At 42.5% G+C, this 72,089-nt stretch overlaps 2 protein-coding genes across 2 annotated transcripts; both read right to left on the bottom strand.

The window, feature by feature from the left end:
- Window positions 1-23,398: 23,398 nt before the first annotated feature.
- Window positions 23,399-56,070, bottom strand: LOC139470430 (mitogen-activated protein kinase kinase kinase zak-1-like). Its single transcript, XM_071252839.1, has 21 exons — window positions 56,014-56,070; window positions 54,050-54,229; window positions 52,651-52,738; window positions 51,410-51,508; window positions 48,915-48,980; window positions 47,122-47,150; window positions 44,585-44,668; window positions 42,874-42,927; window positions 41,785-41,871; window positions 40,805-40,934; window positions 40,313-40,364; window positions 37,697-37,832; window positions 35,233-35,277; window positions 34,726-34,756; window positions 33,299-33,435; window positions 32,015-32,077; window positions 31,735-31,830; window positions 30,459-30,590; window positions 28,921-28,995; window positions 26,672-26,915; window positions 23,399-24,999 (listed from the first exon to the last, which is right to left on the bottom strand). Exons 2-21 carry the CDS (start codon window positions 54,197-54,199, stop codon window positions 23,399-23,401), a joined length of 3,399 nt encoding a protein of 1,132 aa, XP_071108940.1. The 5' UTR covers window positions 54,200-54,229; window positions 56,014-56,070.
- Window positions 56,071-63,065: 6,995 nt separating this feature from the next.
- LOC139470429 (uncharacterized) lies at window positions 63,066-68,219 on the bottom strand. The gene is made up of 4 exons (XM_071252838.1): window positions 68,168-68,219; window positions 66,611-66,758; window positions 64,754-64,995; window positions 63,066-63,277 (listed from the first exon to the last, which is right to left on the bottom strand). The coding sequence occupies exons 1-4, from the start codon at window positions 68,217-68,219 to the stop codon at window positions 63,066-63,068; spliced, it is 654 nt and encodes a 217-aa protein (XP_071108939.1).
- Window positions 68,220-72,089: the final 3,870 nt, after the last annotated feature.

Below are 72,089 nucleotides of genomic sequence, written 5' to 3'. Positions count from 1 at the left end.
GGCCAGGCTCATTGATTTGGATCTTACCCCGATTCATTCGTCACTAATCGCCCCTGCAAGAAGACTCGTTCCCATATCGATGAATGTGTGTGTGCGTGCGTGTGTTTCTGCATGTGTTTGTGTGTGTGTCTGTGTGTCTGTCTGTCTGTCTGTGTGTGTGTGTGCGTGTGTTTCTGCATGTGTTTGTGTGTCTGTGGGTATGTCTGTGTGTGTGTTTGTGTGTGTTTGCGTGCGTTTCTGCATGTGTTTGTGTGTTGTCTGTGCGTTTGTGTCTGTGTTTGTGTGTTGTCTGTGCGTTTGTGTCTGTGCTTGTGTGTGTGTGTGTGTTTCTGCATGTTTGTGTGTGTGTGTGTTTCTGAATGTTTTTTCTGTTGTCTGTGCGTTTGTGTGTGTGCTTGTGTGTGTCTGTGTGTGTGTTTCTGCATGTGCTTGTGTGTGTCTGTGTGTTTCTGCATGTGTTTGTGTGTTGTATGTGCGTTTGTGTGTGTGTGTGTCTGCTTGTGTGTGTCTGTTTGTGCATGTGTGTGTGTGTTGTCTGTGCGTGTGTGTTTCTACATGTGTTTGTATGTGCGTCTGTGTATTTGTGTCTGTTTGTGTGTGTCTGTTTTTGTTTGCCTGTGTCTGGGTCTTGTTAGTCCTATAATTAATTTATATTTCCGGAATGCATTGTTGAGTTAACGGAGATAATAAATTATCCTAAGACAAAATCGTTATATGATTTTCTGATTTTATAATAGTTCAATATTCAAGAGAGTCTTCATGATAAATACCTGTATGTTTCTGCGCAGTAGAATAATGAATAAAAAGGTGATGATGTGATTATTAAACTTATTTTAGGAGACAGGAATATTCCAATCATAACCCAAAAACTATTGTGAACTGCGAGGCCCATTAAAGGAGGCAAAAGGTCGTCAGAGCAAATTTCATTTTAGTCGTTAAAACGACACTTTCTTTAATTTGTCTTTATGATTCACATCAGTCTCAGTATTCATGATTGTGTTTCTTGCGTAGGGCAAATGCTGCAGGTTCGCAACAAGGCATGCGCACTAACGGTGACGTCTTGACCTGGTCAGAAGTCGGACAACACACCGCGGAGCTGGACAAGTGCTTTGTCTCTGAAAAGAAATAATTTTGATGGGAGGTGAGGTGAGGTGAAATGGGGTTTAACGTCGCATCCAAGAGTATTTCACTTATATAGCGACGTGCATGCACGTGTAAGTGTGTGTGTGTGGCTGCTTGTTCTAGTCCGGACTGATGCCGATTTATAGTGCTAGCACACTGAGATACCATGCCGCAGTTTAACATGAATACCCCACTCCGAGCCGACCAGTCCTTGTTTTAGCCCCTTAATGCCGAGCGCATTTTTTATGAGCATATAAAACACCATATATACGGGTACGTGAAAATATAGTTCGTTATATCGACGGCTCGTTATAAACGTGTTCGTTCTAAACGTAGTTTACACGTAAATTGAAAAGGAGCCCCAGTGAGATGAGGGTTTCAGAACCTGTGGAAAATCTAGACTTGCTTCATTTAGGACTATAGCATTACTGTAAGGGCTGGGCGAAAGGGAAAATGTTATTGCCGAAACTGTCAGACAGACACGCTGGTGGAGTATATATCGGAGCCTACTACAGCTGTTCATTTCATCTACAGTTCGACACTACACTCAATTAATCCCATCCCTCACTTGATAAAGGACAGGTTATTTTTATAAATATATTTGAAATAAAGCCGAATAAGTTAAAATATCCTGCTCGGGAGTAGCTTAGTACTAACTATGGGGCAGCACTCTTTAACTGAAACAACAATTATTGAGAAGCTTCGCTACCCCTTCTCCTGAGTAGCCTCTCGTGATTTTAAGTTATTTTAGTATAAAAAACATTAAACCATTGATTATGCCGAACACGTGGCTTATTAATAACAACAAACAGATTTATTGACACTTATAGGAGTTCTTAGCCAAGGATGAACTCACTTTTTTTCCTTTGAGAAAATAGATTTATGAAAAAATCTATTGAGTCAATTAATTATCAGATGTGTTTCGGGCAGGTACCATTACCGAAGGTAAAAAGTGTTTTATTGACAATGTGCATCTGAGGGGGTAAATGAGATTCAAAGCCAAAGCCACCTGCATCCGCAATCTGGCTTCCAAATACTGAAATATAAAGGAACAAAGAAATAGTTTTAAAAAGTGATATGCCTTAAAACTCAATGAGCACCCACCTAACCAATCACGGACCTGCTTTTATCACAGTGGAAAGCAAGCGGCCTTGAGAATCACGGCGGTGAACGTACCGCACTCGTCTAAAAACATGTAATAAAGCTGCATGTCATTCTAATACAGGAGACTGAACTCGACGAAAACACAGGGCCACGTGAAACAATCACGAAAGAGCTAACGAGACTAACTTAGATAGCATGCAGAAAAGGGATAGTCCTTAGGAACTTTAATCCCCACAGTCCACCGACGGAGCATTATGTTTAAAACCCGTCATAAATCAAAAACAAACTCCAGTTTGGATGGTGCATTAGATCTCCTTAAGCCAAGAGATGCAATAACGCACAACAATATTAAGGCATGTACCCGACTAACACACACCAATAGTAAGGCATGTACCCGACTAACACACACCAATACTAAGACATGTACCCGACTTACACACATCAATACTAAGACATGTACCCGACTAACACACATCAATACTAAGACATGTACCCGACTAACACACATCAATACTAAGACGTGTACCCGACTAACACACACCAATACTAAGACATGTACCCGACTAACACACATCAATACTAAGACATGTACCCGACTAACACACATCAATACTAAGACATGCATCCCGACTAACACACATCAATACTAAGACATGTACCCGACTAACACACACCAATACTAAGACATGTGCCCGACTAACACACATCAATACTAAGACATGTGCCCGACTAACACACATCAATATTAAGACATGTACCCGACTAACACACACCAATACTAAGACATGTACCCGACTAACACACATCAATACTAAGACATGTACCCGACTAACACACACCAATACTAAGACATGTACCCGACTTACACACATCAATACTAAGACATGTACCCGACTAACACACATCAATACTAAGACATGTACCCGACTAACACACATCAATACTAAGACGTGTACCCGACTAACACACACCAATACTAAGACATGTACCCGACTAACACACATCAATACTAAGACATGTACCCGACTAACACACATCAATACTAAGACATGTATCCCGACTAACACACATCAATACTAAGACATGTACCCGACTAACACACACCAATACTAAGACATGTGCCCGACTAACACACATCAATACTAAGACATGTGCCCGACTAACACACATCAATATTAAGACATGTACCCGACTAACACACACCAATACTAAGACATGTACCCGACTAACACACATCAATACTAAGACATGTACCCGACTAACACACACCAATACTAAGACATGTACCCGACTAACACACATCAATACTAAGACATGTGCCCGACTAACACACATCAATACTAAGACATGTACCCGACTAACACACACCAATACTAAGACATGTACCCGACTTACACACATCAATACTAAGACATGTACCCGACTAACACACATCAATACTAAGACATGTATCCCGACTAACACACATCAATACTAAGACATGTACCCGACTAACACACACCAATACTAAGACATGTACCCGACTAACACACCAATACTAAGACATGTATCCCGACTAACACACACGAATCCCAAAGAGGGGCAGATTATTCAGAACTGCTGAGGCAGAAGACGACCTCTTATACACTTAAACTAACAACATTTCCATTTAGTTCAACCTGAATTGTTGATAGGCATTCTTGGAAGTTGACGGATGACAAAGTAGAACAAGTTTATGGACAACAACTTCTTTATTACATTGTAATAGCGACGTTTCGGTGTACATCCTTGTACAGTGGTCAACTTTGTTAACTGTTGAACAATGCAGAACATTAAACATTAGGTTTCAGAATGAAATTGATATTATATAGTGCTTGTTCATCTGCTGCAGTGCAGAAAAGTTATTTTTCAGAAATATGTTCCTGAAATGTTAAATGTGAGGAATATTGCTTGTTGGCTATATTATGATGCGTTATATTTGGGCACTGCGTATAATAGATATCTTCAACTCTCTCTTCTACTCCTTGATCTTATCCTACTATATTCCCTAAGGGGTCAACTTATTCCCCCTCTAATCAGTGGTGCATAACTTTGTTTGATAACACTGTAGACGAAAGGAACAGTAGACGAAAGTGCCCCCGTGTGTATAGACTCTCTTTAAACATCCTGTTTCGTTTATGCGCTTTGATTATTAATTAACCTTTTCCCCTCGTCCCTGATACATAAGTCCACGACGTAATCACATCGGAGATCTGACAATGCCTCACGCCGTTTGTCATTTTATACAATCAGCACAACTATTTTTAAGAGACAGACAAAAGCATAGCAGGAAGGCGTCAGAATTCCGCCATTAATATATTGCATCGACTTGTCTTCATAACTTTCCATGTAATTTCGGGAAATATGTGTAAAACGTACGAACGCATCAAAAGTACTTCGTTTGAACCGTCTGTCGACATTATTGTGGCATATGTTTCTGCGGTTGTACACACCGCTACCATACAATAGTCTCTTGCCGGAGTCACAACGCAACCCTCTCCACCTCCGACCTTCATCACTGGGTGCGCATTTACATTTACACGTGCCGTCCGGTCGAAGTGCATCATGGGAGATAGGTGCCATTGCCTTATAAAGAGACCTAAGTCAGTTCTTTTATCAGTTATTATGTTATGATTTATCCAATCAGGTCTCGAGTTCCAAGATCCAGAACGAACATAGGGCGTCTCTCTTAAGGAGCGTTCTGGTCTATCTGCTTTTCATCAGGCCGGTGCTGAGCGAGACAAATATACAAGCCTCCTTCTCATTGGCTGATGTAAACAAATGAAAGTCGCCCGGATGTCGGGCAGAAGATGCATGCGTGATAATGCACTCTAAAAACAGATCGCAAAACGTACATGTATTTTGCTCTAATGCGCGTCGTTGATGTAATAGATTCAGTGATAAGATTTGTTTACACAATCATTATCGTTGGAAATCAAGTTATTTGCACTATCAACAAATTGGAGAAAACACACCGTATGATTTTCGTATCGTGAAATCGGAAAGCTATTCAGTAATGCTTTATGACTAAGTCCTAAATGCCGTGTTGTTTTTAGTCGCTGTTATGACCATGACCTTGGTATGACCCCTACGGAATGAGGAAGTATTTGGCCACCTTATTATTAATTGAAGTAAATTGAAATAGGTCACTAACGTTTATCTGCATCGTAATATACTTGGATGTGGTGATTTGATTTTTACGCCATCCAATGCAATATTTCAATCTGGACAGTGACACACTTGGATGTAGTCATTTGTCGCCACATGAGAATTGTGCGTGTATGAGAGGGGGGTGGGGTCGTGCGTGACAGGTGTGTGCGTGTGTGTGTGTGTGTGTGTGTGTGAGAGAGAGAGAGAGAGAGATAGAGAGAGAGAGAGTGTGTGTGTGTGTGTGCGTGTTTGAGAGGTGAGCTCTGTTGTATGTTTAGTTTTTCTTTAACGTTGCAATATTCCAGCGACATGACGGCGGTCTAAGCATAATCGGGGAGTCTTGGCCAATGATTGATATCATTTGCAAAGATATACGCAATTGGGGTACGATGACGTGCATCAACCAAGCCAGCCAGCCTGACCACCCGATCCCGTTATTCGCCCCATACGACAAGCATGGGTTGCTGAAGAGAAAATCTATGATTGCATGTCATCGCCTTTTCTGAGACTTAAAGAGACGGTCGGGTAGCCTAGTGGTTAAAGCGTTCGCTCGTGACGCCGAAGACCCGGGTTCGATTACCGACATGGGTACAATGTGTGAAGCCCATTTCTGGTGACCTCCGTCGTGATGTTTCTGGAATATTGCTAAAAGCGGCGTAAAACCACACTCACTCCTGAGACTTATCTCTCAGGCTAATACAACAACACCATCGGATACACGCTACCTCCATCGGACGCAGGATGAGGGACTTAGTTTATTTCGTTTCATCGCACAGCGCCGGCGTGGGACGTTGCTCACAGTACCGATCACCAGATTGTCTGTCCCAGGCACAACTATTAACAGGCCACCGTCGCATAGCTGGAATATTGCAGATTGAGGTGTCTACTAAAGACAAATGTATTTCACACCACTATCGGACATACCTTACTCTTGTTTGTATACCACTGTGGCTGATATCAGTGTTGTGATATACACCGTTTGTGTGAGTGAGTGAGTGAGTTGGGATTAACGCCGGTTAGAACAGTATTCCAGGAGCATCACGGTATGCCAGCTTGATGTGGGAGGAAATGCAGGTATCACACGTTTACCACAATCCTGAAACCCACGAGCACGGGTATGGCGCTGACACATCTAGAAACAATCGGGGCGAACCGGGATTCGAATTCACGATCATAGGTATCTGGCGTCCCAAGGGACGTAACTCTGCATAGACTGACTCACCCATATCACAGAAGACGGAAACAAGCAGAACCATAGCTCTCTTTCCTTGTTGAAGGAATCATGCAGGAACGCTCTATCAAGCCATTCTCTGAAATACAAAGAATGTCATATATTTCTTGATTAATTAGAACCGCCTCCGTGGTCTGGTGGTAGAGCGTCCACCCGGAGAGCGGAAGGTCCGGGGTTCGATCCCGGGCCGCGTCACACCAAAAGACGTTAAAAGATGGTACTTGTTGTTACCCTGTCTGGCGCTCGGCATTAAGGGGCTAAAACAAGGACTGGTCGGCTCGGAGTCAGTATACTGTGTCTGAGATGGGTATTCATGTTAAACTGCGGCATGGTATCTCAGTGGGCTAGCACTATAAATTGGTATCAGTCCGGACTAGTTCAAGCAGCCACACACACACGTACATGCACGTCGCTATATAAGTGCAATAATCTTGGATGCGACGTTAAAACCCCATTTCACCTCACCTTTCACCTTGACTAATTAGTTGCTTCATAACACACTATAACCTCATGTCAGCATTTCCCAATAATACTCGTCTCACTAAAAGGTCTCCCGTTACTCTAAAACCACTGAAAACAGAACACTCTCAAATTGTTTCCACCAACGAGACACTTGTACTCGAAATCATTATCTGGACTGACGAGTTGAAAACTTAATACCAAAGAATTCATCCCTTTGCTCTATTTTTTTCAAGCCTTTTCAATTTAAGTAAGAGGTCCTCGTGAGACAAATGAGAAATTCATACAGCAAGACAAACCATTAATTTCCACCATGGCCCATGAAAACCAAAACCGCATATCACAACGTTGGCAAAAAAAACGACAGCACACACAATACGCACATTCGGCTTTGTTGGTTTAAGATGGTGTAATGCTATAGTGTGCAGATATAACGCGCTAAGTAAAGGTTACAAAGAAGTAATTATGTTCCCCAACCCCGAGGGGTTACTTAAAACCGTAAACACAGACTGCGTGACCGTTATCTAGATATGCTTGTAATCGGTCTTCGCTTCCATTGTCAGCCTCCCCGTGACCCTGTCAAAACAGGAAAATGGCCACTCCGAGCGAGAGACAACACTTATTGTCCCGACCTTATCAGATTTGGGCGAGATTTATGTGCTATCGAGCTCAACTATACAATTTCGGTGTCATCTTTGAATGTTCTTGCCAACACGGTCCAAATTGGCCGTCTACAAAGGACCGGGATTACCCAGGTTTAGGCTAATATACTGAACAGATTTAGTTACGCATCATACGTCTGTACGAGAGCTCACGGTTGGGAATCGAAGATGTTAAGGTTATATGTTCATGCTAATGATTAAGCTCATGGCTTCGACTCCTTTATAGTCTTTACACCCAGATAGTGTACATATGATTTGCTTTGGATATGCCTTTGAAAAATCAAGAGACTTAACTAATTATTAGTCATCGACTGATTAGTGGAACTCAAAATAAGGCGTTTTGTATATCAAGACTTTGCTGTTAATATTGGAGAGGGTACGGGTGTCCCAGTTGTCAAAGGCGCCGCGATTCCCTGTGCAGAGTTGCGTCCCTTGGGCACGCCAGAAACCTATGATTGTGGGTTCGAATCCCGGTTCGCCCCGATTATGTTTCTAGGTTTGTCAGCACCATACCCGTGCTCGTGGGTTTCACCGAAGTGGTAAACGTCTGAGACCTGCATCACTTCGGGCTTTCCTAGGCCTCACACATTCAGCAGACACGCTGTGATATAACTGGAATACTGTTAGAAGCGGCGTTAGACCCAACTTACTCACTCACTGTTAAAATGGCGACAAAGTGATGTCAGCATCACGATGAAGGTAAATCTGTGTTAAAGTATTGAAGTTACAACACTTGAGAAAATCGCTTTGTGGCCGTGGACTGTGCACGCGTTGGGTAAGGAGAGTTAGCCTGGTGGGTAAGGTGTTGTTGGCTCTTCAAGACAAAACTCCGGTTTCGATTCCCACATCGAATCAAACTCACTCATTCGATACATCGGGATGAAGGGTTCAGTTTTGTCCGCCATACCTGCTTATTTCTGTGCGCCGCACTCAGCAATATTCCAGCTATATGACGGCGACGAATAATGTTCCAAATAATATTTCAAGATTAACTGTAATTTCCCAAACTGTTTGCCCAAAAGGGCCCAAAATAAAACAAAGCCACTTGTATGACAAATATGGGTTGGCTTGTTTGATTGTCTGGACTAGGCAACCCAGTGATTGATATCATGAGCATCGATCGATGCAATTGAGATGCAGTCAACCGAGTCAGCAAGCCTCACCACCCGATCCCGTTAGTCGCCTCCTATGACAAGCATGGGTTGCTGAAGACAAATTCTCACCCAGATCTTCGCGGATGACTATCATGGGTTTGTTTGTTTGATTGTCTGGACTAGGCAACCCAGTGATTGATATCATGAGCATTGATCTACGCAATTGGGATAGGATGACTTGCATCAACCAAGTCAGTGAGCCTGACCACCCGATACCATCAGTCGCCTTTTACGGCAGGCATGGGTTGCTGAAGTCCTATTCCACCCCCGGTAGACAAAGGGTGAACTACAAGCACGAATTGTGACCCGGATCTTCTTGGGTGTGAAGTGATGGAGAATTGTGATTCTTGAAGCAATAACCGACCAATATTACAAACGTTATCAACACATTACTACAATGGAACAGTCACCGAAACACTGCACACCTAAGGTCCAAAACGTTGTTTAACGTTGAAAAATATATTTCACACTATGACGGCGTGTGAGCTTGGTGTGAGGGGAACGCAGTCTTACCAAATTGATGACTTTTAAAGTCAGTTAACTCTCTTGCCTCCGGAAGATGCACTTCGGGCTTTCCTCCCACATCAAGATGACACGCCGTGAAGTAGCCGGACAACTGTTCAAGGCGGCGCTAAATCCAACTCACTCACTCACTCTGTGGTTGCAGGGAACGCTAGACACAAAAGCAGGGTAACTGAGGCAATCGAAATTTCCTTTTACAATTTGCTCAGTCTCCCTTATTCGTTACAGAAAGGGGGCATGGGTAGCCCAGTCGTCTAAGGTGCCGCGATTCGATGTGCAGAGTTGCGGCCCTTGGGCACGCCAGAAACCTATGATTGTGGGTTCGAATCCCGGTTCGCCCCGATTATGTTTCTAGGTTTGTCAGCACCATACCCGTGCTCGTTGGTTTCACCGAAGTGGTAAACGTCACAGAACTGCATCACTTCGGGCTTTCCTCCCACATTAAGCTGACACTCCGTGATATAACTGGAATATTGTTAAAAGCGGCGTTAAACCAAACTCACTCACTCACTCACGTTACAGAAAACTTCACTGAAAAGGTTCCTAGATTTCTGCAATGATATACACATTATGAAATATTTCTAATCAGAATGAATAGTAATGATTGATTGTACGCTACTTTAGTGCATTTAAGTTCATTCCCCAAGAATCTATACACTATAATACAGGTCTCCGAGTATGAACGACCGGGCTTAAAGCATAAATGTCATCTTTGGGGAAAATTGGATTTCTGAAAAATGATTCAGTGACCGTGGAGACACGGGGGATATCGAGCCCGACTAAGATTGTCCGTGGTGTTTAATGTGGACCACCGTGGCAGCACTTCCGATGAAATATGTCGTAATTATTGGAAGAATTAACATACTGACATTACTTTTATCGAATAATTCCTAGTTTATGTTGTGTAATTACTCAAGTTTACACTCACTCACTCACTCACATGAACTGTACCGTAGTTTATCGTATCGGAGTCAGTATCTCGAAATTAAAACCATAAAAAATTATTTAAAGAGGGAAAACCTAAACGTTTCTTGAAAGGAGTGGTGAAATGAGGTTCAAGAGTATTGCACTAATATAGCGACGCGCATTCACGCGCAATGGGCTTCACGCATTGTACCCATGTCGGGAATCGAACCCGGGTCTTCGGCGTGACGAGCGAACGCTTCAACCACTAGGCTACCCGACCGCCCCTCACGCATGTGTGTGTGTGTGTGTGTGTGTGTGTGTGTGTGTGTGTGTGTGTGTGTGTGTGTGTGTGTGTGTGTGTGTGTGTGTGTGTGTGTGTGTGTGTGCTAGTTGGAACATTCATTCATTCATTCCATGCCGCAGTTTAACATGAATACCCCACTCAGACACGGTATACTGACTCCGAGCCGACAAGTCCTTCTCTTTTGCCTCTTAATTACAAGCGGCGGGCAAGGTAACAACAAGTACCATCTTTTAATGTTTGTTGGTATGACGCGGTCGGGGATCGAACCCCGGACCTAAACGCTGATCTGTCACCTACAGATCCAGTGTGGGTGAGTTCTTCCTGTTGGGAGGAGAACGAAGAAGACATACACAGCTTCTACTTATAGACAAGCCCGTGAACATTCCGGGTTAGAATAGGTCTTCAGCAACAAATGCTTGTCGTAAGAGGCGAATAACGGGATCGGGTGGTCAGGCTTGCTGACTTGATTTATGTATCTCATCGTATTCCAACAGCGGAGATGGATGCTCATGATGTCAACCACTGGACTGTGTGGTCCAGACTCGATTATTTACAGACCGCCGTCATATAGCTGGAATATTGCTAAATGCGGCGTTAAACAACAAACAAATGTATAAACTGTATATTTACTGACGGACAAAATTAGCGGTGCTTCATATAAAGTTAAATAGATCAAATTTATTCTGATTTTAATAATGTATCTTTCAATATACATTCATGAAGGCATCACGACTACACAATTTGCACGTGAATCTTCATGTCCGGCGCACAATTTGGATGTTTGCGTGTTTGGTGGATCATGAAACTCACACACGTGGTTTGATAATGTGAACAGCGCACACTGATTGTTTAGCTGTCAAGTGCCCATATCAACGACCACGCGCTGTGAGTATGCTGCAAGAAGGTATGACGCAAAACGAAGTTGCCAAACTTGTTACTGCTATCGAAATACAATATATTCTCTTTGGAGACGTCATCAACAGCAGGGCAACTTACTCACTCACTCACTTAAATGATGTATATCACAACACTGATGACTTGTCACGATCCGGTCGTCCACGTGTGACGTCACGTCCAAACACCCGTATTCGATTGGTGCGTCTACGAATATTCATATCAAACTGCCATATCAACAGCCGGAAAATTCCCGGGTTGAGACACAGTAGTGGCAAAACCGTACGTCAACGGTTGAGGGAGCACAGCATCCGACGCCGACGTCCAACGGGCCCAATGTTGCTTCCACGTTACCGTCAGGCACTCCCGTTTGTTGTAGACAGCATCTGAGGTTCAGAAGACAACATAAGGACAGTAAACTGTTCAAAGATGAGTCCAGGCTTCATCTAGTCAGTTCTGAGAGTCTACAGGCGCCCGGGTGTACATTTAGCAGTATAATCTTCTCTCCCCCCCCCCCCCCCCCCCCCCTCCCTCTCTCTCCCCTCGACCAGACAATCCAGTGATTGATGTCATGTGCATATCATCGATCCACGCAATTGGGATAAGATGACATGCATCAACTAAGTCAGCGAGCCTGACACCCTATCCCGTTAGTCGCCTCTTACGACAAGCAAGGGTTGCTGAAAACCATTCTAACCCGGAATCTTCATGGGGCATTCAAGTTTAGATCAAAATTGAGTTGCTCTTATTCATATGTTCTGTTACATAAAAATAAATGATAATAACTAACTGTATTTTTAAGACATGTGTCTGCAAGGAAAGGGAACATATTGTTTTTCCTCCAAAGCGAGGCATATATATATGCTTACAGTAAAATAGTATTTTCAGAAAAGTGTGAAGAAAATGTGCATTAGGCTTAGATTGTATGTGCGCTTCATTTATATTCTTTGCTTTCTATTCAACATAATCAATCTATCGATACAGTGGGTGATTTATGACGGAAACATTATACGGAATACCTTATGTGACTTATATATTGCCCTGTGATATCTATACTCAAATCTCTAGTTTCACAAGAGAAAACAAATGCCACGTACATATACTTTAAGGGAAATGACTATACAGCCACGAGGATGGGGTTGGTATGGGTCGGCAGCACTCATTTCTTGTAAAAAGGGGTACGAATCTGGATCGGGTGAATTGCGCGTCATCGTACGACGATGCCATGGACTCGCTGTCGTCAGAAATACCAACACTGTAAACGTATGTCGAGATGAATTACTCTTTCCTGTGTGATAGTTTGCCGCAGTATGTGTCTTGGCGTGTTGCAGGTTGCCGACGTGTCAAATGTATTTATACACCTAGAGAATTTTTAAGTACCGCTTACTAAAAATTTCAGAATTAACTTCAATATATTTTTAATATATATTTTTTGAACGTAAAGTTTTGGAATCACGTTTAATGTATCTGTTTCAGTATAAAATAGCCATTAAAAAAAAAGCATAATGTATTATTTTCTGCCTAAACACATTAAATTTGGTTTTGTAGCACGGGTTGACCTATTCTAACCCGGATCTTGTCGGGTTGTTAGAGTTTGTCCACAGTGACGCACTTACATTGAAGTACAGAGACGGAAACCGATTGTCACAGGGCATGTTTGTGAGTGTTCCATGGCTACAGTTCTCGGTCTACCATTCCTCTGTGTCTGTAACATATTACATGGTTCTTGCAGTGCGTGGGGAGATCTGGAGAAACAGTGGCCTTGTTCCACTTCGTCCGTTATCTGCAACATCATACAGTTATCAATGGGTACCCGGTAGGGTGAGATGACTGTTGACCACCTAGCGCCTCACAGGCAGCTTGGGTTGTATACTCCTCAAGGAGCTGAGAATGAAATTCGAATGCACACTGATCCATTGACCTGGTGTAGCGCTTTGAGAATACTTTAGGGTATCGATATGGCGCATTCTAAATATGCATATCATTAGTATAATTATTTACAGATTAAAACAAATAGATGTAGCAAATAGAGTTCGGTACATGATGATGATTATTGGTATCAGAATAAGACCCATGGCATCCGTAGATATTTCATGAGGATGTTCTTTTACTTCTATTGAGAATTATAGTAATAGTATGCCAAGCTTGAAAACCCCAAAGCTGATTATTTCAAACTTAGAGATGTGAACCTGACATGACAAAGATAACGTCTGCATGCTCGAGTAAAGGCTGAAGGTAATCTGTGTGTATGTAAGGGCGGATCCGGAATTCTTAACACACACACACACACACACACACACACACACCACACACACACACACGAGACCCGCCTTAGGTATGGTATGGTAACGATTGAATGACAAAAAACACGGCAGATGTGCCTGGACATAGGTGATTTTACGTTCGCAAAGGTATTTTCGGTGCACGAGCTTGGTCACATTGGACGAGGTGAAAAAGTTGCCTGTTGGAGTTGTGTCCCTTAGCTAAGTACCCCCTTCTCGCTCCCTCTCCGCTCATAAAGACCTGTTCACACGGGACATCTTGTACATGAAGTGAGTGAACCTGGTTCAAGTTATATCTCTGACTATGGGTGTCAGCCTAATGTGGGAGGAAGGCGGGAAGTGACGCGCAGGATCAGACGTTTACCACTTCGGTAAAACTACGAGCACGGGTATGGTGCTGACATGACCGTTATGAACCGGGATTTGAACCAACAATCATAGGTTTCTGGCACGCCCAAGGGACGAAACTCTGCACAGCGAATTAAGAATTAATAAGTAACCATTCATTTCCAACCCGTGAAGTTCCGGGTTAGAATAGGTCTTCAGCAACCCACGCCTGCCGTAAAAGGCGACTGTGCTTGCCGTAAGGCAACTAACGGCATCGGGTGGTCAGGCTCGCTGACTTGGTTGATGCATGTCATCGATCCCAACTGCGTGGGTCGATGCTCATGCTATTAATCACTGGATTGTCTGGTCCAGACTCGATTATTTACAGACCGCAGTCATATGGCTGGTATATTGCTGAGTGCGGCGTTAAACAACCAACCAACCAACTGAAGTGCACCCAGTTGGGGTGTTTGCGCTACCAGTAACAAACCCTTCTGCTTCAAAATGAAAAGTCTGCCTTGGTCTTGAAATTTACTATCACAAGAAATCACATGAAAATTATTTCAACGGGACAACATGGTGAATATTTAAAAAATAATCATTTATTTGGCATGATAAAAACAGTAAGTAGACATCTTCTCTGCTGCGTGTAAAAATAATTCAAAATGTCTACCACTAACATGAGCCTCACCACAAAGCTGCCATTGCCCTACTTTACGGCTGTCAACTTGAAAGGGCAACAACTCTCCAATACTCGGTCATCTAGCCCGTCCCAACTCACTCCAACTCTCGGTCGTCTGGCTGGTATCGCTTTAATCGCGTAATCACTAGAAGACAATTTGTGTTAAACACAAGTAAAACCAATAGAGATTATAGGCCTAACAAGCAAATTTTGAATCTGCGAAGAAAAAGCCATCCATGTTTTAAAACTGAAGTTGAAGTATTGTTGCCCTTCGAGGTAGAATTTCGCGAGAGCAAAGACAGTCATGTGGAGGCCCTCTATCACATACGGTAGGTACTTGTGCACAGTTATCTCCCTTGATGTCTCATGAAAACGGGACTTACATCAAATACATCTCTCTGACATACATAGCAACAAGTAATCTTACAATGAAATATGAACTGCCAAAAACATCCGATATCAAACAACCGTATTTCCTCTATTTGACGCTTGGCGTGTCCATTAATTTCACAAGAGCCGCTGACCTGGCGTGTATTTGAGACCCAGGGTGTAATAGAGGAAATATCGATATGTTTTGATATTTAAAAGGGGTTTCCATAGCAAAATGGAAACCTCTTTTTAACCAATCAGAATCAATCATTATTCAATGTCATCGTTGGATGACATATGAAGTGCATCACTCATCCATTCAGCATTTCTCAACCTCTCCTTTGCTAATAATTTTATCGTGTACAGAATACCATCTCCAGTTAATTATCTACGGCATCAAAGCCAACTGGATGATCAGCATATTGATCAGAGAGAGTGCTGAAACCCCTATTAAGTACACGAAGCCACAGCAATCCCCTAATCCTCTGTTGGGTCATCTGACAATGGGACCTTAGCACTAGGACAAGCATAAGTTTATATTAAAGCATGACAGTTACAATCGTCAATTTGCTAAGATCACTTTGTGGAAGTCAGTCCTGGGACCCTTCCACAAAGCAGTCTGAGTGCTAAGATGATCGTAACTCCCATACTTTAACATAGACCTACGACAGTCTTAGCATTACAATCACTTTGTGGAACTAAACCCAGGACAATAAGGGACCAATGACTTTTTTGTCTCCTTTCAGAGACTTTTTTAAATGTTTTGAAGAAGTGAACGAAAAAATGCCCTGTCTCTTACAAAAATTCTAGTCACCCCTCAATAATACATAATGACTGGTCCCTGCTTGGGCTCTGCTGACTGCCTCCAGTGCTTCATAGCAAGACAGAGTACATGTCACCATGTCGCACACTGAGGAACCCATCACAGCATCTTACCCAAGCCTTCCAGCATCTTATGAGCACTTGGGGTGGTAAATACACAGGTCACAGCATTGCATAACTTGTACTAAGGCCACACATATCATGTGAGTGTCTACCACAAAGGAGGCAAAAACTATCTGAAATTTCAATTGTCTTGAAATACACAGGGGACATCATCGTTCAGGTGACAAGGAAGGGTGTTTTGGTGTGAGGTGGTTCGGGGAGTAAACTGTCATCGCTCACGTTGTCGTTATCTCATTGCTGTCAGTGTACATACATCATGAATCTCATACAATCACAAGGAAACAAACATGGCTATACAAAACAACAAGCTATCATCAACTATTTAAACCTGTACAAATATTATGCCTTCACGTGACATAACAACTGGACACCTGGCCTGTAGCCTTCACTTCAAGTTCTAACACAGGATAGTCAGGCTACTTCTCATGGCAATACATGTTGCTAACTTATAGAATTTTTCATGACCTCAAACAACATCTGAACAACACATAACAACACTATTGCTCTCTTTAAACAGATGAGCAGGTAACCAGGCAGCTGTCAACAACTAGACTATCATCCATTTCCTGATGGAAATTGACCTGCTTGTATATTTACCACATTCAAACAGGTCACATTTACTCGGACAATTCCATCAAAAATAGACTGAGGCAGTGGTTGATAATCAAATGCAACTGTCGTCCTGACAAAAAATGAGACACAATGCCAAATCCACAGTAAATGAATTCTTCATGCAGACTCGGGTATTAACCATGTCTAGAGACACCTTAAAGCTGTTACTTAAAATCAAAGGACTTTAACGTAGTGTTTGTCCCAGGCAAATTAATCAACTCCCCGAGTGAAAATTATTCTGTGATGTCGAAGTCATCTCTGAACAACCTGGGTGACTTCAAGTTTAAGATTCGCTTAACCAAATTTGCTGTAGATCAAGGCACAATCCGCTTCGACAAAACCCATTAGCCAATTGCCAATTGGAAACAATATACCAAACACCACAAACCACAATCAGCTCTACATGGTTCTCTCAGAGAGATGCTTCATGACTGCTGGACCGTATGACCGTGAAGTGATATGCAGACACAATACACACACTTGGCCAATACTCAGACACACAATACACACACCTGGCCAATACTCAGACACACAATACACACACCTGGCCAATACTCAGACACACAATACACACACCTGGCCAATACTCAGATACCCATGGAACACACCTGGCCAATACTCAGACACACAATACACACACCTGACCAATACTCAGACACACAATACACACACCTGGCCAATACTAAGACACACAATACACACACCTGGCCAATACTTAGACACACAATACACACATCTGGCCAATACTTAGACACACAATACACACACCTGGCCAATACTCAGACACACAATACACACACCTGGCCAATACTAAGACACACAATACACACACCTGGCCAATACTCAGACACACAATACACACACCTGGCCAATACTCAGACACACAATACACACACCTGGCCAATACTCAGACACACAATACACACACCTGGCCAATACTCAGATACTCATGGAACACACCTGGCCAATACTCAGACACACAATACACACACCTGGCCAATACTCAGATACTCATGGAACACACCTTGATAATTTACTGGAGCCTGAGCATGTTATCTCCCTGAGGATCACCAAATGCCAATATCACGTAGCGGGTAATACCATCATCTTCACTGCCAACAACCGCCGACATATAGCTGGAATATTGCTGAGCGCGGCATTAAACAACAAACAAACAAAATCACTGCCAACAATCTTCAAAGGCAAGAGTCTTTTGTTAAAATGTCATTTTCTTTGATGACATGGAAGGAACTAAATAAAAAACAATACTGCAAGAGTTAATCTCCTTTCAAAGAAAGTGCAAAGAAACAAAGGTCCATACAAGCTGTCCAAAACTTTAAAAACTACATTGGCCTTGCTTCAAATATAATACACAGAAATGAACTACTTGGGTACATGTAAGACCAGATGGCTAGAGTTACCTACCCTTGTTGCTTCAACCATGTGACACAGTCCAAAATTGACAATGAATCCCAGAATTGTTTTGATTGCCCAAATACGATGATGTAGTAGTCCTCGTACGTTAGGCTGCTAGTTACTAAAATAGCCTTCACCTGAGTACACAAGCACCTAGAACATAACAACTCACCATTTTAAGTTTATGAAAAAAATACACTTCAGAAATTAATTTTTAATCTATAAAAATATAAAATAAAATAAACATATGTATAAATTGGAAACGACATACTTTGATAAATTGAATACCATGCTGAAGTTAACATGCATGCCCCACCTACACACAGTATGGAAACTGAGCCGACCAGTCCTTGTTTTAGCCCCTTAATGCAAGGCAAGGTAACAAAAAGTACCATCTTTTATTGTCTTTTGGTATAACATGGCTGGGGATCAAATCACTAATCCTCCACTCTCAGGGCAAAGCTCAAGAATCCATATGACCAGCATATTATCTTAATGTGGGAGAAAAGCATGAAGGGATGCAGGTCTCAGACACTTACCACTTTGATAAAGCAACCATTTACAAACCCAGGATGGTATTAGAACACAAGATCATGAGCTCTCCATCTTGAACTGTCGTCATCAGTACTGACAGTATGACAGGAATGTAACTGTTACTCCTCTTAAGTTGATGACATGTAACAATCAGTACAAATAATATATGGAGATTATTAAACAAGCATGTGTGTCATACTGATTTTATGAAAAGGTGTCACAGTTCTTCTATTTCCCGAGTGTTTCGTAAAATCTGTATGACACACATTGAGTGTTATAATTTCTATACTACATATTATTTCTTAATCCTTTTCAGCGACCCTTTAAAAAATGCATTGATCACCACTGCTGTCCTAGAAAAACACAATTTGTCGAATGACGTCACAAATCTTCAGGTATGCATTGTTTCTAAGTTGACATCATTTCGACCTTACGTCACTATAAGATCCAATTAAAGCCAACAATGCCCTCCGGATGGCGGAAACAATGCATTTGTGCGAGAGAAGTGATATTTGCACTTGTTCAAATACGATATTCATGAACTCTGTTATTTCTAACCCTGGGGATAATAAACTGTTCTAATTCCACACTTGGGACTCACATGTATTGGGACTTCGTTCAATACGACGTGCAGCGGTAGTTAGACATGATGCCTCTTTGATGAACACCAGAAACAAAGTCTCAACAGACTGAAGCCCACAAAGATTGCTGAGCAGCGATATTGATTTTTAGGTTTGGCACTCCGTAAATCAAGTAATATAAAATACTGCCTAATTATAGCAAATGAAATACAGAAGCAAATGGATTAATGGTCTTGAGCCTATTAATGTTCTGATATCCGATTCCTGGACACTGATATGTGAAAGTTTGGACAAGTTAGCGCTTATCAGTGCTTGAGACATGTTTCCGGAGTACATCACCTGTTCAGAGCTGTGTTTCACAAAGCATCTCAGAGCCATGACCATTGCAACTACCACTGTTCACAGCCCGTGCACACAGGTCGCTCCTTGGTACCAGCCCCAACAGAAGTCAACAAAGGAAGGAAAAGCTTTAGTCACAGACAAAATTACAAAATCTGAGACACAAGCATGGTTGAGCGATAATGTTTAGTGTGAGTGTGTTTGTTGTTTAATCCCACACTCAGCAACAGCAAATGGGTGAGTTAGGTTTAATGCCGATTATAGGTTTCTGGCGAACCCAAGGGACGCAACTCTGCAGCGCCTTTGACAACTGGGTCACCTGTGCCCCCGACTCAATGAGACAGAGATATAACATACATAACTCTCAACACTGAACCACCCTTGCCCTACACTGGACCACCCTAGCCCTACACTGGACCACCCTCGCCCTACACTGGACCACCCTAGCCCACCACTGGACCACCCTAGCCTGCCACTGGACCATCCTAGCCTGCCACTGGACCACCCTAGCCTGCCACTGGACCACACTTGCCCTACCCTTGCCCTACACTGGACCCACACAGAAAATAGACATGGAAATACCTGACAGGAATACCCTGATGCAAACACTCCAAACACATAACCTCTCATTCCATTACACAAAACTACACATATCAACACACAAACATTGCAGTATGATGACAAAGATCTGCAAAATATGAAGTAATTATTTGTATATTTTTGCCCATAAAGACTAAATTTCAAAGACTGATTTCATCGACTAAAAACAAAAATTAATAATACACTAACATCATCTAAAATATTTTGGCTAAACTTTTGAGGTCAGTTCAGCTTTGAAGAAAATAATAAAAATTGATGCATGATTTTAAAGATGGTCTGTAGCTCACTTATTTATGTCTCTAATTTGCAACATCATGAATGCCATAAAAGGTTTGACAAAGTGTAAGCAATCAGTTCTGATACAAAAAAACAGCATGAATATTAGTTATCAGCCAAAATGGGTTTAAAATAAAAGAAATGCCCCAAACACTCATTTTTCCATACTGTAACTACATGCATAAAACGGGTGAAAAATGAGCAAAATTGACATATTCAATATTGGGCAATGTTTCAAAATAATTGAGAGTGAGAAGATTTTAGAGACACTGTTGCTAGAATTATTGATGATAAGCTTTGGCTCACTTGAACCTTGTGTGAAAGATTAGATCTGGGTGCTGTTGTACAGAGCGATCTTAGCGCTAAGGTGATCGTAACTCACATACATTAACATAGACTTACGACAGTCGTAGTGCTTAGGTTGTTTTGTACAACGGCATCCTGGTAACCATGAAACATCTAAGATTATTACCTCCTCATCCATCCATCAAACACTAACAAGTACTTCTTCTGACCAACGCTGTTTGAACAACGTCCTGGTGGAAGATCCATGTCACTTCAACCCAGATGCATGATCACAATGACTTCAGCTTCATATAACAATCTAAAGGATTAAAAACATCTTCACCAACGTGGACCAGCACAAAGTTACACACGTAATGTAACTAACAACACATGGTCACACCTTTACCAATCAACTACAAACTACGCTGCTCAGTTATTCTGAGCATATTCTTATCATTCCATTTGTCACAAAACTGTGAATTTACAAATGTACACACTGCCCCTGTGAGAAGTTGAGCAGCATCAGACAGAGACATACATATATAGACAGCTGCCAGTTGCCATGAAATACCAATATAGGGAACATGTACATAAGTCTAACGTGTTATGATGCGTCACACGTCACAACTGCTGAAACTAAACACGCTATGTGAGATGACGTTAACAGATATACCAATGAGCACTTGGAGAGACATTGCTTTTGAATAGTAATAGTCACAAAAATGACCACAAAAGTCACTGCAATTGCATGTAAGCGACCAAATATTTCAAGGGAATCTGGATGTAAAAAAAAACACCAAAAAAAACCTGCTGGAGAAATATAATTTGACCTCATTGGACATGTCAAATGTCTGGGAAACACATGATGTCATTCCTCTACACTGTTAGGCAGAGAAATTAGCCGGTTTTGAAAGACCCAGAAATACTATGGTCTCAAACAAGTATGCCAGGCCCCCAAGAACATTCATTATATGGTTGACCACTAAGTCACCTGCACAAATAAAACCTCTTACACAATGGTCGGAAGGAACATTGCACAAGTTATAACACTAACGCCTAAAATATAAATACTATTTGGAAATAGAATCGATATGGCGTCCAAATGTTTTTTATTGAACATATCAAGTCACCAAAACTTTAGGATGCAAAGTAACTTAGTTGTAAATGAACGTCTCCCCAGCGCTGTACCCATGTGGATCTTGAATCAAGGAGGCTGTTTATTTGGGTTGTTGAATCTCTTTGTACAATTGTATTAGGGCTGGGACGAGTCCAAATTTACTACCCGGGTACCCACCCCCCTATTACCCGACCCTACCCGGGTACCCACTGTAGGCCTCAAGAGATAGGTACAAAATGTCCATGGCCCTGGCAAAACATATTTAGACACGAGTATTAAACAATCGGGTCACGAATACACTGGAGTTGACTTATGTTATATCTTTATATCTTCAACCATATGAAAGGTCAGAAGGAATGGGTGCATAATTTGTGTCATTAAACAATATATATCACGTGACTAACCACGGGTCCGGGTAGTTCTGTGGGTACCCGGGTCCTACTCATTACCCCCCCGACCCGGTATCCGAGTTACCCGTCCCAGCCCTAAAGGGTACATGTTAACTGGGTGGGAAGCGCCATCATCTATATGCACGGCCAAATGAAACGCGAAGACGAAGACACAATCATGTTCAAGAGATACTAGATTGATTTGATGTATCACATGTGCATCATCGATCCATAACGCGAGATGCACTATTTGTCTCGTGCAGAATTAAAATGTTAAGTTTGGAAATCACGGGCAGCATATCATGACAAAAATAAGTACGCACTGTGGTGACACTTGACTGATTGTTAGCTTTGTCATTAAGTGGTACACATTGGAAACCTCTATTCTTTACGTACATATTTCTCCATATGTTTTTATGGTTTGCGTTTCTTTTGGCGATGAGTATACAGAGCTCCAGAAAACTTTTTGAGCAACTGAATTTTCACTTGAAGGTTTCTATTTTAATTGGGTAACAAATATTTTCGATCTCATCTATTCATCACTCTATTGGGGCTTCCCAAAATGCGTAACCATTTTGAGATTTCAAAACAAAGAAAATAATGTTTTAGATGTATATCACAGTTCTAACTATAGTCTCGACTCAAAGTAAACTAGCTCGTAATTGTGTCAGAAATTAGCTCCATTGTACGCTTGCTGAAAAAAATGCTGTTTTTATACATTTGATTTTTTTTATAATGCATGCGTTTCTTGACGCAAGTTGATTGAAAGTACCGGTAACTGGGTTTTGAATTTTTTTGGGGTATTTTACGCAAATACGCAGCTTAACTGCAGCTCAGGTATATATGAGACTGATGCATTGGTGGGTGTTGCACTGATGAACATAGCTTTATTTGTGATTGTCTATCAGGTGACACTACCTGTGATATAGCATTCATCCACTACACATGACACACATTGCTTGGAATGATGATGTTTGTGATGATGAATAACTCGGGGAACGTTTTCATTCAGCAGGGCACAAACATTGTATGCGTCACTGTGGAGTCAACGTTTGTCATTAAAATAACTTACAAACTATTTACAATTCAGAAGCACAAATACCCTGCTGAATAAAGTGTTATCTGTATTGGCTGGACATGTCTCTCGACAGACTCGTTGGGCAATTTCTTCTCAGTAAATCCTGACTTTGATGACCAGCTGACCTTGACCTCTGACCTGACGATGAGCAGTTGGAACCATTGGAGGTTTGACTTGCGCTGCGACCTCGGGTGATCGTCGTCCAATCCTGGCTGCCGTTTCTTTCTTCATCATCTGTAATGTCTTTTGACATGGTGCCAGGGTTGTGTTGTGTCTGTGTGGCAGTACGTTGCCCTGGATGAGGTCTTATGTCCTGGCTGTCTCGGGTCCCTCTTCTGCCCCTGTGTCCCCCCCGTCTCTCTGCGCTCCCCCTGCCCCGGGTGTGTCTTGCCCCACGTTCTCCGTACCTGCGGTTCCCCCTAACGGACCCTCCTTGTTCCCCCTCCTCAAACCCCCCATCTGTACTGATCTGTCTCCAACCGTGATGAGCCCCTGGCCCTTGCCCCTGCCCCCTGCGATTTCCTTCCCCATCTTTATCCCATGCCTCATCCCCTTCATGATGTTCCTCCTTCCCCTGGTTGTTTTGGTCTGTCCTTCGTGGATCTCGATCATACCCACCTCCTCTGTTTCTGAAATTCTCCTCACCCTTCCCTCTGACCCTATAGATGTCACCACCCCGCCCTCTAAAGTCAGAACCCCGCCCTCTAAACCCTTCATTACCCCGCCCTCTAAACCCTTCATTACCCCGCCCTCTAAACCCATCGTTACCCCGCCCTCTAAACCCATCGTTACCCCGACCTCTAAACCCATCGTTACCCCGACCTCTAAACCCATCGTTACCCCGCACTCTAAACCCATCGTTACCCTGCCCTCTAAACCCATCGTTACCCTGCCCTCTAAACCCATCATTACCCAGTCCTCTAAACCCATCAGAACCCCTACCCCTGTCTCTAGATCCGTCATACCTTCGCCCCCGAAACTCATCATTACCCCGGCCACTGTATCGAGACCCATCCCTCCCTCCATACTTGTCACCCTCCCTGTCACCCTCCCTATACCCATCGTAACCCCGCCCCCTCCCCCCCGTGTCAATGTACAACCCTCTCCCTCTCCTACCCCCACGCCCCCTACTTTTTGCCTGCCCATCACTGACTGTCCGCTGATAGCTCCGCTCATGTGGAGGACTTCCAAACTTAGGTTCACTTGCCACCTTCATCCAGGACCCCTCAATCTCTGGCCCGTCTTCACCATCCCCCTTGCCGACACTCCCCCTCATTGCCCTACTACCCCCTCTCCCCCTCCCACCCAGATGGTCCGTGCGACACGCCTCGGCATAGCTCCCCATCCCCCTACCAACCCCTGGAGTCTGAGGAGCCTCGCTAAATCCACTCTCATTGCTCCCAGAAGACTCCTCATCAAGGAAGAAGCTGACTTTGGCACTGTGATTACCTTGACCTTGGTCATCCCGGGGGATGCTGGGTGATGCGGAGCCAAGGGTGTTGGGGAACTGGTTGTGGTTGCTGCAGTCGAAGGGGGGCGGGGTGTAGAGGGACATGTTGGTCCCAGGGATGGGCTTCGGCTGGAGTGAGGTGAGGGAAGGCTTCCTCCCGGCCACGATGCTTGACCACAGGTCGGACTTCACTGAAACATTCAAACATGGTTAGGGAGTAGTTCAAATGTTCAATGTAGGATGAATAGAGAATCTCACCCGAGTGTCTTTAGATATCAAATATATCAACACGAGTCGAGAAAAGTGGAAAAACTCTGAGGCTTGCCAAGCCAGTTTTATCATCCAAAATTGTCTCCCACAAGAGATATCGCTTGGGTGCTTTGCGGACCATTGTGACGTCATTGGCTACCATGACATCACAATCAAATGGCATCACTAATGGCTCTGCTGCTGAAGCTGTTAGTAGTACTTTTTACACTTAAGACAATACTTATTACTGTCAACAAACTGAAAAAGTTGGAAGAATGATGTTGGATTAAAGATAAAATCTCACCCTCATGTCTTTTGATATCAAATATATCAACACTCCTTCATAAAAATGGAAAAACTTTTTTTCCCACTTTTATCAACTCATGTTGATATATTTGATATCAAAAGACACGAGGGTGAGATTCTTTATTAATCATGTACAGGACAGTGTTATCTGTGTGAATAACCAGTATACTAAATGTGATATCACGAACAGATAAATGATTGTTTGTTTGTTTGTTTGTTGTTTAACGCCGCACTCAGCAATATTTACAATTATATGATGGCGGTCTGTAAATAATCGAGTCTGGACCAGACAATCCAGTTATTGATATCATGAGCATTGATCCACGCAATTGGGTCAGATAAATGAGATCTTCCAGCAGGAACGACTTCCAAGCTCCATACACCGGTGCCAGGAATTCTTTCTCTATTAAGAATAGCTAGCTAAGTAGCTACCGACCCACAATCCAAAAAGCTTCAAGAGGTGTCTCCTAATTTCTCCCAAACGTTACAAATGCAAGCTGGCAGCAAGTTCACCCTGTGAAGGATCGGGCAGATAACTCCTACATTATATTATACATGGTTTCTAAAACTTCTTCTTTGAGTAAAATTACGTCTGAATCACCAAATATGGTGAGAATGACATTAGATGATAAAGAAATTACAATCCTTGTGTGTTTCCGCAGGGATTATTTTCGCCCTGTGCTTTTAACCCTAACCTTGAAAAACAGGCCCATATTTTCAAAGACAATGGGGCAATTTAACCTTAGGCTGTATAGGCCACCGTGGCTATAACTCTGGAATCTTGGACATTTTCACTTAATGTGCCCATGTCAGACAATTCCAAAAGTGAACCCTGTTCCGTATCGTAAAAATAATCTCAGACTCATATAATACAATGTTTATTCCTCACAGATGACCATCTTTCAACACCGATCATATTCTGCTTACACTTTTCAGAACTGGAGGGGCAAAAAGTAGCCCCGTTCCAAACAATCAAGAAGTTGTTGTTTGTTTTTTGTTGTTTAACGACGCACATAGAAATATTCCAGCTATGTGATGGCAATCAGTAAATAATCGAGTCTGGACCAGACAATCCAGGGATTGACATCATGAGCATCGATCTATGCAATTTGGATACGATGACATGCATCAACATTCAGCTAATGTGACCATCTGATCCCTTTAGTCATCTCTTACGACAAGTTGTATTCTATCAGTTTCTAAATGTCAATATCTAAATTACAAAGTCTCTGATTAATGCCAGTTATCAAGGGACCCATTACTGTGACACTACGAATCAGGAGAAAAGACGAACATGGCTAAACTCACCTGCAGGGTGTTCTGGGACGTCCACATGGAGAGATCGTATTGTCTCCCTCTTGTGCCAATCCCCTTGGAGCTGTGGGGAGCTTGTCTGGGGGCGGCGTTTTGTGATGGGAGAGGGTGTATTGGGAGTGTCTCCGGGTGTTTCTGTGTGTTCAAGAGTCAAGGTGACTGCTTTCTGCTGTGGAGCGGAACTGGACACATCCAGGTGATGGAGGTGTCGGGTCATCTTGGGCTTCCTGACGCTTGTCTAGGTCAAAATATAAAAAATAAAATATAATACAATTAGGAGATAACATGCTGTGTTTTCAAGGAAGAGCCTGGTTACCTGTAGGGTTAACCACGTGAATTGAATTTGGAACCGAGTGTGCAGGGTGAGGTTTCCAATGTTACATTTAATGTGGTTAAATGTACAGTAACCTACCTCCACATTGAAAACACTTTTTTTATTCTCCATTCTGTTTTGTTTGTTGTTGAACGTCTCACTCAGCAATATTCCAGCTATATGACGGCGGTCTGTAAAATAATCGAGTCTGGACCAGACAATCCAGTGTTTGACATCAAGAGCATCGAGCCATGCAGTTGGGTTGGTTGGTTGGTTTGTTGTTTAACGCCGCTCTCAGCAATATTCTAGCTATATGACGGCGGTCTGTAAAATAATCGAGTCTGGACCAGACAATCCAGTGATTAATATCATGAGCATCGATCCATGCGATTGGGATCGATGACATGCATCAACCAAGTCAGCAAGCCTGACCACCCGATCCCATTTGTCGCCTCTTACGATCCCATTAGTCGCCTTTTCTGGCAAGCATGGGTTGCTGAAGACCTATTCTACCCTGGAATCTTCACGGGTCTTCTCCATTCTACCATGACTAAATACTCCGCGAACACTTTGGTGTTAGTGAAGCGGCAGGGGTTGAGTCCAGAGTTTTGATTCGATTGAAGTAAGACAAGTTCTATGGATGAACAACTTCTTTATTACAATTAGTGCGACGTTTCGGTGTAGCTTCTAACACCTTCATCAAGCAAGTGATGGATAGTGCTAAACAACATAGGTATATATACTTATTGACATCAAAGTTTATACAGTAAATTCTAGATGGACACAGAGAGCTGATTAAGATAATTGGAAGCCAGTGGTCCAGAGAGGCAGGACTATCCAGAACATCCTCAGTGCCAAGCATGGGTTACAGGTGTTCATGTCTGCTCAGAATCCTAACAAAGGGAGACAAACATGGTGTTCATGTCTGCTCGGAATCCCAACAAAGGGAGACAAGCATGGGGTACAGGTGTTCATGTCTGCTCGGAATCCCAACAAAGGGAGACAAGCATGGGGTACAGGTGTTCATGTCTGCTCAGAATCCCAAAAAAGGGAGACAAGCATGGTGTTCATGTCTGCTCAGAATCCTAACAAAGGGAGACAAGCATGGGGTACAGGTGTTCATGTCTGCTCAGAATCCCAACAAAGGGAGACAACTGTGGGGTACAGGTGTTCATGTCTGCTCCGAATCCCAACAAAGGGAGACAAGCATGGTGTTCATGTCTGCTCAGAATCCCAACAAAGGGAGACAAGCATGGGGTACAGGTGTTCATGTCTGCTCGGAATCCCAACAAAGGGAGACAAGCATGGTGTTCATGTCTGCTCGGAATCCTAACAAAGGGAGACAAGCATGGGGTACAGGTGTTCATGTCTGCTCGGAATCCCAACAAAGGGACACAAGCATGGGGTACAGGTGTTCATGTCTGCTCGGAATCCCAACAAAGGGAGACAAGCATGGGGTTCATGTCTGCTCAGAATCCTAACAAAGGGAGACAAGCATGGGGTACAGGTGTTCATGTCTGCTCCGAATCCCAACAAAGGGAGACAACTGTGGGGTACAGGTGTTCATGTCTGCTCCGAATCCTAACAAAGGGAGACAAGCATGGTGTTCATGTCTGCTCAGAATCCTAACAAAGGGAGACAAGCATGGGGTACAGGTGTTCATGTCTGCTCGGAATCCCAACAAAGGGAGACAAGCATGGTGTTCATGTCTGCTCAGAATCCTAACAAAGGGAGACAAGCATGGGGTACAGGTGTTCATGTCTGCTCCGAATCCCAACAAAGGGAGACAACTGTGGGGTACAGGTGTTCATGTCTGCTCCGAATCCCAACAAAGGGAGACAAGCATGGTGTTCATGTCTGCTCGGAATCCCAACAAAGGGAGACAAGTGTAGGGTACAGGTGTTCATGTCTGTGTTCAATAACTACTTACCTCGTATGTGACGACACATTCAATGGTCATGGCCGGCTCAATACCCAGGCACCATTTTTCCATGATGAACGGAGGCTAGGGAGAATTCAAGAACAGGAAATAAATTTATGCACATTTTATCAAGATTTGTGATTGGTAACAGTATCATCATTGTCAGGGAGTTAAGTAGGATAACAAATTGTTGGGGAGTGTATGCTACAATCTAATTGGTTGAAAAAAATTGTTAAAAGTAAATCCTTGAAATTTTTCTGACTGTATGAAACAGATAAGGATAATTTTTTCACAATGCCAAATATGGAAAATGTGCCATTTGGCTTGGCATATATTAACTGTGCAAGCATAATAAGCCTCACCACCGAATGAAGCCTATCATATCATTGAGAATATCATTGAGAATATCATGGAGGTGTCTCTTGGTGCATAAGAGACCGGTCATTTACTATCAAGTCACAGCTGGGCCCTTTCAGCCTGGAAGCCTGTGATTTAACCCACATGGCACAGGGTCCTTTGTTTGTTTGTTTTTAACGCCGCTCAGCAATATTCCAGCTATATGACGACGGTCTGTAAATAGTCGAGTCTGGACCAGACAATCAAGTTAGTGACATCATGAGCAACGATCCACACAATTGGGATACGATGACATGCATCAACAAAGTCAGCGAGCCTGACCACCAAATCCTGTTAGACGCCTCTTACAACAAGCATAGTCGTCTTTTACGGTAAGCATGATGTGCTGAAAAACCTATTCTATCCCAGATCTTCACAGTTCATAAATGAGGTGAACGGTGGTCACGGAATGCAGCTGGATGTCGTTATTCAAGAGCTGCACCCTGAGAACGCCCCCAACCCCCCCATCCCTCCACACACACACACACACACACACACACACACACACACACACACACACACACACACACACACACACACACACACACACACACACACACCCCAGGTTAAATTTGAAGTATGCCTCTGTTCACCTGGATTGAGTGAGTGAGTGAATGGGTGAATGAGTGAGTGAGTGAATGGGTGAATGAGTGAGTGAGTGGGTGGGTGGGTGGGTTGGTGAGTGAGTGAGTGAGTGAGTGAGTGAGTGGGTGGGTGGGTGGGTGGGTGGGTGGGTGGGTTGGTGAGTGAGTGAGAGTGAGTGAGTGAGTGAGTGAGTGAGTGAGTGAGCACGGTTTTATGCCGCTTTTAGTAATAATGCAACAATATCACAGCGGGGGACACCAGAAATAATGGGCTTCACACATTTTACCCATGTGGGGAATTGAACCCAGGCCCTTGGCATGATGAGTGAACGCTTTAACACTAGGCAACCCTACCACCTCTCGGAGATGGTAATGTGACTGTTAACATTCTAGTGTCTCACACAGGAATTTGAGTTGAATATCCCCAGGGAGCTGAGAGTTAAAACAGAGTGCACACTCATCCATTGACCAGGGTAATAATACCGTAAAATCATGAGCATCAACTTGGTGAATTCATGTCTGCTAAATTTGGCACATTATAAAGGGACTGTTAGTATCATGACCCACCTGTTTCAGTTTAAAGGAGCCATAGTTGGGCACCTTGCATGTGAACACCACCTCCTTGATGAGAGTCAGAGGGTCGGCAATAACATCATCATCATCCTCGTCTATTTCCAGGTACATCTTCCACTTGTGCTCCTTCAAAACACAAGTGAGTGAGTCAATAGGCAGAACGCAAAAGAGCAAACACGAGAGAGCGGTGTTACCGTTATACGATCTGAAACACCAGTACTAATAAATATGTATGACAAAACGCTTGGAAAATACTAGTATATTGCATTTTGCATATTTTCATATTGTTGGCAAAGTTTACATAAGTGACGAATCCCATCAAGATCATATAATCGGAAATTAGCGTCTTGGTTTCTGGGATGGAAATAGCACAACTAAAACTTGACAAGCATCCTGTATATAATTCGTGTAGTACACGTGTTGTGACCATAGCGACACCCAACAACTTGTCTATATGGGGCACTGGGCAGGGAATATAACATAAAAAATAATCAGTGTGTGTGTGTATGTGTGTTTTCACATGAGTGTGTGTGCATGTATGTGAGTGTGCATGTATGTGAGTGTGCATGTGTTTGCGTGTGTGTGTGTGTGTGTGTGAGTGAATGAGTGCATGTGTGAGTGCCTGCATAAGTGTGTGCATATGTGTGTGTGTGTGAATTTAAATCAACATATTTGAGACGTCACTGAAACCAGATAAAGCATGATCCAGTGGGACCAGAAGACACATAATCTGTAAAGTGACCGAGTCTCCATGGCAACCTATAAGTATCAGAGTATGGACAATCCAGTGATTGACATTGTGAACAGCAATCCACATCGCCAGACTATGAGTGAAGTGGTGAGGTGAAATGGGGTTTAACGTCGCGTCCAAGATTATTGCACTTATATAGCGACGTGCATGTACGTGTGTGTGTGTGTGGCTGCTTGTACTAGTCCGGGCTGATGCCGATTTATAGTGCTAGCTCACTGAGATACCATGCCGCAGTATAACATGAATACCCCTCTCAGACACAGTATACTGACGCCGAGCCGACCAGTCCTTGTTTTAGCCCCTTAATGCCGAGCGCCAGAAAGGGTAACAAAAAGTACCATCTTTTAACATCTTTATGTATGACACCGCCGGGGATAGAACCCCGGACCTTCCGCTCACCGGGCGGACGCTCTACCACTAGACCACAGAGGCGGTCCCAGACTATGAGAACACTCAATAAACCCATTCACAACCTCACTGAGGAATCATCGCGGGGTACCCCATAGTGCCTGTACTCACCTGGGGGTTTTTACCATGCCTCACATGGTGACCGAAGATGAGAGTGAGTGTGACGGTCTTGAAATCTGCGTTGGCGGCCTGTGCTGCACTCTGCTCCTGTGAGGATAGACATCTCTTTTCAACTTTCATCTCAAAACCATTCACCTCCATTTCTGACAATTTATATTCCCTGGAGGACATTGCTATGCTAACACAGACATCAGAAAGACGGTAACTTTACAATCCGCATTAATACATCCCGTCATTCCTCTGTTACCATGGTTACTACAAGGTTACTCACCTTTGAAAGAGGGGGGAAGTTTAATAGTCTCTGGTTATGAGCTTTCAATAAACTGATTTCCATCTGGAAAAAAACAGATGTAACACTGTGAAGGGAACCAGAGCATAATGTGATGACACAGCAAGAATATGTGGCGATACTTATAACAACACTCAGTGCTAATGTTTTAGAGTGAGTGAGTTGGGTTTACACCGCTTTAAACATATCAGGTTAAATGATAAAGGAGAACCCAAAGTGATGCAGGTCTCAGACAAGCACTGGTTTGGTGCTGAAAAACCTAGGAACATAATCAGGATGAACCACGATTCGAACCCATGATCATAGGTTTCTGGCATGCCCAAGGGACACAACTCTGCATAGAGAATTACAAGTTGATAAGTAACCATTCAATTCCAATCCGTCAATGCTTGTCATCCATGAAGATGCAGGATAGAATAGGTCTTCAGCAACCCATGCTTGCCGTAAAAGGTGACTATGCTTGCCGTAAAAGGCGACTAACGGGATCCGGTGGTCTAAGATGACTGGCCATCTTTCTGATAGTTTAGAGGTTTTCAGCAAGCATTTCATAATATTTGCTGATTTTCTGTGGCTATGTAAATATAGCTAGACAGACAGTACAAACAAACTTGGTACAAAAAACAACTGCCTTTTTCCCTCATTTCATTCCTACTGGAGCTGTCAGGATCTACCAAACGTATGAAAAGAAAAACAGCTGATTGTAAGCCACGTGTACATTTCCAATAATTTTCAAACCAATATTTCAAGGTTAACTGTAATTTCCAGTTTGCCCGAAAGCGCCCAAATTAAAACAAAGCCACTTATATGACAGGCATGGGTTTGTTTGTTTGTTTGATTCTCTGGTCTAGGCAATCCAGTGATTGACATCATGAGCATCGATCCATGCAACTAGGATGCAGTGACATGCATCAACAAAGTCAGCAAGCCTCACCACCCAATCCTGTTAGTCGCCTCTTATGACAAGCATGGGTTTGTTTGTTTGATTGTCTGGACTAGGCAACCCAGTGATTGATATCATGAGCATCGTTCCATGCAATTGGGATGCAGTCAACCGAGTCAGCGAGCCTGACCACCTGATCCAGTTAATCGCCTCTTATGACAAGCATGGGTTGCTGAAGACAAATTCTCACCCAGATCTTCGCATATGACAAGCATGGGATACTGGGACCTATTAGAAATGGCCTTCACATGTGGGGAATCAAACCCATGACTAGTGGTGATTGAACACTTCAACCACTAGGCTACTCCACCACCCCATAAACTTACATGTAGATCTAGAACATGACCGTGGCTTTTAACTCCCACAATCGACAGATCATTCTGCGAGAGTTTCAGAAGGCGTCGTCCATTTATGTTGTGCTGTAGGAAGCGGTCGGCATACTGGGCCAAGTCACTGGTATGATCTGTCAACAGAAGCTCATGTACAGTGAATGATCTCAAACACACATGTGTCCAATTTACGTCTGTGTCGAATTTATGGTCATAGGAGTTACAATAATACTTCCGCTGATCAAGCTTAAAACATTTGAAAAAAATAACACAAGTTAGATTTAGAAATTGGCACTAGTCCCATAGTCCTTATCAAGCTGCCCAATAATTAAGGTATCATAAGGATAAGAGTGAGTGAGTGAGTGAGTGAGTGAGTGAGTGAGTGAGTGAGTGAGTGAGTGAGTAAGTATTCCAGTTATATCGCGGCGTGTCAGCTAAATGTGGGAGGAAAGCCTGAAGTGATGCAGGTCTTAGACGTTTACCACTTTGCTGAAATCCACAAGCACGGGTATGGTGCTGACAAACCTAGAAACATAATGGCGGCGAACTGGGATTCGAACCCACAATCATATGTTTCTGGCGTGTCCAAGGGATGCAATCTGCACAGCGAATTGCGGCACCTTAGACGACTCCTTAAAGGGTTAGAAGAAAGGTGCCGTTATAAAGGTTTTTGCTATATGTTATTATTATAAGGACTAGTGGCTTAAAACAGTTCCTATCGCTGACAAATATAATAGCCTAACACTTTATGGCATAAGTGAGTGAGTGAGTGAGTACGGGTTTACGCTGCTTTTAGCAATATTCCAGCAATATCACGGCGGGGGACACCGGAAATGGGCTTCACACATTGTACCCATGTCGGGAATCGAACCCGGGTCTTCGGCGTGACGAGCTAACGCTTTAACCACTAGGCTACACAACCGCCCCTTTATGGCATGAAACATAAAGTAAATGAATATCAGGTCGAGTCAGATGTGTGGAGCCCCGAATAATGGACCTGTTTCTCTGGTGTGCTGGAGCTGAAGACAACAGGGATCCACTGTAGCTCATTTTCTAAATTAGCCAAGGTTTTTATGAGGACAAAACTCATCTTTCTTCACATGCTTTCCATGTCTCCACAAGTAGTATTATAATCTACTAAACTTTCTCATTTCAGCTTATTTATTTTATCTGTGTATTTATTTTATCTGTTTATTTTTTTTATCTTCCTTTTTGAACATACACAGGAAGTGAATGTGTGAGTTTAACACTGTTGGGAATTATTTCACTTATACGGAGTCACCTCCACAATTTGCCAACACCAACAAGCTTGTTACGGTGCGTTGCTTAACTACAAGGGGAATAATGCCCCTGAAACTGTCCCTACATGTGCCCCCGGCGCCCCCAGCAACCTGGACATAGAGAAGACAAACATGTCAACCTACCAGACGCTCCCAGCTGCATCACCCACTGATACTGAAACAGAAAAAGTAGGAGAGTTTTAGAGATAAAGGGGAACAACTCTTCAGAGTAAGTAGCACCTTAGATCACTGGGCACCATCGCTACCATTGCCACGAAGGTGTGTAGTTCACATTCACAATAACAAGCATCAAATATACTACTCAAAAGAAGTTAAAGAACACACGATGGTTTCACATGCCCTCGAATTGGTGTTCCTTAACTTCTTTGGAATAGTATATCATTACAACAGCATACCATAGCAAGAAATGAAAGCTGTATTTCAATTTGTAATAAAACATCACAAATTTAATTTCAAACCAAATCAAAACTCGTCAAAAATCAAAATTCTAAATACAATATATATTTTTCAAACTTGCTCCCATCATATTTAACATGAAGCTCTGATTGGTCCTGCTGACAAACGTTTGTCACATGGACAAACAGAGAGCTAGAAGAATGGATGTTGTGGTGATCAACTTGGGAAACTTACCACGTCTACTTCACGCCATGTGTTTACATCATGTGTGTCAAGTTGCTGGAAGAGGAAGACGTATATTGGTTATCAAGTCACAGAAGTACAGATGTTACAAGCTGTGAGTGAGCGTCTGTGTGCGCGGGTTAGTGAGAGTGATCTTATATTGAATTCTTGTCGGATCTTACAGAAAGCATCATGAACCAGGAGCCACTTCTGCCCAGAAACACCACAGGGAGAGAAGCTTGAGGTACTAGGGACCTATACTGCCCAGAAACACAACAGGGAGAGAAGCTTGAGGTACTAGAGACCTATTCTGCCCAGAAACATCACAGGGAGAGAAGCTTGAGGTACTAGGGACCTATTCTGCCCGGAAACACCACAGGGAGAGAAGCTTGAGGTACTAGAGACCTATTCTGCCCAGAAACACCACAGGGAGAGAAGCTTGAGGTACTAGGGACCTATTCTGCCCAGAAACGAAACAGGGAGAGAAGCTTGAGGTACCAGGGACCTATTCTTCCCAGAAACACCACAGGGAGAGAAGCTTGACATACTAGGGACCTATTCTGCCCAGAAACACCACAGGGAGAGAAGCTTGGGGCACTAGAGACCTATTCTGCCCAGAAACACAACAGGGAGAGAAGCTTGAGGTACTAGGGACCTATTCTGCCCAGAAACACAACAGGGAGAGAAGCTTGAGGCACTAGGGACCTATTCTGCTCAGAAACACAACAGGGAGAGAAGCTTGAGGTACTAGAGACCTATTCTGCCCAGAAACACAACAGGGAGAGAAGCTTGAGGTACTAGAGACCGATTCTGCCCAGAAACACAACAGGGAGAGAAGCTTGAGGTACTAGAGACCTATTCTGCCCAGAAACACCACAGGGAGAGAAGCTTGAGGTACTAGAGACCTATTCTGCCCAGAAACATCACAGGGAGAGAAGCTTGAGGTACTAGAGACCTATTCTGCCCAGAAACACAACAGGGAGAGAAGCTTGAGGTACTAGAGACCTATTCTGCCCAGAAACATCACAGGGAGAGAAGCTTGAGGTACTAGAGACCTATTCTTCCCAGAAACACCACAGGGAGAGAAGCTTGAGGTACTAGGGACCTATTCTGCCCAGAAACACCACAGGGAGAGAAGCTTGGGGCACTAGAGACCTATTCTGCCCAGAAACACAACAGGGAGAGAAGCTTGAGGTACTAGGGACCTATTCTGCCCAGAAACACAACAGGGAGAGAAGCTTGAGGTACTAGGGACCTATTCTGCCCAGAAACACCACAGGGAGAGAAGCTTGAGGGACTAGGGACCTATTCTGCCCAGAAACATCACAGGGAGAGAAGCTTGAGGTACTAGAGACCGATTCTGCCCAGAAACACAACAGGGAGAGAAGCTTGAGGCACTAGGGACCTATTCTGCCCAGAAACACAACAGGGAGAGAAGCTTGAGGGACTAGGGACCTATTCTGCCCAGAAACACCACAGGGAGAGAAGCTTGAGGTACTAGAGACCTATTCTGCCCAGAAACACCACAGGGAGAGAAGCTTGACGTACTAGGGACCTATTCTGCCCAGAAACACAACAGGGAGAGAAGCTTGAGGTACTAGAGACCGATTCTGCCCAGAAACACCAAAGGGAGAGAAGCTTGAGGCACTAGGGACCTATTCTGCCCAGAAACATCACAGGGAGAGAAGCTTGAGGTACTAGAGACCTATTCTGCCCAGAAACATCTACTGGTGCTTTAACGATCCAGCAATACAGTATTGTATTGCGATATGAGGCCCATGACACAATACATCGATTTACAACCCCTGTATGACGATACATACCATACATTACATTACATTCTAGTATTTCCCGTGTGGATATAAATGGCATAACATTCACAGTGCCCTATATACGTTTCTACCCTACGATATCCCATTTCATTCTCTTAAATTTTAAAACAAATGATTCAGGGTTGAGGTTGAACTGTAAAAGGAAAGAAAATCAACTTATGATATAAAAGTGCTGTATGGAATACGAATCACTTTGCACCATTAGTATGTGGATATGTATCGTATCGCGACCCCATCGCATCGTTACACTTCAATTCTCTGAAGTGAGACAAACTTCAGGACCTGGATGGTCCAAGGGCCAACTCAGTAAGCCATTGTGTGAATGTTGGCTGGTTTGTTGTGTTACGTCGCACTCAGCAATATTCCAGCTATATGATGGCGGTCTATAAATAATCGAGTCTGGACCAGACAATCCAGTGATTGACATCATGAGCATCGACCCATGCAATTGGGATACGATGACATGCATCAACCAAGTCAGCGAGCATGACAACCCGATCTCGTTAGTCGCCTCTTAAGACAAACATAGACACCTTTTACAGCAAGCATGGGTTGCTGAAGACCTATTCTGAAGATCTTCATGGGTCCATTCTTGTGAATGTCATGGGGGGACTGCCCAACCGACAACTGAAGGGTTTGCTTACAACAACTTTAAATTGCTGTTCCAGGTTCTTCTCTCGTTCCTTGATTTTCAGTTCGCGTTCCTTCAGCTGACGCTCCTTAACCCCCAGCTCCATCTCAGCTCGCTTCAAACGCTCCAGGGTCGTCTGTATCTCCTTCCTGCAACAGCAGACACGTGACATGGGCTTATACAAGGGCAAGTACAGACACGTGACATGGGCTAATACAAGGGCAGGTACAGACACGTGACATGGGCTTATACAAGGGCGCGTACAGACACATAACATGGGCTTATACAAGGGCAGGTACGGACACGTGACATGGGCTTATACAAGGGCAGGTACAGACACGTGACATGGGCTTATACAAGGGCAGGTACAGACATGTGATATGGGCTTATACAAGGGCAGGTACAGACACATGACACAGGCTTATACAAGGGCAGGTACAGACACGTGACATGAGCTTATACAAGGGCAGGTACAGACACGTGACATGGGCTTATACAAGGGCAGGTATAGACACGTGACATGGGCTTATACAAAGGCAGGTACAGACACGTGACATGGGCTTATACAAGGACAGGTACAGACACGTGACATGGGCTAATACAAGGGCAGGTACAGACACATGACATGGGCTAATACAAGGGCAGGTACAGACACGTGACATGGGCTTATACAAGGGCAGGTACAGACACGTGACATGGGCTGACACAAGGGCGAGTATAGACACAAGAAACGGGCTTATACAAGGGCAGGTACAGACACGTGACATGGGCTTATACAAGGGCAGGTACAGACACATAACATGGGCTTATACAAGGGCAGGTACAGACACGTGACATGGGCTTATACAAGGGCAGGTACAGACACGTGACATGGGCTAATACAAGGGCAGGTACAGACACGTGACGTGGGCTTATACAAGGGCAGGTACAGACACGTGACGAGCTTATACAAGGACAGGTACAGACACATAACATGGGCTTATACAAGGGCAGGTACAGACACGTGACATGGGCTTATACAAGGGCAGGTAAAGACACGTGACATGGGCTGACACAAGGGCGGGTATAGACATGTGACACGGCTGATACAAGGGCAGGTACATACACATGATCAGGAACATTATTCATTATTCCAAAATTCTTGGTATCTTGTAAGAATAAAGATATCATACATATCTCAGTGGTTTTGTCAACATCATTAAGCTAATTGCAGCACCTTAGAGAACTGAATGACTGGCAGGTAGCACATATCTACACTGAAATCTAGAAACCTTTACTGTGGTACCAGTGCTAGTAGTCCCAGGAACCAGTCCATCAAAATGTATACATCTGATCTTGTCTAGTACAGTGATCCCTCGCTACAACGCTACCTTCAGGGTCCAAATAATTGATGAGCGTTAGAGATGATCAGCGGTTTAACGAAGGTCGAGTCATAGGTCGTAGATGACCAACAAAACAGTATACATGCTCTGCCTACCTAACACGATCTACGGTGCACATTTCAGTGTTTCAAAAAGAATAGAAGTTATTCTTGATTCATAGTGTAAATTTGTTTATCAAGTATTATTATGCACTTAAAAAAAACCCACATCATATCCCTTCAGCCAATTCAAGTGAATAAACATGTATAACAAACTTGGTCAATGAAAGTATGAAATTTGACATAAAACATCACTAGACATGATAATTTACCATTTAAAATGTATTTCCTGACCTCCAAGGCATTGTTTTATATGCAGAGATTAACATTACTGTGTGTATTTTCTCGTAAACTAAGCCGGGAATAGCAATCAGCTGTGAACATGTTTCCTCCCAATCTACCGGTGATTCAGTTAAAACGTACCCAGTGATACCACTTTAAAGAAATTTGATGCAATGGTCAGAAGAAATTGTGTCTGAAATTATTATTTTATCAGGAATAATATATTCCAATATCGTGTTATTTTAGTTGCAGCTTCCACCATATATACTTCAAATTACAAGAAACATAAGCTAAGGACTTTGGTACAGATGGTATGCAGGATATTTTTTGACGTTTGGAACGAATTTGACCAGTCACGGTATGTTGACATTTAATAGTCAAACTGCCTCAAATATGACTTATAGCTAGTCATGGTACGACATTTATGATATGTTTATCCATTCTCTGGCAACTAAAGTTCGTTTCAAGGCGTCAGTAGCGGTAATCTGACCCTGGCTGCTTTAAAAATAACAGTGAGTTGTGCAATCTACCGATCACTTCGCATACGATTTTGCCGAAATTATTGTCAACGTTATTATAAATAATGAATGAAATTTTAAATATTATTAATAAAACATATTGCAAACATTAGTCCAGATAAACCATGAACAAATTTTTTATTACAAGATATTATAAAAATAGGATTATATTGCATACTTCAGTTCGGATTTGTTGACTGGTATTTCCTGTGTCACATCATCATGGTGATCAGCTGATAATGTATTCTGAGATGGGGGAAAACATCGTGTCTATGAAAACTTGAGTTTATTAAAAATGTTAGGAAATTTTGGGAACCATGCTTTACCTCGCTATAACCAAGTTAGCGCTATATTGAAGAGTGCAATAACGAGGGAACACTGTAGCTCATACTGAGTGGGTTGTACTCACCTCCATATTTCTTTATGTTCAAGGAAAGAGTTTGTTTGATCTGGTAAACTTTCTAAAGACAAATAGAAAGGATGTCATTACAACCAACATAAAGCAGAGGTGAGGTGAAATGGGGTTTAACGTCACGTTCAAGATTATTGCACTCATAGAGCGACGTGTGTGAGTGTGTGTCTGGAGTGTGTGTCTGGAGCGTGTGTCTGGAGTTTGTGTCTGGAGTTTGTGTCTGGAGCGTGTGTCTGGAGTTTGTGTCTGGAGCGTGTGTCTGGTGTGTGTGTTTGGAGCGTGTGTCTGGAGCACTGTAAATCCTCTTGTAGATGTACCAGGTACGCTCAACTATATTTCAGGGGAAGAGACAGTGGGGGGACCAATGTGACGTAGACGTTTACAACACCTACGAGAACACACCAGCATCACCACAACCACCGGATCCTGCCATCTAAGGGGGACAACTCCACTATTGGAAGGCATTATCAAAGACCATGTCTTCCTTACCATCCTGCAGCATGGCATCGAGACGGGCAAGAATCTGCTTAAAAGTCGGTCGCTTCTTTGGATCAAGTTCCCAGCAATCTGTCATCAGCTGCCCAAAACAGGCCGGACAAGTACTTGGCACCAACAATCTCTGAAATGGGTGTTAGTATAGATTTAAAAAACAACAATTTCAAGCAAAGAACAACAGGAATAAAACACAGTCCTCATTCAATGTGTTGTTACATCCCCCTATCTCTATCTTAGAAAGAAATGTCTCTCGCTCACGACAGCAATTTCATTGGAAGGCTACTATTAACATCATGCCATTTGAATCAAGTTCAAAATGAAGCTATGTTAAAGGATTATTGGTTGGTTGGTTCGTTGTTTAATGCCGCACTCATTAATATCCAAGCTATATGATGGCGGTCTGTAAATAATCGACTCCGGACCAGACAATACAGTCATTGACATCATGAGCATCGATCCACACAAATGGGATTGATGACATGCCTGACTATCCAACCCGTTAGTCGCCTCTTACGACAAGCATAGTCACCTTTTACTGCAAGCATGGGTTGCTGAAATGGGTCCAAGTTACTTATAACAATAGAGTGAGTGAGTGTGTGAGTTGGGTTTAACGCATCTTTTAACAGTATTCCATTTATATCACGGCGTGTCAGCTTAATGTGGGAGGAAAGCCTGAAGTGATGCAGGTCTCAGACGTTTACCACTTCGGTGAAATCCACGAGCACGGGTATGGTGCTGACAAACCTAGAAACATAATTGGGGCGAACCGGGATTCGAACCCACAATCATAGGTTTCTGGCGTGCCCAAGGGACGCAACTCTGCACAGTGAATCGCGGCGCCTTAGACGACTGGGCCCCCCTATAACAATAGAATGGAGATATAATACTAATACAACAAATAATCATGGATGCACAGAAACATGTTAATAAATCATTAATATTTTTAGGTCCATGACCCTTCTGTTTAGAGTTACCTCCCCTTTCTCCACCACCAGCCATGCCACCTGGAAGCCCTCGATTCCTTTAAACGGCACTTCGTGCGTCAGTAGCTCCCACAGCACCTGTAGAAACACCAACTGTAGAAGGACGCCCTTAAACTACATCATCCCCTATTGGAAGAACTCGGAGCCATGGCACTTAAACAACACAGAAACACATGACGACATCAGGAGGCTGATAATGACGCTACACTTTCAGCACTCAGAGAAAATGTACTTTTAGGAAGGTAAGAAACTTTCATGAGAGTTTGTTTCTTTATTTCTTTGCTGCTTAGTGCCACACCCATCTCCATGACAGCAGCTGTAAGTACGCGTCTGAGTGAGTGAGTTTGGTTTAACGCCGCTTTTAACAGTATTTCAGTTATATCACGGCGTGTCAGCTTGCTGTGGGAGGAAAGCCCGAAGTGATGCAGGTCTTAGATGTTTATACTTCGATGAAACCCATGAGAACGGGTATGGTGCTGACAAACCTAGAAACATAATCGTGACGAACCTGGATTCGATCCCACAATCATAGGTTTCTGGCGTGCCAAGGTTACGCAACTCTGCATAGCGAATTGCGGCGCCTTAGACGACTGGGCCACCCATGCCCCCAGCATGAGTCTGAACCCGACAAACCAAAGATTGATATTCTAAGCAACACTCGATGCAATTGGGATACAATGTCCTACAGTCTACCGAGTCACCTCGGCCCTCTGCTTAATATAGATATAAGTGAATGCTGTTCACCACTCCTAGCCTCACTTTGGAGCTATTGCTTTTTTATTGTTCTGATGTTTTTGTTTGTTGTTTAACGCCGCACTCAGCAATATTCCAGCTTTATGACAGCGGTCTGTAAATAATCGAGTCTGGACCAGACAATCTAGTGGATGACATCATGAGCATCGATCCACGCTATTGGGATACGATGACATGCATCAACCAAGACAGCAAGCCTGACCACCCGATCCCGTTAGTTGCCTCTTACGACAAGCATAGTCGCCTTTTACGGCAAGCATGGGTTGCTGAAGACCTATTCTACCCGGATCTTTACGGGTCTTATTGTTCTGAACTATTCTGACTTACCACACCATAGGACCAGGTATCACAGGACTCCGACACAGGCTGACTTTGAATCACCTGGAGTAAACAGAAACAACTTCCTTCATGGTTGTTTGTTTGTTCATGCTGTTTATGCCGAACTCAGCAATATAGCAGTTATAAGACATTAGGATGACCACAAAGATAGGGAAAATAATACAATAAATGAAATGAAAATTGTGTCATCAATAATATCTTACATAAACTATTATCATGAAATAAGGTTTTAAGTTACCAAAGCAGACTTGCTTTTGTCTATTGCCTTAGATGGAAAGCAACTGGTTTTGTTATATCTCAAATGTCCACAAAGTAATCCAGGCATAAATGTGTCACCACTCACAAGTGACGTGAAATAGGATGTTTTGTCTCTGAGCTTTCTGGATATTTGCTAAAAGTTACTTTTCCGATATTTATCAATAATTGATCGATATCTAGTTAATGATTATCAATCTCTAAGATCTATATTGATAGCCAGCCCTAAAATGATGACGGTGTGTAAATAGATGAGTCTGGACCAGACAAGCCAGTGATTGATATTATGAGATGAACTTAATTTTCCATTACAACGTAAACATATACATTGTTAAGATATATGTATAAACCAAGTTTCATTTATATATCAAATATTATCAACGTACTCAATTGTTAAACTGTAATAATAAAGATACCTTGTAAAATGTGCCAAATATGTCGGAAAGGTCTTAAGTACAAAAATATGTAATTTGCCATAAACTATTGTCTGCACTGTTCATATTATACAATTGTCTCAAGAGCTGAGTATCGCCTGATATCTTGTGATACGATTCGTATCATGATACAGACCGATGATACTGCTGGTATCACGATACACCACATCAAAGAGTAAGAAATGATGACATCACTGATATGCATCTCTAAAACCTCTTTCATACATTTATCTATTGTTATTTTAAAATCTTTACTTAGAGAACCACAAGAACAAAGAGTTTAAATGAAGGGATGGTTATTGAATGTAACAGTTAGTCGGCACGTCCTCAGCTACCACGTCCTTGTGTTCTGCCATGCTTACAGGTGGCGCTATGCTACTTCTGCCGTCGTAGGAGGTAACTCTATAACTTCCTGTTCTATTTATAGCATATCACGATTTCACAACCTGACGATTCAAGTATTATGTGTATGTAAGTATTGATGATATCGTAGGTAGTGAATCGTTACAGCCCTAATTAATCTATCATATTATATCACATATATTTGTACTGATATGTACATGGGCCAGTGGCCTACAAACACTGACATTGGTTACCATGACGTCACAATCAAATGACATCACTAATGGCTCTGCTACTGAAGCTGTTGGCAGTACTTTTTACACTTCAGACACTGCTAATTACTGTCTACAAATTGAAAAAATTGGAAGAATGATGTTATATGATAAATATAATCTCACCCGAGTGTCTTTTGATATCAATATCAAGCCTCAGAGTTTTTCCACTTTAATCAACTCGTGTTGATATATTTGATATCAAAAGACACTCGGGTGAGATTCTCTATATCAATGACAGCCAAGAGGGGACACAAGAAATGTACATTGTATCCATGTTGGGAATCAAACCTGGGCCTTTGGCGTGAGGAGCAAATCCTTTATCCACTAGGCTACCCCACCACCCCTTATTCCCTAAGACAGCTCTGATATCTCCCTCGTCTGGGACTACCTCACCTCCGGCGCCATCCACGGGAACGTCCCCGCCAGCGACATCCTGGTTGTACTGCCAATGAACTTGGATGCACCAAAATCACACAGCTGAAAAACAGAAGCACTTCAGCGACGGACATAGTGATGGATAGCTTCCAACACCAAACATATCTGCAGAGCTCCAGATAAGCTGCGTATCTGCTTAAAATACGCATCAGACATGCAGAAATATGCAGTAAAAATAAATCCAAGCGTATCAAATACGCAACGAAAATTACAGGAACGCTACAAAAATAAAACTTGTGCGTATCATCAAAATATAGTGAAGTAACCCTGCGTAATCGATTAGCAAATCAACAACTTATTTTGAAATTATAAACCGGCATTCCGTCAACCTTGCCAAACACCACGATGACAGTAACATCATGATCATTTGCCTTCACACTTTCTTGTGGCAGTATCATGGTATTTTTAAGTCCTATAAAGCTCTGGAAACCACACGAAACCAGTTTGCAGGGACTTGATAAATAGTGTTTTTAAATATTTAATTTAAATACCCACATGTTTAAAAACTAGTGGGTAACAGAAATTTGAAAACCCAGATAGAATTACTGATACCCAATGATTTTAAAATGCATGGGTAAAATACCCACAACACAAAAAGCTTATCTGGAGCTCTGCATCTGCATTCTGCTTTGAATATTTGTGTGTAACTTTTGAAGTGTTTATACTGTGGAAGCAGTAGCACAACCTACAAATATACTTGATAAGAAGTGCTACATTGTTGAAGAATAAAACACTTATAGTATACACAAGCAAGGCCTCGAACTAGCAATATAATTAAGGGGACACCCTTATATTCATAAGAAATCTCTGCATAAAGCAGAATTGATTTACGATTCAGGCTATATCATGACCATGTGTTTATGAAAAACTACCAAATAGTAAAACATGAACCAGTGGGACCTTTTATTGACAAATGCAACCTAATATTTATGTCTACATGCACCAAGTGTATGTCAAAACATTTCACATTTGTGTCTGACTGACCCTTACTTGTCTACACAACATTGACATTGGAACACAATCAATACCTATAAAGTTTATTTACCATGCCACATCAATCCCTGTATTACATGTAATCTGTCATGCTTTCTAAGGCTTGATGTCATCAAACTGTGGGTAGGCAGATGCTCCTGTTCTGTTTTACATGAAAGCACCATTTATTATTTTCACACTGGCTGCAGGCCGGCCTATGTGTCAACTTTGGTAATTTGGGGGACACAGTGCAAACTGGTTTTGTTTGATGCAAGTTGGTTTTTATGTCAATATGCACTTGGTGCAAGTTAAATCAAAATCTTTAAATCAAGACCTGTGAGATAGGAACATTACAACAGGTGAAGCGAGGTAAAATTGTGTCAGTGTGTGTGTGTGTTGGTGTGTGTGTTGGTGTGTGTGTGTGTGTGTGTGTGTGTGTGTGTGTGTGTGTGTGTGTGTGTGTGTGTGTGTGTGTGTGTGTGTGTGTGTGTGTGTGTGTGTGTGTTGGTGTGTGGGTGGGTGCCGATTTAAAGTGTTAGCACACTGAGATACCATGCCGCAGTTTAACATGAATACCCCACTCAGACACAGTATACTGACTCCGAGCCGACCAGTCCTTGTTTTAGCCCCTTAGTGCCGAACGCCAGACAGGGTAACAACAAGAACCATCTTTTAACGTCTTTAGGTCTGACGTGACATTTTCAAGTCTTGATGAACTTTCACCAGCCTCTGGACTGACTGTGGGTTGTTACACTGCTGCAGTCAACAAAATATCAGTAATGTTGTGGCGACTTGTAAATAAGTTGGGACCTGACGAACAAGAGATTTATATATAGGCTCTAAAATATCTGCCCTTGCCACGCAAGATGGGGAAAAACTCAATATTTTCTGAAGTTGAGTTTTTCTTAAATTCAGAGGTACTTTACCAATGGATTCTCAGCATTGCATTCAATGCAATATTCTACAACTTGACCACCCGATCCCGTTAGTCGCCCAATAGTGAAGGTATCATAATGACAAGTTGAAAATTGTCCCTTTTCAGGGTTTTGCTGTATGATAACATTTTAGGTGGATTCCTAGTGGACTAAAACTGTTCAGTTTTTAACACTGAACACATTTCACCTGGTCCACTTAATCGTCTGTCCGAACATTTAGGTGGCTGGGGACCCTTTCTAACCAGTGTTAGAAATTGGCTCTAGTTCTGTAGCCTTTATGTTTGCTTTGTTTGTTGTTTAACGCCACATTCAGCAATATTCCAGCTATGAATTACAGCGGTCTAAACATAATCGAGTCTGGACTGTCCTGTAGTCCTTGCCAACTGCCCAATAGTTAAGGTATCATAAGGACAAGTAGAAATTTGCCATTTTTGAAGGTTTTGCTATATGTTATCATTATAAGGACTAATGGACCAAAAATGTTAGTTTCTACCGCTGCTAACTCTACAGGGGTTCCGGGCCAGAATAGGTGTTACGCACTGTTTACAAGTCAGGCAGAGTCTCTTGTTCATATTGAATAAAACTTACCTTACATGACCAGTCATCTGATATGACCACTGAAATGGAAACACAGATATGAGTGTGACACACAGACAGCCAACGTGTGTGTTGTATGCCACTCAACATGTGATAGGGATAGTCTCAGTGTCCAGGTGGGACACATCTGACTGGATGTACAGAGATGTTGTCATACCAATAGCATGCGATTTGGGCTGGACCTGACGCATCTTAAGTTTCATTTCATAATACACAAAAGAAAAAAAATATACACGCTGTTGTCTCCCGACTTTAGAAAAAGTGTCAGCTAGCGCAGTATCCCTATCACAAGTTGAGTAGTATTGTTCAGACTATAGCATTTAAGGGTTTTTGTAACGCCTCTTCGGCATTATTTCAGCCATATAGCAACGAGGCATACAACAATGACTAACATCTTCTCATTCAGCGTCTCAACACAAACACAAGCTGTTTTAATTAGCAATGCTATTGCGATATTGTGGAAATGTTCTAAACTTTCCATGCATGCTCCAATGTTTACTTTTGTTTATTATTACGTGAGTGAGTGCGTGAGGATGGTTTTACACCACTTTGAGCAATATTCCAGCAATATCACGGCGGGGGACCCCAGTAGTGGGCTTCACACTTTGTATCCACGTGGGGAATCGAACCCAGGCCTTCGATGTGACTGGCGAATGCTTTAACCACTAGGCTACCTCATCGCCCCTTATTATTACTGGAAATAAACTTATACGTCAAATCCTATTAAAAAAAAAACCTATCCAACCATCCAGTGGATTTATCCAGACATTTCGAATATCCCTACTAAATGTAGAGAAGTATATTGATGTGAGAATAAGTTCACATGTACAGAATGTAGGTAAAGTCTGACATCAGGCAGAGAATGTCTACACTATGAGTAAATCCTAAACTTTAGAAGTTAAGCGTGCAGTCCAAAAGCTTGCCTTCAGATAAAAATCTTAGTTTCAAAAGTTCAGGGGTAAATTGATTGTCTTTCACACCTTGATAATGACATCCTTACTATCGTATTAAAACAGCCTCATTATCGTATGAAAACAACCTCACTATCATATTTAAACATCCTCACTATCATATTAACACAGCCTCACTATCATATTAAAACAGTCTCACTACCATATTAAAAGCAGCCTCACTATCACAATGAAACAGCCTCACTATCACATTAACACAGCCACACTATCACAATAAAGCAGCCTCGCTATCACAATAAAGCAGCCTCACTATCATATTAAAAGCAGCCTCACTATCAATAATAAAACAGCCTCACTATCATATTAAAACAATCTGTAACACAATAAAGGTAGTTCCAGTTCAAAAACAAAAAGCAGTCTTTGTTGTGAGGGTGTTAGTGTAGGTCCAGAACATCAGTTATGCTGGGAAACATTTATCTGGTTTATACAATGTACTATTTTTGTGTCCTTCCTTTCATGACGACTCAATTCCTTCTATGTGAGGCTTAGAACTCGTCAATCATATAAATTTGTTTGTTTGTTGTTTAACGCTGCACTCAGCAATATTCCAGCGATATGACGACAGTCTGTAAATAATCGAGTTGGGACCAGAGAATCCAGTAATTGATATCATGAGCATCGATCCAAACAATTTGGATACAATGACATGCATCAACCAAGTCAGCAAGCCTGACCACCCGATCTCGTTAGCTGCCTCTTGTAAATCTGTAGTTTTGTTCATATTGATGGTGTCCAAATGGAGATGATCCACTGTCTGACAGTTTGTCTTTCATGCTAGCTTATTCTCACAGACATATAGAAATAATGACGTACCATTCTTGGACTTGAGGTCTCGATGTATGACTTTGACCGGCGCTTCACAGTGTAGGTAGTGCATGCCTGAAACACACTGTGGGATGTAGGCAGGCAACGCACGCAGGTAACTCCTACACTACCATCACATATCAGAACAAGGCAATCTCAGCAAAATCATACCTTAGATCTGAGAGAGTCAGTTGGTTTTAACGCCACTTACAACAGTATTCCGGTTATATCAAGGCATGTCAGCTTAATGTGGGAGGAAAGCCTCAAGTGATGTGGGTCTCAGATGTTTACCACTTCGGTGAAACCCACGAGCAAGGGTATGTGCTGACAAACCTAGAAACATAATCGGGGCAAACAGGGACACAAACCCACAATCATAGGTTTCTGGGGTGCCCAAGGTATGCAACTCTGCACGGCGAATTGCGGCGTCTTAGATGACTGGGCCACCTGTGCCTCCATCTTAGATCAGGGGACATCTTATTGTTGGTCATGTCAGAATGACCTTTCCTCTGACCATCAGAGTCATCAGAAGAAGACAAATCCCCTCAGCCTCAACAATAGCAAAAGGCACTTCAGGTCAAGGTTTAAACATGTACCAAACTTGGATGAAAAATCTTTCACGGCTCTCAATTTTTGCTTCAGAAACGAAATATGGATGATGGACAGATAGACCAGATGATGATGATGCATTATATGCAGGGGGATAAGGTATAGAATTCATTGCTTTACTTATCTTTGTTCTGAAGACATGTATGGACAATGGCATTCCTTACATTGTAGTACAGGCACCATGAGACAGAGAGCAGTGGAATCTGTCTAAACCAGACTCTGGATAATCCAGATCGCTGTCAATACCAGACAGAATTTACAGTCTCAAATTCAGAAAGTTAATTTTACATCATGTAAAATCTTTCTGTAGGAATCTGGAATGAAATTGTGGGACTAAAGACCAAAATATCATGTAACCATAGTAACTGATGCACCCTAATCTGGATTAGCATTTCAAAAATGCAGGAAGTGATGAGACCCCCCACCCATCAGAATGTTAACATGGGAAGTGACGAGAGCCCCATCCATTACAATGTTTACAAGGCAAGTAATGAGAGCGCTACACACCAGAACGTTTACATGGGAAGTGACGAGAGGCGCTACCATCAGAACATTTACATATGAACTAACGAGACCCCCCACCCATCAGAACATTTACATGGGAAGTGACAAGACCCCCACCCATCATAACATTTACATGGGAAGTGACGAGAGCTCCACCCATCAGAACATTTACATGGGAAGTGACGAGACCCCCACCCATCATAACATTTACATAGGAAGTGACGAGACCCCCACCCATCAGAACGTTAACATGGGAAGTGACGAGACCCCCAACCATCATAACATTTACATGGGAAGTGACGAGACCCCCACCCATCAGAACATTTACATAGGAATCGACGAGAGCCCCATCCATTACAATGTTTACATGGCAAGTAATGAGAGTGCTACACACCCGATCGTTTTCATGGAAAGTGACGAGAGGCCCTACCATCAGAACATTTACATAGGAAGTGACGAGAGACCCACCCACCAGAACGTTTACATGGGAAGTGATGAGAGACCCAACAACCAGAACGTTTACATGGGAAGTGACAAGATACCCGCCCACCAGAACGTTTACATAGGAAGTGACAAGATACCCGCCCACCAGAACGTTTACATGGGAAGTGACAAGATACCCGCCCACCAGAACGTTTACATAGGAAGTGACAAGATACCCGCCCACCAGATAATTTACATGGGAAGTGACGAGAGACCCACCAACCAGAACGTTTACATGGGAAGTGACAAGATACCCGCCCACCAGAACGTTTACATAGGAAGTGACAAGATACCCGCCCACCAGAACGTTTACATAGGAAGTGACAAGATACCCGCCCACCAGAACTTTTACATAGGAATTGACAAGATACCCGCCCACCAGAACGTTTACATAGGAAGTGACAAGATACCCGCCCAACAGAATGTTTACATGGGAAGTGACGAGAGACCCACCCTCGGAATGTTTACATAGGAAGTGACGAGAGACCCACCCACCAGAACGTTTACATGGGAAGTGACGAGAGACCGACCCTCCAGAACGTTTACATGTGAAGGGACGAGAGTCCCACCCACCAGAACGTTTACATGGGAAGTGACGAGAGACCCATCCTCGGAATGTTTACATAGGAAGTGACAAGAGACCCAGCCACCCAAACGTTTCCATGGGAAGTGATTAAAGCACCCACAATCAGAATGTTTAAAAGGGAAGTGACGAGAGCCCCACCCACAAGAATGTTTACAAGGGAAGTGACAAGAGCAGTGTGTAGGTATTTGACGGCAGTATCTGAATTGTGAAACACAGGATGGGTAACATCACTTAAAAATTATCTATTTCGACAAGTTTGCAGAAACTTTTCATTAGGAATTATTGCATCTTTTTAAAAACAAGACTGCAGTCTGTGACTTACCTGTGGCAATTTCCTTGGCCCAGGTCAGAATCTGTTGAAAATCCAGCTGATTTTCAGGGTTAGTGAGGTAGGCATAGAGAGAACCGTTGGGGGCATATTCTGAGAAGATAAAGAGCGAGACAGTGGAGATGATGTGTACTGGTGCAGAATGCAGTGAAATACACAGGAAACGTATCTTAACAATTATCAACCCCAAAAAGATTTGTCCTATTCTATACCCTGAACAAAATCAAGTCTAGTTGTGGTCCAAGTATCACAAAGTTTCAGGTTTCTGTTTCTTAAGGCTTTTGAGGAGATTCATAAAGACTTATCAAAGTTTAAATTTTTACAAAAGTAAAATATAAAACAAATGTTGCCAGTCTGAAGACATAGAGGAGATGACACATTGATCACAAATGCAGAGCTATAGAGAGCTTTTGGTTCTTTGGGTATTTTACCCAGGGGTTTCATGTAAGTATATATCCACAAGTTTTAGAGGGTATTCAAATTTGCTTTACCAACCTGTTTCTTGACATTTGGGTATTTTACTTAAAAGCTGTTTTGTAACAATCCCTGTAAATAATTTAAAACTACATTACTAGAAGTATACCCGTCTGCTTGCTTCTCCCTCTCCGGGAAGCCATTTTTATTCACAAAACTTAGCATTGTAAGAAAGATGGTATTGGCTTATCTCAAGCTCTGCAAATGTCAATCAATGAATCTGGACCAGACAAACAAGTGACTGACATTGTGAGCAATAATCCACATCTTTGAGGTACAGTGACACACAATGACACACAATCACTCAGTCCAACCACGCGATCCATTAAGTCTCCACATACAACAAGCACATGCTTTGGTTTGTTGTGTAATGCCACACTCAGCAACATTCAAGCTATATGACGGCGTCTGTAAATAATCGAGTCTGGACCAGACAATCCAGTGCTTTACATCATGAGCATCGATACACGCAATTGGGATCGATGACATGCTTCAACCAAGACAGCGAGGCTGACCACCCGATCCCGCTAGTCACCTCTTACGACAAGCATAGTCGTCTTTAACGGTAAGCATGGGTTGCTGATGACTTATTCTACCCCGTATCTTCACGGGTCTCAAGCAACTGCAGTTGAACACCAATTGAAACCTGCAGTGAAAATTTAAATCTGCAACATCAACACCTTCTACAACATTGAACTGATCCACCATCATATACCACAAGTGACAGATTGCCGGCATTTCATGTAACCATGGTAACCTACCAGTAACAAGGCACACATTGGGGTCAACAGTGACAGCACCATAGAACTGGATGATGTTCCGATGGCTGACAACACTTAGCACCTGGGCCTGAAACAAGATAGCCGGACACGGCTTTGTTAATAGCATGAATACAACGTCATGTATCTTAGAAGTTTGTTTGACAGAAAACAAACAGCATGTAATAAACGTCATTCCGGGCACTAGCTTGGGACTGGTGGTTGTTTTTTGTTGTTTTTTGTTGTTTAATGCGCACTTAGCAATATCCCAGCCATATGACGGCATTCTGTAAATAATCGAGTCTGGACCAGACAATCTGGTGATTGACAGCCCGAGCATCGATATAAGCAAATGGGATACGAGGAAATACATCAGCCAAGTCAGCAAGCCTGACAACCCAATCCCGTTAGTCACCTTTTACGACACACATAGTCGCATTTTACAGCAAGAATGGGTTGCTGAAGACATATTCTAACACGGATCTTTGAGTCTCATAAATATTATGCTCATCTAACAACTGTCTTATATGAACAATAAAATCTTGTGAAAATTATGGTTAATAAATTCAGAAGTTTTGTTATGGTTCCTAATAGGGAAGGTTATGGTTTGAAAAATCTTGAATTGGTTACTTGTCTTACTGAAACCATTTCACATCCAATTTACCATTACAACAATCCACACTGAACAATAATGACTGGCATTCATTGCATTATTTCCTGTTTTGCATGGACGATCTTGAATCTGACAAACACACAGTGTTTAAGCATGAATTAACCATGCATGTCTGGGGGTCCTTGTCTTTGTGCTGACAGTCAGTGTTGAAGAATGAGAGGGTCCCCAGATGCAAATACTACTGGCACAAACCCTAGGACCCCCTGAGTCCAAACACGGACATGTGCAAACATAAACTATGCTTTGCACGCTAGGTCTCATTCCACAAAGCGATCAAGGCACTTAGGTTATGACTGTCGTAGCGAAACAATTGCTTTGGGGAACAGGACCCTGAGTCTAGTAATTACCGTATTCAACGTAATAAGCTCCCCGCTCTAATAAGCGCCCTAGGCGATATTTGCTAATATATTGGCTTGTGAACAATCCCAATTAGCACCCCTTCCGATTGATCAATGTACAAGACCTATTTATTCGTGTATAATACGCACTCGTGTGTAATATGCACCCTCAATTATGGGTAATTTAATTCTGGAAAAATATATCTGTCATACATAAACATTTCAGACTGTAAGCATAAACCACGAAATTTATCTTTTAACTCTGTTTTTTTTTCACCAAAATAATATTCTAATAAGAGTCTCCTATTTCTAATTTTGAGAGCGCCCTGGGCGCTTATTACATCAAATACGGTATGTGTGATTTATTTGAAAGGCAAGTTTTCAGTCCTACCTCCTTCTCGAGCATGAGAAGTTTCTTGACAGCCACAACCATGTCCTGCGACTTCCACAGCGCCCGATACACGCTGCCAAATGTGCCGCCGCCACACCGCTCATAGAACACCAGGTCCTCAATGTCTATCTCACAAAACGTCGCCGCCATCTTTAGTTGAATGTGGCGTCACTTCAACCCCTACAACAATTTCAAATCACACATAGTTCCAGATTGTCATAGGTTCTTCTGATTTGACTAACAGACACAACTAGAGTTAAGTGAGTGAATGTTGTTTTACGCCAAGTCATGCAATACTGAGAGCCAAAATGAAACTAGTTTCGTGAATTGTGAAGACAAACATTGTCTTAATTATATATTCCCAAATATATCATAAACAATACTATAATGAGTGAGTGAGTGAATTAGTTGGATTTTAAGTCGCTATAAATACTCCAGCAATGTCAGTGTGAGGGACACGAGAAACTGGCTTTACACAATGTACCCATGTTGCTCAATACAATTATTAGGAAGCATCACACAGCCTAAATTGATATGGCATGTGGCGTCTGGTACTATAAATGTTTCTGATCTAATTGTTTCTGTAACATAAGTAATGGACATGGTTATGCATGATTCCCTCTAGGACTGGGATGAGTCCAAATTTACTACCCAGGTACCCGACCCTCTATTACCCGACCCTACCTGGGGACCCACTGTAGGTCTCAAGATGTGGGAACAAAATGTCCCATTGGAAATTGTTTTACCGCAGCCCTGGCAAAAACTGTTTAGATACATGTATCAAACGATCTGGGTACAGTGATGTTGGTCAGAAAGAAATGTGAACATTAGAGACTTGTAGTGTAACCACTGAGCTATAGCAAGTTATTGTCATTAAACAATACATCACATGACTAACCACGGGTCCGGGTAGTGCTGTGGGTACCCAGGTCCTATTCAGGACCCACCCAACCCGAGTCTGTTTGTTTGTTGTTAAACGCCTCACTCTGCAATATTCCAGCTATATGACAGCGGCCTGTAAATAATCGAGTCTGGACCTACAATCCAGTCATTGACATCATAAGCATCGCTCCACACTATTGGGATTGATGGCATGCATCAACCAAGTCAGCGAGCCTGACAACCCAATCCCATTAGTCGCCTCTTACGACAAGCATAGTTGGCTTTAACGGCAAGCATGGGTTGCTGAAGACCTATTCTAACCCGGATCTTCACGGGTCACCCGACCCGAGTCCCCCAGTTACCGTCCCAGCACTGATTGCCTCAATCCTTGTACATGGAGAGAAGGCTACAGGTCTGTGCTACTTGTTACAACTAAACAGGCAACTACAGAGCTAGGTGAGCGCTAGTTTCTGTTCATCAGTTAAATGTCTACTACTATAGTACTAGTCGATGCTATTATAAAATCTGTTCGCCACTTATTAGTTTTGTCAAACCTGGATACATCTCAAGAAAAATTAGGGAAGGTTACCCTAACTCAATCCATAGCCCTTGGGTCCTTGAACGAAAATAACAGTGAACATATTCTATAGCGGCTGTTTCTAGACCTCATGACAAATGGAACTTTGTGTTAATTTTCATTAAAAGACGCCCACAATGCCGCATGTTGAGTGTTGTTTAGTGGTAGCGGTGTTCAGCGACATTTCAGCTGCACAGTCGATCTATGGCTTCAGCTTAGCCGAGTTTGAAACTTGCTCAGGGATAGATGTTTTGCAAGCAAAGGCAGCAGTTTGATACCCATGTCTGGAATTCGGTGTATAAACATAGAACACATGACATAGCTTGTGAGATGAAAAACCGTCGTAACCACGTTGAAATTTGGAACAACACCATTTCAAAATGAATATTGTATGTTTGATTTTTCTACGCCTTTGTTTTGGTCGAAATGTATTATAGATATTAAAACCAGTCTCTTACTCGTTAAATTTCAAAAACAATATACACGTGTAAAAGCTTGCACATACATTGCACCACTTGGGAATTCCACCACACCAATCCTGAAGAAGTTGCGAGTATACTTCAATTACGGATATCTCGTCCAAGCGTATCGATGCACTACGATGAAACCATTGGAGTCGTGTGCTGAGTGGGTTTTTCTGAAAATGCATATTCCTTTAACGCTGACACAATTAAAAAAAGAAGTAAATTAAAAGAGGAAATTACATCTAAAAGAGGTATATTTAACACATAAAGGATGACTAACGGGATCGGGTGGTCAGGCTCGCTGATTTGGTTGATGCATGTCATCGTATCCCAACTGCGTTGATCGATGCTCATGATGTCAATCACAGGATTGTCTGGTCCAGACTCGATTATTTTACAGACCACCGTCATATTGCTTGAATATTGCTGAGTGCGGCGTTACACAACAAACAAACACACACATTTTGCAACATGACGACACGCACATCTTCACTTTACTCCGTCAGATTGAATCCTTGGGAACAATCGACGCGAATAGCTTGACAATTGTTGTGGCGGCGTTAAACAACAATCACTCAATAACTCCTAGGAAACAAATATGCTTCAATTTGTAACATTCTAAACAATACAAATATAAAACATGTTTTAATTTCTTGTTAAAATTGTTGTGTATGTAATATATCCAACACATAAAGGAATAAGACTCGGAGACATTAAATACCGTACGGTGTGATGTATTAGGCGTCCGTTGTGAACTCTACCACCAGTGTAATTCAGGTCTCAGTGGGATAGCACTCATCTTCCCGAGGCAAGGGAGTTAACTGACTATAAAAGTCCAGTTTCCACCCTTGCCGAACTAGGCTGGAATTCCTGGGCTCGACCGTAGCGCCACCAGTGGTAATTACGAGTTATGTTGGACCTATGGACCAATCAGATTCCACATCTCGTATCACTTGCATTTCTTTCAAACAAAATGGTGGCGCCCACTCAAAACGATCTGATTGATAATTAAGATCTATATTGTGATAAAACAGGTCTTACATAGCGAAGTGCATCAAATCACGTGAGCACCTTGATTAAAACCATGAAAAGACTGGGAAAATATCTGTTGACAAGGAGTTGGCGGTGCACATGCTTTGCAAATCCTGCAATCGACACAAATCTGCACAACATTTTACAAACCGGATTTCGATTTCGGTGCGCGATTTTGATTGGACTATGCACAGACTCGTTAGCCCAGCCAAAATGTAACTCCATGATACCAGCCTAGTTCGGCTAGGGTGGAAACTGGACTTTTATAGTCAGTGAACTCCCTTGCCTCGAGAAGATGGATAGCACTATAAAATCGGCATCAGTCCGGACTAGTACAAGCAGCCACACACACACACACGTTCATGCACGTCTCTATATAAGTGCAATAATCTTGGACGTTAAACCCCATTTCGGCTCACCTGCTGAGCCTTGGCCTAAAAGAATTTCTCTCTTTGATATACATGTATGTACATAGTACTAAACGAGACTTTGACAGCTACATGCAGTCTGGATTGGAAATGCTGAAACATATGATCATTGACATTTCTGGTAGAAATGAAAGATGAAGTCGGAAAACATGAAGTCCGGACCAGACAATCCAGTGATTGATATCATGAGCATCGAATCACGCCATTGGGATACGATGACATGCATCACCCAAGTCAGCGAGTCTGACCACCCAATCACGCTAGTCGCCTCTTACGACAAGCATAGTTACCTTTTACGGCAAGCATGGGTTGCAGAGGACCCCGGATCTCAACGGGTCCGAAAACACAGTAACAGGTATAACAGGTTCGGTTTAAAAGATATTTGTTTGGAAAGCTACGGACATTTTCAACTGGTTAGGATCATTTGAGATATAAAGCTTTGAACCTGCAAGTGAGAATGTGAAATCGTTACTTTGGTGCTTGGCACAGTGTTGCTGTTGGTTGGCCGCAAATCACAAGTAAAAGTTCAGAACTGCTTTAATATACACTGCCATAGTGACCGCCGCCATACAGTTTGTTTATTTGTTGTTTTACGCCGCACCCGGCAATATTCAAGCTATATGACGGCGGTCTGTAGATAATCAAGTCTGGACCACACATTCCAGTGATTGACATCATGAGCATCGATCCACGCAGTTGGGATACGATGACATGCTATACAGTTCAACTATTGCTCTATTGCTGACTGCGGTGCGAAACAACAAACAAGCACCATAGGAGGCCGAATAAATCAGATAATGTCAGTCTCTCCTGATGCGTAATGATGTTACGTGGCAATTAATTGTTGTAAGTCTATTTGTAGTGATTGTCAGTGGTAGTTCATGACTGAAGGGCTCGTAAAAGGTCGAGTGCTGTCGGCGTTCACAGAATATTAATGGTTTTCACCCTTGCCGAACTAGGCTGGTATTATGGAGTGTTTTGGCTGGACTATTGAACAAACTCAGTAAATTATGACGTCATGCGACTCTGTATATATAAGTTGATTTGAACTGGCCATTATAACACGCATAATAATGACGTTAAAATCGTATATCACCGTATCAAGACAGATGTACATATGACGAATAATATTCGCACATGCAAAAAGGGTTGTGAAAATATTGCCACGACACTGTAGCTCACCTGGACATGTTGTCAACATTGTAAAATGTCAACAGAGACAGCCGCATAACAACGGGAAGATATTGACCAGACGGCCTTGAACCCTGTGCCTATGCACTCTGGGAAGGCACGCCGGGATACAAACAATGCGATGTTTGTCCTCAAGGTCAGTCAACTCGCTACGAAGAAGCTAAGGTTAAAGAGTGAGTGAGTTGGGTTTAACGCCGCTTTTAACAGTATTCCAGTTATATCGCGGCGTGTCAGCTTAATGTGGGATGAAAGCCTGAAGTGATGCAGGTCTCAGACGTTTACCACTTCGGTGAAACCCATGAGCACGGGTATTGTGCTGAAAAAAACAAGAAACATAATTGGAGCAAACCGGGATTCGAACCCACAATCATAGGTTTCTGGCGTGGCCAAGGGACGCAACTCTGCACAGCGAATCGTGGCGCCTGAGGCCCCCTAAGGTTGAGGAACAATGTAGGATCTTATCTTCCTGATGGCGTTATTAGGGAAGTAAAGTTAAGTACCGCTTCACAAGTGCTTTATTAAAGTGGTAAACATGTTGATTGTCCTTCTACATTCAGTTATTGTGATAAAACAATCCTCTTCGGATAAAAGGGGCGGTCGGGTAGCCTAGTGATTAAAGCGTTCGCTCGTCGCGCCGAGGACCCTGGTTCGATTCTCGACATGTGGAGCCAATTTCTGGTGTCAACCGCCGCGATTTTGCTGGAATTTTGCTCAAAGCGCCGCAACACCGAAACTCACTCACTCTTCGGATAAAATAAAATATTAGCATCCATCAGCTGTATTTTTGCACCATGACGACGGCGGAATGGGCTAATGTTGCTGATGAGCGCAATCTCACACAGGTCATCCATCGCTGAATAACCTGGCCACCTCACCGCACCCAGAAGAATGCTGCCTGGTGACAGGAGACATTGATTCCGAAAACAATTAAATAAAAGGTTAGGTGAAATTGAGTTTAACATCGCCTCCAAGATTATTGCACATGTATAGCGACTTGCATGCACCTGTGTGTGTGGCTGCTAGCGCTAGTCCGGACTAATGTCTCAGCATACTGAGCCGACCAGTCCTTGTTTTAGCCCCGTAATGCCGGGCGCCAGGCAGGGTAACACCAAGTACTATCTTTTAACGTCTTTTGGTTTAACACGGCCAGGAACGAACTTCCGCTTCTCGTTCTTCTTCTTCTTGTTCCTCCTCATATTATTACTATTATGTACAGATTGAATTAAATAAAGGCAGCAAAGAGGGTTTGGGTGATCCTGGCACAGTCAGGCTGGTTAGGCTCATCATCAGCTCAGGGCCCTTGCCCTCTCTATACACGCAGCCTAGACGGCGAATGGGACTTCTCCCAGGAAGCGCTGTCCAGTCAAACCAACCCAGAACTTTTCGGAGAATGTGAAGACTCACCAACACTGCAGCCTTCTGTATTACCCAGATGGGTTGTATACCTGGAAGCAAACCCGGGTACTCACCCAATGTCAGTCAACAGATTGGGAGGTACCAAACCTGAAGCACTGGCAAATTGGACAAATTGGTACTTGGGATGCAAGAATAACATTTCAAAAGCGAGGTCTGCATATTTGCCATGTTTCTCCTGAATCTTGTAAATCACATTAGTGTCAAAAGGGACTAAAAGTTCAATGATATAAATGATTTCATTGGTTTATGATGAAGGACACGATCAGGTTTGTTGGCCTGGATAGGTCTGAGGCTGAATATTGGCCTATTCCACAGAATATTTGTAGTTATATTGGGACCTCTGTGTCAAAACCACAAGCATGGCGAAGACGTTAATAAATGGATCGAGTCACACTACCATGTCGCTTAAGATAGTGTGTTTGTGTGCCAAGGCTGGGCATCCACTGACAATGTGTTACAATGTGGACAGTCTCATTAAACTTATTGCATAATCTATTTTTTTATTTACATTTTGATGCTAAATCATACATTCGAGTGACTGTTCCTGAACAGCAAATAGAAAGCCTTCTGTTTCACTTTTCAGGCCAGCCGACTCATCCAAGCGAAAGACTCTGAAGGGTTGCTGATGATCTGAAAACACTGCACATAAACTCGGTGCAGTGGTCGTTTAGATAGTCTCTCCTTGAAAAACTAAGTCTGGGCCGATTTGATACGGCATTTCACTTGGCTGATGCTCGTTTCTGTACCGCCAAGCAGTACGGAACCATCAACAATATCAACATTGACTTTGGGATTATTTACTGAACCGCAGAAGAAACGTCACCATGGATAGATATATGAGAAACCTTATTTGTCCAAACGCAATAAACATACTTTGAGACATATTAAAACGGTGAAACTTGGCAAAACTGATCATCAAGGCTGAAATTAAAGTGTCAAATGTTCTTCAAGTGAAACACCACACTAGTCTCTGAGAAAATGGCATCACAAGTCAGTATCTCGTGTGTCCGCCATGTGCATTGATGACTGCCGTGCAACGTCGATACATGGAATGGATGAGGCGGTTGATGAAGGCCATAAGAACTTGAGCCCACACTCTGAGGAACGCCTGACGCAGTTCTGCTGCAGTTGTCGGCCTTGGTCGGACGTCATTCAGCAATCTTTGAATCTCGTCCCACAGGTGCTCAATGGGGTTTAAATCGGGACTGAGGGCAGGACACGGCATGATTCTGATCTTATTCTGCTGGAGGAAGTCTCTTGTTGCTCTCGCAGTGTAGGCACGGGCGTGGTTGCGGCGACGTGCCAAATGAGGTATGGCGTGTGGCCTCAAGACTTGATCATTGTACCGAGCTGCTGTAACACCTTTGCCTCTCGATGTGTTCTGGAAGTCCACAGGGCTACCCCTCTGTGCAAGACCAATTCAACCCCGCACCATGATGCCCGGAAGAGCCCACGAATCTCTCTCAACAACACAAGCATCCGAATAACGTTCTCCACGGCGTCGCCAGACTCTCTGCCATCTGCTGTTTAGATACAGTAACTGCTCTCGTCTGAGAAGAGGACTCTTCTCCACTGCTGGTGGCGCCAATGCTGGTGCTGTGTTGCCCACTGAAGACGGTCCCGGCGATGACGTGGTGTCAGAATGGGTCCTCGGTGTGGCCTGTGACAGTGGAGGTGTCTGCTCGTCAATCGTCGACACACGTTGTCCGCACTAATGTGTCGCTGGTTTGTCCCCATGGTCTGTCGAGCAGTTTCAACAGCAGTAACAAATCGATCTTGAAGATGATGTCGCACAATCTGACGATCCTGACGTCGGGTGGTGACCCTTGGTCTTCCACTACGTTGTCGGTCATCTGTAGTGTTGGAAGTCTGGTACCATTGCTGGAGCCTCTCTATGGTTCTTACGTGGACTTGAAATGCATGAGCTACTTGCCGGGTGGTTTGTCCAGCTTGCAATCGTCCAAGGGCGTGGTGTCGCTGATTTGTTGTCAATCTTTGCATGTGGTAGCAATTCAATAACGAATGAATGTTATCCGATCTGGGTGAATTTTTATAGGGAAAAAAATGGGGGAACGAGTGTGCATTTCAATTTGCACGGAACTCACGTGCATCGGGCTACCATGGCCGTTGCCATGATGCGTTTGGGCGATCGGTTTTATTGTCATCTGCTTTGTTTTTTTATCATCAAATTTCATTTTTCCGGACAAGATAATTCTAAATTTTAGAAACTTTGACAATAATTACCCAGATTTTCAAATGATAACTTTTCATGCAATGTTACTTGGGATGACGTTTCTTTTGCGGTTCAGTATATAATTATGTCCCACATCCTTGGCTCGTTTAAGAAAACTGTGGACTGCCTTGTTTTCATCATGAGTCTTTACTTGCTTCACAAGACGAGTGCACAAGGCAATTCTCTCATCTAACCAAGCCCTCCCATTACTACTACTTCTACTACTACTACTACTACTACTACTACTACTAGCAAGATTCCCACGGGATAAAATACCATGGTAGATACTCAAACTTATATATATTTACACGACAACTTGAACTGTGTATATGATTTATTCTTGTTGAACGCCACACTAAGCACTATTCCATGCATATGACAAGGATGCCCCATTCAATACGTCATGGTACAGTATGCTTGATATAATTTTGAATTATCAAAAAAATACATGTACATCTTATAGGAAAATTTTCCTTTTCAAAATGTCGTACAAATTAGATTGTTCTTTTGGGAGATTCAAAATAAATGAGTTTAACGCCGTTTTGAAATACAGTATTTCAGTTATATCACAACGTGTTAACTTGACAAGCCAGGAATGACGCAGGATCTGACGTTTACCACTTTGGTGTAACCCACGAGCACAGGTATGGTGCTGACAAACCTGGAAACATCATCAGACTGAACCTGGGATTCGAACCTATGGTCATAGTGTTCTGGCACACGGAAAGGTCGCAGCTCTGCACAGCGAAATGTAAAATATGTCCATCAGTAACACATCCGGGAACAGTTTTTGCTAGAAGTCTATCTTCATTTGCATGGTGGAACACGTGGCTATGTTGTAGGAGTAGATGGAACATTGGTGGTTGACATACGTCATCTTGTCACACTGGTACAATTCCATGCACCTAGCAGCGCACTCTATGGGGGAGGCTACTTGGATGATGTCGAGCATCGTCGTGTTGACGAAGTTGAGGCTGGGGACGAGATCGATGTAGTTTGTTATACCTGTGAAGAGAACAGAACACACCTGATTAATACAAGTATGGCTCATCACTTCTGGTCATTTTCTCCAGGAACAATACGTCAATATTACATTGTTTTTTGGATGGAGCTGCATGAAAAAGACTCGCTATACTGCAAGCCTCTATTTGTCTACTGATTATGGCTATCAATGTATTCATGTTTCCGAGCAGTATTTTCTCTGCAAACTGCAAGGCCCACTCTAAAAGAAGGAATGCACTGTTATAAAATATGCTAGAACAATAAACCATGTTACCATGTTTGGAGGTATAGAATCACGAAATATCACGATTATCTATTAACGAAGACAGCTGCATATGTTCCAGTACTGTTCTAAAACACGTGATCAAAACTCAAGTTTATCGCTAACAAAATGGATATTTCTTGAAAGGCACACTTAGCACATTTTGTCAATACTGTAACAAATATTCCTTGCCGCAGGAATTGCTTGTGTTCACTTATTACAACACCAGCAGCTATTTTCGTTAATTAATAATCGTGATTCTATTTCAAGTAGCGAGGACTACAGGCATAATACCAGTTACACATCTCCTGATATGGTCAGCTATTGTTTGAGACGGTACATTTCTCAAAATGATCAGACACAATGTCGGGAGAGAGTTTGATACTGTTGTTAGTAATGATTGGCCGTTTGAATTTGTTTGTTTGTTTGTTTGTGTGTTGTTAAACGCCGCAAAGCAATATGCACCGGCTTGTAAATAATCGAGTCTGGGCGGGACAATCCACTAATTGACATCAGGAACATCGAGCCACGCAATTGGGATCGATGACATGCATTAACCATGTCAGCGAGCCTGACCACGCCGATCCCGTTAGTCGCTCTTACGACAAGCATATTCGCCTTTTACGGCAAGCATGGGTTGCTGAAGAGGTACAGGTAATTGACATGAGGACTGCGAGGATATGCGGGAGAACCCACCTGTGCTTAAAATGGTCCGATATTGCCGAGGTCGGATTCTATTCAGGGAGTCATCATTATTTAAATACGGGTGGGTATGTATGAAGCTTGTACATTTCACCATCATCTTTTAAGAAGCTCTACATCATATTGATATCTTATATATGAAATAAACGACTCGTGGTCGTTGTTTATCGTACAACGAGTCGCTTATTATTTTGATAGCACCAAAGGAATTTCAAATTTTAAACAAAATCAGTAGCTCCAAACTCTGACTGAGAATTTGGTCAATAGTACTAAACCGACATGGTAAGAAAAAAAAACAGAAATGTGTATAATAATACTCTTAATAATAACAGGCCATTTATATAGCTCAAAGCGCTATTATTATCCCGGTCACTGGATCAGTGTGCACTCAAGAATCATTCTCAGCTCCCTGGGGAGTATACAGCTCAAGCTGCCTGTCAGGCCCTAGAAGGTCAACAACCACATTGTCATCTCATCCTACCGGGTACCCATTCAAAACACTGGTTAATACGTACATTTTTCGCAGATAGGAAAGTACGGCATGTGACAGGCTGTTGTCCTCCAAGTATAAACATCGGCAGATAACAATGCCACCCGTACACAAATTTCGCCAGCATTCATTTGATCTGGTTCACCAGAAAGTACAGACCAGTCGGTGTATTCCGCTACTTCGCCATTCGGCCATTTGAACTGCCCACTGCTGACTTCGTACTCGAGGGCTATCCAAGCATCAGTGCAGTAGGCAGACCCGATGTCGCTACACAGTAGAGAACATGTACAGTGAGTTTATTGCAAATTCAGAAGGTGTACCTTGTAGAACAGAACGAAATACACTCTTACTACCGATACCCCCATGTGGAGCTTGGGTTGTCCATTGTTTTGTTTGTTGTTTAACGCCGCACTCAGCAATATTCAGGCTATATGACGGCGGTCTGTAAACAATCGAGTCTAGACAAGACCATCCAGTGACTGACATCATGAGCATCGACCTACGCAATTGGGATCGATGACATGTATCAATCAAGTCAGCGAGCCTGACCACCCGATCCAGTCAGCCGGCTCTTGCGATAAGTCGGAATGGGTTGCTGAAGACCGATTCCACCCCGGTTCTACCCCGGTTCGTCACGAGTCTTAGTAGTAGTAGTAGTCGTAGTAGTAGTCGTAGGAGTAGTATTAGAAGTAGTAGCAGCAAAAACAACACCTACAACTACAACAACAATACTATTATTATCATTAGTGGTAGTAGTAATGTTGTTGATGTAGTTGTAGTTGTAGCTGTTGGTGTTGTTTGCTTATGCTGCTGTTGTTAGTTTTGCCGGGTAGGAATAGGTCCCCAGTGACCAACGTGTTGGTGTTTGGCGCAATGCCGTGACTGTCAACGTACCCAGTCTGACCCAGACACGATTATCCACAGGCCGCTGTATTATGGTTGACTGCGTTCCACAACAAACAAATGGCTTTTCAAAATATCAAAAGTTGACGTCGATCCCCCTGCCCTTTTGTTTTGATAGAGGTACTTCAATAAATACTGATAACTTTTATTGTTTATCATCAGATTCTCCCACAGGAGAAACAGCTTGTTTGAGATCAGACAACATGTCAACATCTCCCAGGTGATGTGACTTTCCCGATTAGTCATTGGTCAGTAAGTAAATGCTCACATAAAACACAAAAAAAGCTACATAACCCTTTCAATAATCATTTGACTATATATTTGAAGCTTCTTAAGGCTCAGTTCAGGGCACGGGTGGCCCAGTCGTCTAAGGCGCCGCGATTCGCTGTGCAGAGTTGCGTCCCTTGGGCACGCCAGAAACCTATGATTGTGGGTTCGAATCCCGGTTCGCCCCGATTATGTTTCTAGGTTTGTCAGCACCATACCCGTGCTCGTAGGTTTCACCGAAGTGGTAAACGTCTGAGACCTGCATCACTTGGGGCTTTCCTCCCACATTTAGCTGACACGCCGCGATATAACTGGAATACTGTTAAAAGCGGCGTTAAACCCAACTCACTCACTCACTCAATTCAAAGCATTCAGACTAAACTGCCGGGCAAAAGAAAGTAAACATGTGAAAACTGGATTTGACCAAACTATTGCAAACCTTACCAAAATGTTACCAGGCTGACAACAATTGCCTGAACACTGCGAAAGTAAAGATCAAAACACAACCATGATACCCGCATCAAATACATCACCATTGAATAACCATTTTTTATTGTTCATTTTAGCCACAATTAAACACGGGTGTATGCTTTCTTGTGTTACCAAAACATTTTTACAAGAGTGTTTTATTTGTTTGTTGTTTAACTCCGCATACAACAATATTTAAGTGGCATAAATACGCACATATCAGCAACACAACACAACTACCTACTCTATGAGAAAGTCTTCAAGAAACTCCATGGTCTGCGCATCAGGTATGGTTGCGAGGTGATACCCGGATGCTGCGCACAGAGCCTGCGCGTCAGCCTGACTCGTCTCAACATCCGGTACGAAGTAGTGGACTGTAAATTCCTTAGATGCTGAAACAGGAACGGACGTGCATGTCACACGACTTACTTACCAGGAAACGTGCTTTCAGTATTGATCCAGTCACTCCTAGCTTTTTGTGGACAGAATGAAGACATGACTGTCAACCTTCTAGCGCCTTAGATGCAGTTTGAGTTCCTTACTCCCCAGGGAGTTGAGAATGACACGTGAGGGTACACTGATCCATGAGAATTAAACTTGTAAAGTTAATCAAAGCGAAACATGTTTAGAAGGTTTTACAGCAGCGTCTTTTGATATTTCACTCGCATCAAATCTTTGATCCAGGGTCTTCAGAAATCGGGTGGTGGTCTGGCTCGATTGACTTGGTTGATGCATGTAATCGATCCCAATTGTGTAGGTCGATGCTCATGATATTTATCACTGGATTATCTGGTCCAGACTCGATTATTTACAGACCGCCGTCATATAGCCTGAATATTGCTGAGTGCGGCGTTAGACAACAAACCAACCAACTAACTTTGATCCAGGGGGGCGGTCGGGTGGCCAAGTGGTTGAAGCGGTTACTCAATACGCCGAAGGTCCGGGTTCAATTCCCCACATGGTACGTGTGAAGCACAGTTCTGGAGTCAACCACACTGATACTGATGGGCGCTTATAAAATCTATATTTACACATGGACCCAAGGATGGTGGCGCAGTTTCTAGTGCCACTGTCGCTGTATCCAGAACAGTATCTTCACGATTACCAGATAAGAATACCTTATTCACAACAAAAGCAAACGCCATTTTAACAGCACTAAAATATATCAACACCCAATCTTAACATAAACAATTCAAATATGCCTTGTAAACACCCTCTTCCACTTGAATTATTTCATGATCTCGCAACTGGACAAAATGACATCGTCTTTTGTTTGTTACCCAAAAATGCTGGAACCATTGTTAACATCATGGCCGATGCTGCTGCAAAGGCAGCGCTCAACAAATCTGTGACACCCCTTTTTATTTCCTATCCCATATGTTTATTTCAATTAATTTTAAATCGAATCTGTGATATTCTAGTTGATGAAAGGTTTTTTATTTAGTTTATTTATTATTATAATAGGTATTAGTAATGTAAAACTTTTCGTCACTATATGGCTGAAATTTTGATGTGACGTTACATTCTAACACACCAACTCAATAAATATCATTCTTTACATGGATGCACGTGGGATACACTGTCAAATATCACACATGGCATGGGATGGATGGGCAGCACAGTGAAATATCACGCCTTGCACGGAATGCAAGCAGCACACCACCGAATATCACGCTTTGCATGGTATGCACGTGCAACACACCGCCAAATATCACGCTTTGCATAGTATGCACGTGCAGTCCACACCCCTGATCACCTGATCAAGGTAAGACCGGAAAGCTGTGCTGTAAACAATGGTTACCTTTGATTTGGTGGACTATCAGAAAACAGGACATCCAAGGAAAAAGCCACATGGTCCCAGCGCTGCTCCTTATCGCAGACCCTGTACGCTACAAATGAGCTTATGTTAGGCGTCGTGTACGTACATCATTTGGCAATATTGATGAACACTATTGATTGGGACAACACTCTGACGATATAGACTAAGTCCTTGTCACATGAGAAAATACGTTAACATCAATGTACATTTACATTAACGACAAGTGGTTCGTGAACAGTTTCTATACTCTTATTTCACTGGTTTTACTGGGCATTCTGAGATGAAGAATCCATGATGATGAATAGATCCATCATCCTGGGAACGGGATGAGGTTGATATAATAGATGATCGTTTGCTATTGACATCATCCTCAACAGACGCTACTATTCTGAGTTGTAAGAAGTATCTTTGAAAGTGACCACTTAGAATCAATTTTAGCGCAGTGCCATTTCGAAAGGTTATTCGACCGTTGCGCGTGTATATAAGACATCAATAAATCAATCATGTTTATTTCGTACTTCAGGCCTCGTGGCCATTAAACAGGTAAAAGATACGTTATGGTAGTGGCATGTTCCTCGCGTGTTACAAGTTCACAATCCATGAAGATCCGGGTTAGAATTGGTCTTCTTTGTTTGTGTGTTTGTTTGTTTGTTGTTTAACGCCGCACTCATCAATATTACAGCTATATGTAAATATCTGTAAATAATCGAGACTTGACCAGACAATCCAGTGATTGACATCATGTCGTAATGAAGATCAAGGTATCGCTGCATCCAGGTTTCATTGTCTGTCTGTAGCTCTGTATCTTATCTGTCTCTATCAGTATTTTATATGTTATCTACTTTGTCTCTTCATTTCATCACATATTATTCTGTATCTATGTAAAGAAACAACAGTCGCCAGGACGGTTTTCTGACTGGCTCCACCCTTGAAGATCCGGGGTAGAATTGGTCTTCAGCAACCCATGTTTGCCGTAAGAGGCGACTATGCTTGTCGTAAGAGGCGACTAACGGGACCGGGTGGTCATGCTCGCTGACTTGGTTGACGCATGTCATCGTATTGAATTCGGTTTATTTAGTAAGTGTAGGCCATCGGCCCATAGTTACCTTTGTATTACAATGGACGTAATGTACACAGCTATTATTGTTCTGTCAATAGTGTACTACAAAGTGACATCGCTTGATAGATAAAGATAGATAGACGTTCATTTTATTTACAATCAGTTGTAGACATAATGATATTAAATGTTTGTTTGGTCGGATATTCACAACATTTCTATGGTAAGTGATCCACCCGCAGCTTGTTATAACCGGAGCAAACTAAAAATAATGATACCCGTCCTCCACATACCCAGCATTGCAAACACAACATAGTCTTCTGTCACGTGGGATATTAGCGTATCTCCCTGTTTCAACACATAGCTGATGCGAAAAACATCTAAAACGAGCAAGCGCCACTCTCAATTTAATGTCGCTCAAACAGCTGAGATACAACTCGAATACCTTGAATAGAGAATAAGAGAAAAATCTGCTACCCTTATCCAGAAGGCTATGCCAATCCTGTTCATAACTACATTTCAGACGCGACATAAATTCTGACACAAACAAATGAGGATGACGTATACGCTGGTTTTCTCATACCTAGCCAATAACCAAACTGAACAATATGGATTTACATTTTGAGATCCAATTAACTCTACCATTACTTTCTGCCTGAAACATCATCAATTTATAATAACATTTCTTTGGAAAGCGACAATCGGACATACTCAATAACCTTATCCAATAACCAATAACTCTTTTGTATGCATAAAGATATAATGGATACCGCCCACATTCACCTCGAACGATGTTGTTGGGTATTGACGATTTGACACCTGGAAAGCGCTTGCATGCCAATGTGTGTATGGTTTCTATTACATCATTCCGATGTAGACCCCAAACTTCGGAACCAAAGAGCAAAATTGGCAGTATTTTCATATCAAATATTTTAAAATATAATCAGGTCGAAGAGGATGTAAGTTTATCAATGACTATAAGATTTCAAACATTGGTCTCTCATTGGAATAATATCGTCTGTAAATAATAACAGGAATATCTCTGTAAAATCTTTCTGGTCCAGAATTCTGTTCAACTTCAGCAGCTAGTTCGTTAATGAACATCGAGAAAAAAAGGGGGCTTAACACACAACCCTGACGTACTCCTCTTGGACACTGAAACATTAACGCTACCCTTAACATCCGCATTAATAGACTGTCTAGCTTTTATCATTTTGCCAGAAACGCCTCATTTGATTAGTACTGACCATGTTTTCATCCAGTTGACACTGTCAAAGGCTTTTGCAAAATCAAAAACAAACCATATACCCTACCCTTACGCTTACTGATATATCTCTGGATAATACACTGTAATATAAAGATAGTATCTATGGTGGAGTAATCATGACGGAAACCAGTCTTGGACTCTAGAATTTTACCAAAGACCTCACACCAAGACCCTTCCGTTCAAAATAGAAACATACAACTTACTCAGCGCACTAAGGACTGCTATACCGCTATAGTTGGATGGGGAATGGATGTCTCCTCGCTTATGTATTGGAACAATAATTCCCAAATACCAAGATTCAGGAAAGTACGCATAATGAAACAACTTATTAAACAACACTGTAAGATACGGGACAAAAATATCATTCGCATATTTAAAAAAATTCTGAAATGAGGTGGTCATTTCCTCCGGATTTATCAAATTTCAAAGAGTTGATGGCACATAGCACCTCCTCTTGTGGGTGAGTGAGTGAGTGAGTTGGGTTTAACGCCGCTTTTAACAGTATTCCAGTTATATCACGGCGTGTCAGCTTAATGTGGGAGGAAAGCCCGAAGTGATGCAGGTCTCAGACGTTTACCACTTCAGTGAAACCCACGAGCACGGGTATGGTGCTGACAAACCTAGAAACATAATCGGGGCGAACCCGGATTCGAACCCACAATCATAGGTTTCTGGCGTGCCCAAGGGACGCAACTCTGCCCTCCTCTTGTGGAATGCGGGAGTCCAAAATATAGCAACTCATATCATCATGACTATCATTAATAGTCTTATCGGTGATAACCATATCTTCATCTGTTGGATTGTCAAACACAAGATGATCGACCCATTGTTCTATTGATATGCGAGGTACACGGGTTGCCACGCTCTCAGATAATCCTCGTATGGTAGACCAGAAACATATATCTGGCATATTGCTGAGTGCGGCGTTAAACAACAAACAAACAGACAACGTAACTGGCTCTTTTTGCGGAATTCCCATTTCAAACTGTCTCATAGTCAGTTGTTTTTAAGCACAAGGCGAGCTGAAGAAATTGTTGAATAACATGCTTATTACACATGTTACTCATATGCTTGGTGAGACCCACAGTCATGGATAGTCTCATAGTCATGGATAGTCTCATCGTCATTGATAGTCTCATAGTCTTGGATAGACCATAGTCATAGGTAGTCTCATTGTCATTGATAGTCTCATAGTCATTGATAGTCTCATTGTCATTGATAGTCTCATAGTCATGGATAGTCTCATAGTCATGGATAGTCTCATAGTCATGGATAGACTCATAGTCATTGATAGTCTCATAGTCATTGATAGTCTCATAGTCATTGATAGTCTCATAGTCATTGATAGTTTCATAGTCATAGGTAGTCTCATAGTCATTGATAGTCTCATAGTCATTGATAGTCTCATAGTCATTGATAGTCTCATAGTCATGGATAGTCTCATCGTCATTGATAGTCTCATCGTCATTGATAGTCTCATAGTCATTGATAGTCTCATAGTCTTGGATAGACCATAGTCATAGGTAGTCTCATCGTCATTGATAGTCTCATAGTCATTGATAGTCTCATTGTCATTGATA

This window comes from Haliotis cracherodii, unplaced genomic scaffold (genome assembly GCF_022045235.1).
Source record: "Haliotis cracherodii isolate W230 unplaced genomic scaffold, xgHalCrac1.p SCAF_20, whole genome shotgun sequence".
Classification (NCBI taxonomy): domain Eukaryota; kingdom Metazoa; phylum Mollusca; class Gastropoda; order Lepetellida; family Haliotidae; genus Haliotis; species Haliotis cracherodii.
This window is presented reverse-complemented; position numbering and strand designations above follow the sequence as displayed.

Coding starts and splice junctions, on each gene's coding strand:
- LOC139470430 (XM_071252839.1), bottom strand. CDS start 54,199: ATGGCGGCGACGTTTTGTGAGATAGACATTGAGGACCTGGTGTTCTAT. Junction 40,935..41,784: donor TGGTGGTGGAGAAAGGGGAG/GTAACTCTAAAC, acceptor CACCCATTTCAG/AGATTGTTGGTGCCAAGTAC. Junction 37,833..40,312: donor GAACATAAAGAAATATGGAG/GTGAGTACAACC, acceptor CTGCTGTTGCAG/GAAGGAGATACAGACGACCC.
- LOC139470429 (XM_071252838.1), bottom strand. CDS start 68,219: ATGTGGCTTTTTCCTTGGATGTCCTGTTTTCTGATAGTCCACCAAATC. Junction 64,996..66,610: donor CTTGAAGACTTTCTCATAGA/GTAGGTAGTTGT, acceptor TCTACTGTGTAG/CGACATCGGGTCTGCCTACT. Junction 63,278..64,753: donor CTTTCCTATCTGCGAAAAAT/GTACGTATTAAC, acceptor TTCTCTTCACAG/GTATAACAAACTACATCGAT.